The 72,089-nt window shown below is 33.8% G+C and overlaps 1 protein-coding gene across 1 annotated transcript; it reads right to left on the minus strand.

The window, feature by feature from the left end:
• Positions 1-17,255: 17,255 nt before the first annotated feature.
• On the minus strand, positions 17,256-52,197 carry GALR1 (galanin receptor 1). Its single transcript, XM_074273561.1, has 3 exons — positions 50,564-52,197; positions 37,176-37,241; positions 17,256-23,995 (listed from the first exon to the last, which is right to left on the minus strand). Exons 1-3 carry the CDS (start codon positions 51,248-51,250, stop codon positions 23,678-23,680), a joined length of 1,071 nt encoding a protein of 356 aa, XP_074129662.1. The 5' UTR covers positions 51,251-52,197; the 3' UTR covers positions 17,256-23,677.
• Positions 52,198-72,089: the final 19,892 nt, after the last annotated feature.

A 72,089-nucleotide genomic window follows, 5' to 3' on the forward strand; every position in this document is an offset into this window, starting at 1 on the left:
CCATAACTCTGAAGGACTCATGATGAAAAAGTCTATCCATACACACAAAAGGAACTGATTGTCTGAATATAGATTGAAGCATTCTCTTCTCTCTCTCTCTCTCTCTCTCTCTCTCTCTCTCTCTCTCTCTCTCTCTCTCTCTCTCTCTCTCTCCTTTTTTTTCTTATTATGGTGAGTAATTTATGTTTTCTTTCACAATATGAATTTCATGGAAATGTTTTGCATAACTTCACATGTGGGGATAAGAAAGATAATCTGAAATTCAAAAATTTTAAAAAACAATGTTTTAAATATAATTAGGGATACATAAAATAAACAAATATTTTTAAAAGGAAAAGTACTGAGGATCTAACCTTTTATTTCATTATTATTTGAAGATCCCATTGAGGAAAATTCCTCTACTACTGCAGATAGGTTATTTCTCTGAAATTTGTTAGTTTCCCATAGGTGTCCCAAAAAAAGATAAAAATAAAATTGGGAAATATTTAACAAAATGAATTAAAATTCAAGGAAACATAGTTAACATTACATAAACTCTTTCTCCATTCTCAATAGATGCAAAAATGCTTACAAGGTGATATGTGTTTTATAATGTATATTTTTATCTTTTACCCCTAAAATAATTATATACATATATATGCATATATACAGAAGGTGATTAATAAGTAGTTATTGAATGGATTATATTGAATTAATGATTATTTTATAGTATTTTTCTTTTTATTGTTTATATCCCACAACAAATATAAACATTTCAAGATAAGGAAACAGTGAATCTATGAAGTTTTTAACATACACATACACACACACACATTACACACCTTATTAACAAAATAGTAACAAAATTGTTCTATTTGATTGCATACTATTTTGCATCTCTTTTTTTGTTTTCTGTAATGTTCTTTCTAAAATGTAATGAGGTTTTCTTGGAGTTCTCTGGGGGCAGCCTTCCTTTCAGTTCAGAGTAATCACCACAAGTGCAACCAGGGATTAAAGTCCAAATCCTTTATTGTCTCTTTCAAGTCTTGTCTCCTTTCCTGTGGCCTCCTTAGCTTTCTTATATTTCAGATCCTTTATTATCTTTTTTCCTGGAGCTGGGCAGCTTTCTGAAAAGCCTTTTAATCTGGTCTTGGTTCTGAGAGCTTGAGCTCCCACCTGCCTTCTCTGGCTTCTTCCCAATTTCCAAAGGTTTGTGCTTCAGCCTGCAGCCATCGCTTCTCTGTCTTCCCTATTTCTGATTCTGGCTGAGTTTTTCCAAGATTATATGGTTTCTTATCAAACATGTGAATCTTATAGAACTATAGTAAGTAATAAGTACACCTACTGAACTAGAAAACTGTTAAGCACCATGCTAAACAAACATTGTCTCTATCAATTCCACTGACTTAGCACCTTGTTTCAAGTTCTGGCCCATAACAGTTTTCTTCTGTGTATATCACACATATGTGTGTGTAGTATATGTATACATACATATACACATATGTATTGTTTAACTTGATTGTATTTATATGTGTGGATAAATATATACCACTTTTTGTGATTAAGTATAAGTAACCTTGTGTAAATTATGGTGTCCACTAGACTAATGCTCATAAATTATTTTTTAGGAATCACATTTCCACTGGTAGATTTTAATGATTAATAGTCAAAGAACAAGGAATTCTGTTAATAATTTCTAGAACCACCCTCAAGAAACCTTTTTATTATTCATTATTATCATCATCAAATCTATATTAGACTTGTTTTGTATGTACAATATTCTCCCGAAAGGAAGTTTGACTCAGAATTACCTTTGCCCTTTACTCCTCCAGCCTTTCATTTACTGCCAGAAACTTAAACAAATATGTTTCTTCTCTACCAGATAATATTTGATATGAGCATATTTTAATGCCGCCAATAAACCATAGAAAGAACAGGAAATGGATATTAGAGGTGTGCTGAGGTGATTGAAAATGCATAATAGGAATGAGTTACATAAGCTTACTAACTGACTTTTCAGAAACAGGTAAAATTAACTTGTGATGTGATGTTTAAGATTTTTTTTAATCTGGTTATCCCTCTATTTTTTTTATTATGGGAAAATTAGTTCAGAAATGTTGAAAATCTTTTACAAATGGAAAGATACTATCAAAAAAAATGGTGGGGTGTACATCAGGGACATGTTAGAATGGAAAGCATGCTGTATAAATTGATCTGAGGACAAAAGTCAAATCTTTGATGCACTCTGCTTTGGAAATGTTTGTTCACTTTAAAACAGAGGCAAAGGTAAGTTACCAGACATCTGACACCTATCAGGGGTTTAATCATTTTCACTTCTTTACATAGAATTTGGATGTCTTTTATGAACATGTCTCCAAGGCTAAAATGAAGTGGAAAAGGATAATGAGTTTATTTTTATGGAATTTTCCTTCTAATAACCCTAGCATGAACCAATAGAAGAGATAATGTGGTTTACTGGAAAGAATGCTCATTCTGAAGGACAGAATCCAGCTTTTTTTTTTTTTAGATTGTGATTTTGAGCATCATTTACTCTCAAATCTGTTTTCTAATCTACATGAAGAAGTAATAATTACTTGCATTGCCTGACTCACAAGATTATTCTGAGAAGGGCTTTGTAAACTTTCAGTGCTATATCACTGAACTTTTTTTATTCCCCATATGATACAAATGACAAAGAGATTACATGACTTGCTCAAAACTATACAGCTAACAAGAGGGATAAATGCAAATGGCACCAAGGGCCTTACTCTAGGACTAAAAGTCCTTTCTGCCATAAAAAGTTCTTTTTTGTGGCAGATTCATAGACAATTTGGTCACTTGTCTGAAAAAATGAAGGCAGGATAAGCCATCAGTAGAATATCTCAAGTTAAAACCCTGACACTTTCCTAAACTACCATTCCTTTTAATGCCACTTTATGCTTTTCAACATGCTTTCAGAACCATTAAAGTGCTTTTGAAGTATCTTGACAATTCAGGACTTTATTACCTCTGTCTAGAATATTGTGAGAGCCTCTAAATGGGTGTCCAGATTTCAATCTTTCCCAACTTTTCATCCAACCCACACATTGCCACCAAAAACCAGCTTACCCTTCTTAACGTGTGATATTTTTTTCAGTCATTCCTTTGAAAAGAAAAAAAAGTCTACTAATATCTTGGAATTAATCATTAAACAACTATACAGTATATGTCTACTAAGTGCTAAGACACTACATTAGGTATAATTGAAAGTAAAAAGATATATACCATATCCCATTTCTCCCTTTAAAGAAAGATTAGAAAATTGCAAATCTAGACCTGGGAGGTGTCTGAGAGATGAATTAGTCCCATCTTCCCTCGTTTTACAGAAGAAATTGCGTCTAAAGGAATATAAATAATTTGCCTAAGATTACATAGCTATCATTAGATGAAGAATTTGAAACCAAGTTTGTGGTGCCAGAGCAAATAATTTTTCCACTATATCATGATAGATTCTAAGGTTATTCTTTTTGAGATGACACGAATGAAAAGTTGAATACATACAATTTTCAATAAAGAATATTAACAATATTTATATAATGCCTTAGTTTTGCAGCACACTTTCATTATACATTAACTCACTTGATCTCCCAATAACCATATGATTTCCATACCACTGGCATTTCATTCCCCTTTCACAGATAAGGAAATTGAGGTTAAGATGTTAAATGACTTGCCTGTGATTACCCAGCTATTAAGTGTGATTGAATTGAAAACTAATCTTTTTTAAATTCAGATCCCAGCATCCATTATGCCATGCTGCCTATAATAATACATGGTCATGTACCTAGTGAATAGTATGATCAATAAATGATATAGAGATTGAGGGAAAAGAGACCACTAGAGATAGGAGGAAGATGTAAAGGTTTTTATGAAGAAGGGAGGGGAAAGGAGGGGAAAAGAAAGGATTTCATTTGGGTCTTGAGAATTTCTATAAAGTTTGAATAAGTTTGGGGGTCAAGTATTGTCCTGCAATAAAATTACAGGAGAAGATGCACAGAAACTGGAATATATCAAGCATGCTAAAGAGACATACTGGGATCACTTTGATCATTTTGACAATGCTTTATGCAGAAGAGTCATGATAGAAATATAAATTTAGATATAGATAAATAAAATGTGTATGTCTAAATATTTAGATATAGCCTATGATTGATATAGAAAGAAATTATCTGAAGCTAACCTGGTCTAACCCATATCAAAGAGAACTGCTTCTCCTCCTTTGTGAGGTGGCCATTTAAGTAACCTCAGCTATATAGCTAGGAGAGGGGCAGGCAAAGTCAAGAGCTATCAGAGGTTTGACTATGCTTCATATCTCCAAAAAGGCATGAGGCCAGAATTATATCTAGTATCCTTCAAATCCTCTATGTTGAGAAAGAAAACCACATTTCTTTTTGCTCTCCAGAGGAGGGTAGCCTTAGCTTTTATTTTCCAGCTTTGCCTCATCCAACAACACATAAAAATATCACCATAAATAATGAACATCATTCAACCTATCCATCCAAGAAAAAGTGAACAGAAATAAGAGTTCTACAAATTAGAATATACAAAATGATGCACAGTAATAAAAGTTTGGAGGCAAATAAGTTTTAAGCTTAAACAAGAGAGAGGGAATGAATTTCTAGAGGTGAAATCCCTCTCTAAGCAGTCTCTACTAATGAAATCCCTGGAAATTAAGGAATACAAGGGTCTAGCTCTAACAAAGGGCTTCATTTGAACGTTCACCATTCAAAAGCCTATCTCTTTTGACTGCCAGCATAGACATCTTTTTTATCTCCTGTGTAGTGTTTCATGCAGTTATTCAGTATCAGACTCAGTAGTCATGTCTCACTGATGATGCAGCACAAGACTGTTCCTTTGTAAAATTTCCCCAGAAGCTGGTGGAAATGGGGTTATATAAACTTGGAGATGACCAGTTTGTGAAAACCTTAGTTATACCATGTAATGACCATGTTAGTACTTGGATATCTTAGAATCAGCCACAGTCAGGATAAGCAAAAGTCTTTATTCTTGGTCTTTTGGGGTCACCCTCAGGGGATTAGATCTAGCAATTTCCACACCTCCTTTCTCTCTCTCCACCACCAAAGAATGATCCTGCTTGTCTTACTCCACTCTTCAATGATGACTCCTTTCATTCACTGTATACATCCACAGATGGAGCCAGCACAGGATGGTGGGTGGGTCATTCTCCAACCATATGCTAATAGAGTATTGTCCAATTGGTAATTAGCTTCAAGTGCTTGAACTCAGTGCAACTCAGATTTTCAGCCCTTAACATCTCCAGCTTTCTTTTTTTTTTTTAGAATACAGGTGGTCACACCCTCCCTGACTTCTCAGGAAAGGAGATGAAAACACCAAAGAGGAGGTGACCATGCCCCCTCCAATTCTCAGGAAGGGAGGTTAAAGCACTAAAAAGGAGATAATCACACCCAGCCTTACATCTCAGGAAGGGAGATGAAAAGCACCAAAGGGAAGTGGGGATTGTTAGCGGGTTTCTGGGCTTAAGGATCTTATTAGAAACAGGTATGCACAAACCCATCAGTATGGGAGGACATACAAAAGGACATAGCAATAATGCACAGGATATTAGTGATGACTCTCCCCACAGCCAGTGCAGGTTCAATGTGGTGTAGCAAACATGAATTGTACATGCAAGTAGTGATATAACAAACAATATAAATCAACATGGTCTTGTAAAAGATTTCCAGAAGTCCTAGAAGAAGGGTATGTAAACAACAGTCACACATACACCTTCTTCAGCAGCCAAGAAATAGTCCAAAACCAATCTATTGTCCATTGCTTCACATGTCAGGGTATCCAATGATCCCTATAAGTTTTTGAAGTCTTGCAACAGTCTTATTATTTCTCAGAAAATCCAATAATTCCTGAGGGTTTTCAAGTCCTATAACAGTCTGATGATGTCTCAAAGAATCCAATAATTCCTGAGGGTTTTCAAGTCCTATAACAGTCTGATGATGTCTCAAAAAATCCAATAATTCCTGAGGGTTTTCAAGTCCTATAACAGTCTGATGATGTCTCAAAGAATCCAATAATTCCTGAGAGTTTTCAAATCCTATAACAGTCTGATGATGTCTCAAAGAATCCAATAATTCCTGAGGGTTTTCAAGTCCTATAACAGTCTGATGATGTCTCAAAGAATCCAATGATTCCTGAGGGTTTTGAAGTCCAACATTTTTTGATGTCCATGAGTCAAAAGCCATAACTGCCAGGCTCTTTCAGTGGTGGGCACAATCAGTGAAGGAACACCCAGTGTTTCTTGGGTCTTCTCCTTTGTTTCAAGGGTCTACTCTGTCTGTCTCCAACGGACAAGGCATTGGCATCCATATGATTCCTTCTCCATCTGTAGAGATGTAAGCAAACCCTCTCCCCCAAGCAGTTAACCTATCTGCTCCCTTCCATTCACCACTTTCTGGGTCTCTCCACATCACCTGATGATTATCTAAAGATAGTGGAGCTGTTCGCACTGGACACTGACCTTCCAATGGGTTATAAAACCTGTCTGCCAGAGCCAGTGCATCTTTGTCAAAAATCAAGAAGTTAATAGTATAAAGGGGGCTCGATTTAGAAGTTCTCCAGGGTTACCTGTGGCTCTCCCTTTCTTTTGTTTTTGGAGGAGAGTCTTAATGTCTCTGTCTCTACTGCTGCCTGTCCTTAAGGATTAAAAGGTATGCCAGTGGTGTGTAAAATCTTATAATGCAAAATGTTTAGAAGTATATGCAGGTCCATTGTCTGTTTTTATTGCTTGTGGAACATCCATGATTGCAAATGCTTGTATAAGGAATTATTTGATCACTTGGGCTGTCTCTTTTGCTGCTGGTATTGCAAAAGGGAAAAGGTGTCTACCACAAAATGGACAAAAGACAAATGACCAAATGATTTATAATGGGTCACATCCATTTGCCAAATTTTATTAGGTCTCAAACCACGAGGGTTCTTCCCTGGAGGGAGTGTAGGAGCGTGGAAATGAAGGCAAGCTGTATGGGCTTTAACTATGCTCTTAGCTTCCTCTCTTGTTATTCCAAACTGTAAACATAAAGCTCAAGCAGCCTGATGATATTTAAAATGAGATTCTTAGGCTTCTTGAAATAAAGGAGTATTGGCCAACATAGTTGGAAGACTATCTGCCTTTGAATTACCATCAAAAATAGGACCTGGAAGTCCACTATGAGGGTGGACATGCAAAATATAAATCTTACCTGGATGCTCTTACTTGCTCTTGAAGTTCCTTAAAGAGCTGATATATATTGGAGGCTACAAATTTTATTTGGGATGTAGCAATTCTTCGTACCACACCTACTGAATAGACCAAATCAGATATTGTATTTATATCTCCTGGATAATAAGTAAGAGCTAGAAAATCCACTCTGCTGAGTGAACTAAAAAGAAGTTCTGACTACTCTCTTTATTGTTAAGTCACAAGAGTATACAGCACAAATATTATGTTTGGATGCATCTGTAAAGACAGTTGGTCCTTTAAGAAGAATTTTAGAAACCTTTTCTTTAAGAATTAATTGCCAATTATGTAATAGTCTGGTTATTTTTAATGGAGACCCATGTGTAAAATTTGGAGCCATGGCTAATAAAATTTGCCACTCTGGGATGGTTTCACAGCACACATTAACTTGTGCATTAGTATAAAAAGTGTATATCTTGTCGGGTCTTCTCCCAGATAATTGTACTGCTTGCTGAATGACCTTTAATAAAATTCTGGCCACAAGCACTGGGTAAGGAGTAAGGCTTTGTTCTGGTTGTTCTGAGAGGTTCACCTACTCTATCACACTGTCTCCTTGATGAAGGACTGCTGTGGGTGCCTCTTATGAGGCAAAAACTGATATTTTCAAAGGTTTTTGAGTGATTCTTTCAATCACATTGGATAAAGCCAATTCAACTTGTCTCAAAGCTCTTGAGCTTCTTTTGTAAGTTGGCATGGTGAGTTTTAAGCACTGTCTCCCCTTAAAATGTCATATAATGGTTGCAATTGATAGGTAGTCAAGCCTAGCATGGACGCATCCATTGGATATCTCCTATCAATTTCTGAAAGTCATTTAAGGTGTTTAGCTTCTCTGTTCTTAAGAAAAGTTTTTGTACTGTAAGAACCTTAGGATATACTTCATATCCTAAATATTGAAAAGGAGCATGTCTTTGAATTTTTTTTCTGGAGCTATGTGCAATTTGTAGTTCCTTAATGTTTCCATGGTCTTTTGTAGACATGCTTCTAAAATTTGTTCCTCAGGTGCACATCCCAATATATCATCCATGTAATGTAATAACATTACTTTTGCAAATGCTTTTCTTACTGGAGTAAGAGCAGCAGCAACATACATTTGGCACATAGTAGGGCTGTTTTTCATTCCCTGTAGCAAAACTGTCCATTCATATCTTTTATAAGGCTCAGCTAAGTGAACGCTGGGCATTGAAAAGGCAAATCTTTTCATATCCTCCTTATCTAGAGGGATAGAATAGAAACAGTCCTTAATGTCTATAACCCACAGAGGCCATTCTCTAGGCAACTGAGTAGGAGAGGGAAGTCCAAGTTGAAGAGTTCCCATGGTTTCCATCTGTTCATTTACCTTTCTTAAATTGGTCAACATCCTCCATTTTCCAGATTTCTTTTTTACAACAAATACGGGGGAATTCCAAGGACTTAAAGAAAGTTGTAAGTGTCCTTGGTCAAGTTGCTCCTGTACTATATCTAATAAGGCTTGAATTTTATCGCTACCTAAGGGCCACTGTTCTATCCACACTGGTGTATCAGTTTTCCATTGTATAGGAACAGGTGAAAGTGTTGGCAGGCCTTCAACAGCAGCCCTGCCTAAAAAAACAAAGTACTCATTTTTAACCTTAATTGTTGTAAAATGTCTCTTCCCCATAGATTGATGGGGATTTTTTCAACTATAAAAGGAGGAAAAACTCCTGTTTCACCTTCAAATATCCATCTCAAAGGGGTAGCACTAACTTCAGCTGCCATTGATCCTCCTCCCTCAGACATGTAGGTGTCTGCCTTAGTCTTTGGTCAGTGACTGGGCCAGTTGGCACCTCTAATGACTGTGCGATCTGCACCTGTGTCTACCAGTCCTTCTAATGGTATGCAATTTATATAGATGGTGAGCATAGGTCGATCAGCTGTCACAGCTGCTGTCCAGTATATTCCTGGGTTTTGATGCTTGGAGTCAGAATGTAAGTGACTATCACGAGGTTGCTTATTAGGAGTCTGTATCAATAAACACAATGCTACTACTTCCCCTGGTTAATAAGTCACACATTGTCTACCTGTTTTAGTGACTGGAATATTATCTATACATTCCCCAGTTTCCCACATCAGTGTATGGATGAACATTGTTTTGTAAGTACTCTCAGTAGGTGAAATGGTCAAGCCTACTGTGCCTGGAGGCAAGGGGAGGAACAGATTTCACCTCTTCAGGGGGTATCTCAGTTGTCCCAGTTGCATACAACTCTATTCTCCCCAATTGTAATCCCTTTCTCCCATCAGATGGCTTCCTGGCTATTTGTTCATGTCTGGGTACTGAACTTCTAGGCACTCTCTGGGTGTAACATCAGTTGGCATCATGCCCGAAGTGTTTTTTGCCTGGGGCCCTGGGGCTGGGCCCCTCATCCCATTTCCCTTAATCAGTCTACATTCTGATGCCCAATGGGAACTCTGTTGCATTTTGGACATGGGGTATTGGGTCTTGTTCTCCCACCCTGTTTTCTCACTCTATCTCTATGCCAACACTGAGCTTTCAGATGCCCTACTTTACCACATTGAAAGCATTGACGAGTCTCTCTGGAAGTCCCTTGCCAAAAGGGACCTTGTCTTCCCATGTTGGGATCTTGGGAAGTCTGCATCATAGCCTGGCTATAAAAGGCATTTGTGCCCACTGTGGCACAGCATCTTATGAGCTCCTGTGAAGGAGCATCCTAGCAATCTGTTCCCAAGTTATAATTAAGCCAAATGTAGCGAGCTGTTGTCTCCAGAAGCTGCTGGATCGCTCTCTGGGAAGAGATCTGCTGTGTCTTCTACTCAAATCTCTCAGACAGATTCTTCTTCCTGTAACGAACCTTTGTCTCCACGCAGTTGCTGTTAACTCTTGTCCTTAGAAGTGACTTCCCTTCCTGCAGAGAGCCCCGTCACGCCTGATGCAATGCAGAGTCTTCTTCTTGAATCCTGGCTCTGAATCTCCTCCAGCTCTTATCCTTCTCCAGGCCGATCTGCTCTCTGGGCCCAGTGCTATCTCTTTTATCCTCCCAGAGAATGGGCGTGGGATAATGCAAGGGCTTCTGGGAAGAACCACCCCAGCCAATGAGCTTGCCCCCTCTATCAAGTCAACCTGAGTTCTCACCTTGTAATTGTCCAGAAAACCTGAATTCTCACCTTGTCACTGTCCAGACAACCTGAGTTCTCACTTAGTAATCCTAACATGTCCCTCAATCAACTTAAGCATGCTTTCTATAGAGCCCCTTTGGGGCGGGTGTGAGCATGGGGTTAGGGTTGAGGGAGAAACTTTTTCCTAATATCTGTCCCATTTTATCTATAAAGGGTTACTAGTTTAGCCCTTAACAAAGTAAGTTCTCTGTTTGTCTATTAAAATACTCACCTAATTTCCTGGTCACCAGGAGACCTACTTTCTTCAGTGAAAGTACGGTGCTTGGCCACACATTGAGCCAAATGAAATGACCACGTTAATACCCTGGATATCTTAGAATCAGCCACAGTCAGGATAGGCAAAAGTCTTTATTCTTGGTCTTTTGGGGTTGCCTTCAGGGAATAGATATAGGAATCTCCACACCTCCTTTCTCTCTCTACTGCCAAAGAATGATCCCTCTTATCTTACTCCATCCTCAGATGACTTTCATTCACTGTATACATCCACATTAAGCAATTTTGTTATTCAATATCTTTCATATTCTCGGAAAAGTACACATAGTTTAGTGAAACAAAGTTCCACTTTATCCAGCTGTACTTGATATCATGAAACCTGAGTTTGAATCCTGGCTCAAAACTATCCATATGATCATGGACAAATCATATGGACTATTTGTGTCCAATCTATGACAGAGGATTCTGTGTTCATATTGGTTAGGACACTCTGTAACTGGACTCTAACATGGTGATGTCATTTTTAGTCCTCTTTGAGAACAAAGAACAACAACCAACCAACTTGGCAGGAAAAGAGCTTTAGTGTCCCAAGCTAAAAAATGAAAAGATTGGAATGAATGACCTGCAAGTCCCCTTTGGATTCTAGTTGGAGTCTAGTTGGAACTCTAGTTCCATTATTCTAAGAGCTCCTCTTTTTCTAGTGCCATCTAAGAATTATACTGTTCAAAGTTATAACACACAATTGTGATGGAATACTATTGTAGTTTAAGAAATAATGAGAGAAGTGGTTTCAGAAAAACATAGCAAGATTCCTATGAACTGATGCAAAGTGAGATAAGAACCAGGGGAACATTGTGCACAAGAAAAGTAATGTAATGATGATCAGCTATGGAAAATATGCCAACTGATCCACACAATGATCCAAGATAATTTCAAAGGACTTATAATGAAAACATGCTATACACCTCAGGAGAGAAAACTGATAAACTATGGATGTCAAAATATAATGTATAGTATATATGTTTTTATTTTATTTGCCTTACTTTTTAAAAATATGGCTATGGCAATGTTTTGTATAATTTCACATGTATAATTGATATATTGCCTTCTCATTGGGTAGGTGAAAGGATGAAAGGATTGGATTCAAAATTTGTTATTTATTTTTAGCATCCTTTTTAAAAAATGTTAAAAATCAATAACATGTTGAATTGCTTTAAAAAAAGTATGCCATTCAAACTGTAAATTGTTCTTCCTATTAGAAAAAAATGAAAGCACTTGTGTAAAGCACTTAATAACTCTTTAGATTATCAGGGTGAATGGGATTGTTTTGGAGAAAACAGAAGGAAGAAAAGCACTGAAGGAAAAATAACAAGGAAAAAGGAGATGAAGAGGTAGAATGAATTACCTAAGTCAATCTTGTAAGCAGATTTTAAGAAAAGCTTCGGTTCTGAATCTTAGCATACTGAAATGGCCAAACAATTATATTTTGGATAAATTCCATCCCTAGAGAGACTCAGAGCTGTGAAATTGGTCCCTGGTGCTCACCAAAAGTATCTAATAACTCCATTCCAATTTTCCCACCCACTGAATGTAATTTATCTCAGCTGGTACATGCATAGAATACTTATTTCAAAAGGACTCATTCAAATTATGGAACTAAATTCCTCTTCTGCTTAAGTGATTCACAGAAAGCTTTCTAACCCTGACCAACTATGCTCATCTCAGAGTTCTTGCCCTATTTATTTAAATGTCCCTCTGAGGAAAAACTGGAAAAATAAACAGGACAATGGCGACAACATGTAAGAAAAATGTTTTTGATTTGTGTTTTGGACACCTTTCACTTCGTAAATTAAAGTGAAAGACAGAGAATAGTGAGGTGACTATACATTGTGTCTTGTTACAACATTTTCTTTCTCAAAAAGTATTGTAGGTTTATATGCTTGTAGAGGGCATAAGGAGAGGGAAAGAAACAGAGACAGAAAAAGAGAGACAAAGAGACATAGACAAAGAAAAGAGAGAGACAGAAAGAGAGAAGAAATATAATTTGTGGAGTCATTTTCCATCCCTCTGCTTTTGAATTGTCATTAAATAAAATATTTGGAATCCGAACATTTTGAGGAAAAAATTGATAAAACAATGTGAAAGCCTAAATAGATTTTTTTTTTATCTTTAAAGAATTTCAAAAGTAAAAACTGTTAAGACAAAAGAGATAGAAAAGAGGCCCACTAAAGCTTTGGGGCTATATAAGGGATATGCAGCTCTTGCCATAGTGGATAAAGAAGGATAAGCTATGAAAGAAACAACTGTCTTGTTCCAGGAAAATATTTTAAGGACCCCAGATGTTACATTGGTCAGAAGAAGAAATAAACTATTGTCTGGCAAATTTCTGATGAGAGATATTAAAGTAGCCATGTGCCAAATAGGTAAGAATAATTGAGGAGGCATTATTACTTTATATTTTTAATGTCGGGCAGAATTTCCCAATATTTGTCAACCATTAGGATCACCCCTTATTTATGATGATTTACATGAGGCTCCTGCCAGAAAGAATCTAAAAATAATTTCAAAGGATTATTAATTCCTGGCAAATGGAGCACAAGTGGTATTCTCTACATTGCTGTTATTTAAAGGTAGGTACTTCACATCTATTAAAACTGTTTTTTCCTGCTAAAAGAAGATTTACTAACAAATTCCTATCTTTATTCATAATTTCATTCTTCAAAATGTAAAGACAGTGAGCAGGGGAATCACTAGTCTGGAACACATTCTAATCAGTAAAGAGGATCATAAACTTAGCAATGGAAAGTATTTTAGAGAACATCAAGTCAGATTCATTTTGCAGTTGGAGAAACAAAAAGGAAGAGGTTTAGTCATTGGGTTACACAGCTAGTAAGTACATAAAGTGAAATTTGAACCAAGGTCTTCTTATCTGTATAAGCAACAGTTATTTCTTAATCCACACTGCCACTGACGTAGGTGCTAAAGTAGAACTAGCATGAGCCTTGGCAAAGAGTGACTGCATTATCCTAAAATTAGTAAAACAGACACAGAGACAAAAGGAGACAGAGAAACGGAGCAGCTAAATGATGCAGTAGATAGAGCACTGGGCCTTGAATTATGAAGGTTCATCTATTTGAGTTCAAACCTGTTCTCAGACTCTTATTAGCTATGTGACTGTAGAAAAGTCATTTAACCTTTTTTGCCTCAGTTTCCTCGCTTGAAAAATGAGCTGGAAAAGGAAATGGCAAACTACAGCAGTATATTTGTCAAGAAAACCCAAAAGTGGTCATGAAAAGTCAGACACACCTGAAAATAATTAAGTAGCAACTGGAAAGATAAATAGATAGATAGATAGATAGATAGATAGATAGATAGATAGATAGATAGATAGATAGATAGAAAGAAAAGTAGGTAGGTAGGTAGTCAGACAGACAGATACACAGAGAGCACAACTGTGGTCTGATATTCTTCCTAGATTTTGGTAAAATAGAATTCAAAGAAATAAGAAAAAGAGTAAATAAGACTCTATGAAACAAAATAATATTTTAATGGAAAAAGAAAACTGTCTATTGCAGGGGTGCTGCTTCTGGGACTCACAGGGGCAAGATCCTTGCTCTGCCCTTTTCATCAGCCATCCAATCCAGGTTCAGTATTATTAAGCCATGCCAGCAGACTCTTTAGAACAGGGATGGGGAACCTTTTTCCCTCCATTTGAATATTTATAATATCTTTCATGGGCCATACAAAATTGTCAGTTTAAAAACTCAAACAATGGGAAGTTGTACCTAGCCATCATCTGCAGTTGTCTTGGCGAGTCAGACTAAATGATCCACTGGCCCTATACAGCATATGGGCAAACAGTCCCCTTCCCTGCTTTAGAGAAACAGTATGATTCCAAGGAAAGAACATTAGATTTGGTATAAAAAAATTAATCAGTACTGGGCAGGCTTCTTTGTTTCCAGTGTGAAAATTCTGTCAATTGTGTATAAAGATTAGTAAGAAAGAAGAAAAAACAGTGGCCCAGGAATTTGTGATAAAAATGACTTTCCTGTTAGACACTTAGCAAATAACAAGTTTGATCTTTGGCTTCAAAATTATTTCCAAACAAAAGATAGATGAAGTATAGGCATTGTAATTTTAAGGAGGAGCATGCTCAAACTCCATGCCACCCATTCCACTTGGAATTCTTTTTCTTTTCATTTCTGTTGAATTCCCACCATTTTAGTCACTAATGAGTTTGACTACAAAAAAGAGACTATTATTTCCAGGGGAGACTGTTAAAATATAGCTTGGTTTTTTGTTTTTTTGTTTTTGTTTTTGTTTTTTCTGAGCACATCACAATAAATTGTTTCCTGTAAAGTTTCTGAAGCCTTAAGCAGAATGACAGGACATGAAAATGCTGTTTTTTGTTTTTTTCCTCCACCTAACCCCATAACTAGAAGCGAGAGTTTGGGAATTGGAAAAAAAATGAATGATAGCAAGAAATCTTAAATGGCCAGGGGAAACATGGGACACTGCCAGAGAGGGCAGATCTAATTAGGTCATCCATTAAGGATGTCCTAGAAAAGCCAACAAAGTGAATCAAGACTGGTAGTGTTTATTTTGTTTCCAGTGTGAAAATCTTGTCAATGCTGTATATAGTTAAGAAAGAAGAAAAAAGCAGTGGCCCATGAATTTATAATGAAATTACTTTCCTGTTAGATGCTTAGCAAATAACAAGTTTGATTTTGGGCTTCAAAATTGTTTCCAACTTATACACAGTATAAGTCATTAGTATCAGTTCCAAAATAAATCACTGATTTACTGTGAATTACTTTGTAGGTTATTAAGGTCAATCCATGTCAACTTTGGAGTTCTATTTATATAAGATAAAAAGAAATTAATGAAAAATGAGGAAGAGGGGAAATCAGTTTGCCAAAGACAGTTTTCTGTATGTTAACACACACTGTTTTGAATGGTTTCACTGAGTTACTTTGAGAATGAGCTGATTATATATTGGCGCTAGATAAAGATTGTCTTTTTCTGAAATATAAACATTTCAGACAATTTCTTTGGACACCTTATTTTCAATACACCAAACTACCAAAATGACACTTTTAATTTGTATATTTTGAGAACTTCTTGACACAATTTTTAGTGGAAGAGAGCAAAATTTGTGGGCATGGTATACCTAGCTTACAACTTACAGGTTATCAACTAATAAAGTTAATAATAGGACACAATGCAATTCATCAAGTAAAAACTGAGCATCTACTTTATGCCAACCCAATATCTTATTCTTGCTGATTTGAGGGAGAGGGGGAATTGGTATATTAGGACACATAAAGAAACAATATTTTTTTTTATTTTTCAGTGCATTACAATTATGTGCATCATCACATGATAAAAACCCACTGGGAATCATGCAAAGCATAGTAGTACAATAATATAAAATGATTGAATGCTCTTTGAGGTTCACCAAATATAAGTTAATAATTTTAGTTTCTTTCCAGAAATTTGTGTGCATGCTACAGTCATATCCATACAGAAAAGTTCCATTACTGGATCTTTAGATAATGAATGTAAATGTTATCATATATAAATATAACCATGCTCAGCAGTCATACACAGAGTATACACTAAACAAATTTGCAGTTTAAAAAACACAATAGTATAGATGTTTTCATAATTCACAAAACTTATGTCTACAGGAAATATTTCTTTCTTGTACAACATTTAGGACAATGCAAATAGTACTTATCTCTCAGAGATAATAAAGTTGTTTCACTTTAAAACTGAAATGTACAAAACAAAAAAAGTTTCAAACATCACAAAAGACATGCACACATTCAAATTAAACAATATTTAAAATTAGATGTAACAGATTTAAAATACCTTTTCTTTAATACTCCTTTTTAAAATAGAAACAAATGTGTCTACATAGATAAGCTTTCTTTTTTTCAATCTACATCTTAAATTTTGTTATAGATGTACCTATTTTTGAGGTAATGACCATGACTGTGCTGGCTACAGTGGCCCAAGCTAAAATCAAGTATTACCATGAAAGCTGGTCCCAACCAGGATGACAATTTCAATGGCATCCACTGGGTAGAGATCAAACCTCTGTTTCTTGATGGCATGAATATATACAATTAGTAGTCATTCAAAGTTTCCACTTATCAAGAGGTAAAGTTTAGGAAGAGAAATGGAATGAGATAATCAATCACAAAATAAAGTCACTTTTTACTTTACAAACTTAACTTGTATTACTTCCATAATTCATAGGCCCAGAACACCAAAAGATTTTGCTTACTAATATAAGGATTAAATGTTTCTCTGATGATGATCAAAGTCCCCCTTTCATCTTTAGTAAGAAACTTTTTTTTTCAGATATATATTTCTTATTCTTCCTCTGAAGCAATCATTTCAAAAGCTGTTGTCAGGGAAATCATTTTGCAAAAAGGTCTATCTAAACTCTCAGGAATTTCATTTGTTCAGAACACCAAAGTAAATTTATTATAAAGGACTTGCCACTGTGTCCAAGCTTGCTCCTACTATCATCATTATCTTCTTGGTTAAGTCTCTTTCTTCAGATCTTCCTAGAATCATCAAGAAAAATCATAAAAAACTAAAAGGGTAGGTGAAATGGGAAAATAATTTTATTTCCTGCTTCCTTAAAGAAACTCATAAAAATTGATGATCTAAAAAGAGACAAAATAATCAGTTCTTTAAAATAGACAAATGAAATTTAATTCTAAAAGAAAAACTACCACCAATTGGCCCAAACTATATAACATAGTACATAAACAAATATCTAACAAATGTATTCTGATAATAATGATCATAAGGTTGACATGTAGTTAGCTTCAGGACCAATATTTAATTGCCAAGCAGCATCCTTGGAAAACTGGGATCAAAAGTTGGCACCATTAGGAAGTGGCCTACTTATAAAGTAGACATGACTGGATAAGTGCAAAGTCCTTTGAATTCTCCCCTAATATTTCTTCTAATTTCAGAAAATCTAGAAAAGGACATTATGATCATTTTAAGTCTAAAATTTTAAGCATAATAAATCAGAAAACAATTAGTATTGTGAACTAAACCTGTGAACCTATCATAATAGACCTAAATAAATACAATGGTTCAGAAGTCAACAGGATGAAATAGAAGACAAACAATGGAAAGAGAGGAGGAGAGTTAGTAGAAGAAAATAATCTGAAATTAACTGTTTTCCTTCCATTTCTCTTCTTCCCACTTTTGCAAGTTTTGATTATATTTTACCTTGACAAATGGCCTACTATAGGCTTTCCTGTAATAGTATAGCAAAGATGTAAACTAATAAAGAAATCAATAATCTTGTCCACTAAATGGATTCTTCTGTTTCATACCTTTGTGGTACAATTGATACAAAATGCAGTGAAAGTAGATGTGATCTTCTTAGGACTAGAATTGGGAAATGTTCCTGATAATTTGAGGAAATGCCCATAATCATCATCCATTACTTCCCTATTATTTATAATCTACTTGTCTACTCCATGGAGAAGAAAAATCTCATGATCCAAAATGTTCCTCTTTCCTTTTCATCTTTAACCATCTTCCATCAGCTTCATCTCCTTATTATTATAGCCTTTCTTCTTTTCTCCTTCCTCACCCATTGATTATAAATGCTATATGTAGAGATTAATCTGTTCACTAAAATTATATATGCAAGATGTTACAATTAAATGAAAAATACAAATATGTTAAGTAGAAAATAACCTTATATTATCATTTATAAGTATTTCAAGTAGGAATTGATTCTTTCTTGTTTTTGTTTTTGTTTTTTTATTTTATTTTATAATTATAACTTTTTTTGACAGTACATATGCATGGGTAATTTTTTACAACATTATCCCTTGCACTTACTTCTGTTCAGATTTTTTTCCCTTCCTCCCCCAACCCCCTCTCCCAGATGGCAGGCAGTCTTATACATGTTAAATATATTATAATATGATTCTTTCTTTATAATTATATGGCCAGTCTATTTTAGTACATGGCACAAGTAAGTGATTAATAAATACTTTTTGGTTGATTGATAGGCCCAGGAACAAATGAGATTTTATAACAGTTTCAAATTTATAATGATTTTTCCTTAGAACAACCCTTTGAGGTAAGGAGCTTATATATTTTTGTTTCCATCAATTTTATAAATGAAGAATTTGAGACTCCGAGAAGAGATATGATGGTCCCTAACTAGTAATTTTCCAAGTCATAATTTGAATATAGATCTTCTGACTCTACTGGATGTAATAGTCTTTCTGCTATGACATACTGCCTCTAATGTAGATATTCTTAATCTGGAATCTAATGATCTCCTTTTAATTTCAAGAGGTTTGGAACCTTGGATAGGAAAAAAGTTATATGTTTACTTTTACTAGCCTCTAACCTATTTTTTTTCTTTTTCTGAGGCTGGGGTTAAGTGACTTGCCCAGGATCACACAGCTAGGAAGTGTTAAGTGTCTGAGATCAAATTTGAACTCAGGTCCTCCTGAATTCAAGGCTGGTGCTCTATCCACTGCACCACCTAGCTGCCCCGATCTTAGTTTTAACATTTCCTTCAATTATCTAAAAAACTTTATTATGAGAAGGATATAAGTTTTACCAGATGCCAAGGGGTCTACAACCCTAGTCTAAAATGCAGTATTTTTTTTATTTTACTATGTTATATGTATATTACATATATGTTCATACACACTTGCTTTTATTTTGTTTTGTTTATTTTTATACTGGAATGAAAGAAGAGCTAGAAGATTCAGCCAATTGGAATGTATAAGAAAGAATCAGTTTTTAGGCATCTGAAAACCCCTTCAAAAATGGTAATATTGCCCATTATGAGTGTGATTAATTTTTACAAAAGATAGCCAAGAAGGTGGAATATATGTTCATATGTGTGTTTGTGCATTTATATGTATGTATGTATATATACACACATATATATTTAATGTTATAGATTTTATATTACAAATTTTTAAGATGGAAGAAATCAACTCATTTTATCTAATTCTTTCAGTGTCAAATAAAATAAAATTCTCTTTTGCACTAATAAATATTTCCTGCGATAGATAATATTGATGAAGAAGTAGAGTGTCACTTTCTAAGATATCCCTAAAATTTATGTTTAAAAAATTTATGAATAAAACATGTGCTCCATGTTTTTCTAAGATGTTATGGGCCAGAACTCTGACTTTGAAGCAAGGATTCTTCCAAGGTGCTAATTTAGTGGAATTGATGAAGACAATGGTTGTTTAGCAGGATGCTTAATAGTTCTCTAGTTCAGTACATGTACTTAGTACTTAATATAGTTCCACAAGATTCACACCTATCATAAGAGAGCATATAAATTCAGACAAACTCAGCCAGATTTACAGAGCCAAAGAAGACAAGCAGGCAAAAGTTTGGAGGCTGGAGCACAAGCCCTTGGACTTAGATTCATTCACTTCATCTCGCACTGCTTTGGTGGCAGGCTCTCCTCCTTCGCTTCTCCACTAAAACCAAAACTCCGAAAGGCCTCCAGAAAACTAGCCAAGCCCCAAGTGAAGAAGATAGAATTTTGAAGGAGACAATAAAGGATTTGGACTTTAAACCCTGGCTACTCTCGTGATAATTATTGAACTGAAAAGAAGGCTGCCCCAGGAACCTCCAGGAAATCAAAACAGAGAACATTACACTAAGGGGGTTAAAAATTACACAACCTCACCATCTTTTACACAAAAAATAACCCAACCCAAAAAGGAGATGAACTTGATATAATTAACACTGCTCCCTTCTTGTTTGTTACTTTTGAAGGAATTCCACAAATATGATTTTCTACAATATTATAGTATAAAGCTGCCAAGTTTTTTTTTTCAATTGACTGTTCCATGACCCCTGACTCATGTAATTTGAAAATGCATTTTCCTCTTTCATATAATATAAACAGGTACATGTGAGAGAGCAAGACTTGCCTCTGGCTAAAAGATGAAAAATTAATGTTAGTGTATATTTGTAATGAAAAACAATTAGTGCAAAAAGAGATAAATTTGAACACTAAAACAAAATAGAAAATAAATGTAAGCAAGCTACAACACAACTTGCAATGTGTAGAATGCAGCTAATCCAAGAAAACAGTAGATATATTAAGTAAATTATCTGAAAAAAAAACCTCAAGCTCTTCACTCTGCTTTGGTTCTAGAAGCTAGTCAGAAGGAGAAAAAAATGACAATTCTATGATATCTCTTGCATATCTGATTATGGGGAAGTCCTTCCTATTAGACCATTATATTCCTTAGTGGACAGCTGTAAAAGTTTGTTTTCATACATGAAATTGCATCTTGGGGTTATTTTAAATGCTTCAGATTCTATATTCCTCAATGAAAGTAAAAACAAACACTGAAGAGCAGCTGCCTTGGAACACAGAGGAGACCCACTTGAAGAGGAAAGCATCCATCCTCTTTGAAGTAAGATTGTAAACATACTTCTCAGGCAACCAGACATTAAAGGCAAATATTATATTTCTTCTTCAGATCTGCTGAAAGATAAAGAATGTATTTGGGACTTGGGGTTGATTTAATGCCTGAAGAACAAGAGCCTCAACATTTATCAGACTAATTCTAGTTTGGAAATTAATCAGAAAATGTTAGGGAAAGATTAAGGAAACATTCCTAGAAGAAAGAAAAGGATGTTCCTTTAATCTACAAGCCTCCTCTTTCTCTCTATTAATCATTAATATCTATATCTAAAAGAACAAATTACAATTATCTCTAAAGAGGAATAATTCTGTTATATACATGAGATACAATAAAATATTCACAAGAGAAACTATCACAACATAGTAGATATGTGAATATTTTCTTTATAACATGAGATTAATTGAATTTGAGTTTAACTATAAAGCAGATAATCAAGGGCTCAGAGTTTTATAATTGTCATTTGTGACTTTTTGTATTAAAATATTACATTTACACTATAGTTCTTCCCACAGCAAAAGTAGCTAGGCAGAATTACGAAAGTAGAAAGGGAAGAGAGAAATAAAACTAATAATCAGTATATTCTTGGTGATCAGCATCTCCAAGATTAACAATCATATGTTCTCTCTCTCTCTCTCTCTCTCTCTCTCTCTCTCTCTCTCTCTCTCTCTCTCTCTCTCTCTCTCTCTCTCTCTCTCTCTCTCTCTCTCTCTCTCTCTCCATTTGGCAGTAAGGTAAGAATGCTCTATTGCAGCTTGACAAAAGAAGAGAATGGTTAAGGGTCCCACATGACTAGCAAAGTCTGGATATCTACCCAGAAGCCACTCTATATAGCTCACAAATAAATGCATAAGATAAAACTGCTTTGACATTTTGAAAGGAGATTTTTAAGCCCTGGAAAGTATTTTCAAGTATTACTTTCAGAATAACAATTTTTGTTGGGGTTTTTTATGGCATGCCTAATAAAATACACAAAATTATTGTGCAAAAGACTCATCATGGATTCTCACAGTCTGGGAATAATTTTAGATCTTTTCACACTATTTTTCTATTGTAAATATTAAAATTTAAATTGCCATGGAAATTATATTCCAAACACTAATATCTATGCTTTTATACCAGCTGAAACTTATTAAAAAAGAGAACATTTGGAGGAATGATCATGATGAAATGCTAATACATTTCTGTTTGGATTTGAACGGACAGGACAAAGATTCATTCACTCCAAAGACTAATACTTCTCCTAACTAATACAACCTGAGCCAGATTTTTAGTGAGCCTTAAAAGGCAGTTAACTCCTCTAAAAACAAACATTATTACACAGGACTATACTTCACCTTGTTGTTGGTAACATAGATATATCTTCACACAAATCTTGTCAGACATAAGAGGGGTCACAGAACTGTAAAAAATTTACAGACATAAGCAAAATACCCTTACCAACCTATGAATTTCCAATTTAGCAGTCCAGATTCACATATACTTTATTTCTATTAACAACAGAGAAAACATGATTTGTGATCTTACATTGAGTTTTTGTCTATTCTGCTTCACTGTTTTTCTTGATCAAAATCACAAAATATGAAGCACTGATTAATTTAAAGTGCCTACTGCTGCCATATCCTTTAAATATTCAAAAGCTAAAACTTAACATTTTACTTGACTTGTTGAAATCATATTAATTTTTTGCATCACCACAGAATAAGGGGAAGAAGTCTTAGTGAATAGTGCAGATGCTTCTGCACTCATGTAAACTGTATACTGTATAAATCTGACCACTGGAGATTAAGTTAAAACTTCTTAGTCTCACTTGTGAAAGTGTTGTTTGCTTTTAAAAGTCATGACAATCATCAATTCAAATCAAAGTTTGATCGCATATCTGAGATCAAAAATGTTCATAGAATGTAGGGTTTAAACATTCTCTTGTCTACCACCACCTCCATTTTATATTTGAAGAGACTTGAGGCCATTAGAGATGAAATGGCTTGTGCCCATCATAAAGCTAGTAAATCGCTGTAATATGATCTTAGATCCTCTTTCTCCAAATCCTGTGTGCTTTTCACCTCTATGAAATGTCTTGATTGCATACTCTCTAAATGGTAAGTACTTCTCTTGATGTCAAAAAATGTGCACATTTATTTCTGAGACATAGTTTTTTTCTCAAATCACATCACAAACAACTCTTGTTATGACAGTGGACTGTTGAATTGGTTGACAAAAAATTGAAACAATCCATGGGAGTGTTATTTAATTGGGTTATATAGAACTACAGAAAAAAAAAATAGATAGATAGATAGATAGATAGATAGATAGATAGATAGATTTCTTTTCTCATTTCCATGGGATGTCTTCTTAGAAGAGAAAGTTGTTTGCCTTAACTTGAATCTTCCAAAAACTTTCCTAAATGGACTAAGAAACTTTATGAATGCAAATTATTAGACAAAGAATTTCAGTAACGAAGCCAATTTTTACATGAAAATTCAGTTGCAGACTTCTCTGGAAGATGATTGTGCTTTGTTTTCTGTAATTCTGGTCCATTTGCATGAAGCTCAACACTACCTCAATATATCATTTATCTGACTCACACATGGGTACAGTTGGTTGATGGTGGGGTGTCTATCCGACTTTTGTTTTCTTTAGCATCTTTCTGAGGTGATTCACTGCCAATCCGACACTTAAAAACTTGCTTGTAAGCCTTCCTGAAATTTTCAGAGAGAAATGCATATATTATAGGATTAACAGAAGAATTGCTGTAAGCCAGACAGTGTGCTGTTATTCTGAATAAGAAGGAGGCTGTAGTCAATGGAAAAACTCCGAACTCAACCCAGAGGTGAATCACATGATGTGGCAACCAGGATATGCCAAATACGACTACTACCACGAGGACTGTCTGTGCTGTCTAGGACAAGAAAGGAAAAAATATGTCAATGGCATCAATGAGAAAATACTCATTTAAACTATTAACTTTTAGGTTTTTGAGATACCAATAAAATAGAGAAGACATGAAATACTGTGTTGGCTCAATTGTCATCTTTCCTATTGTCTTTATTCGCTGTTTTCTTGAGATTTACTATGCTTTCCAAATAGTATGTATTTACTATGCTTCCCAATAATCATGTATATGGGATTTTAACAAATAGCATATCTAGATTGTAACAACTCAGAATTGTAAGAATGTCAGAATTGAGTGAAATCTCAGAAAGCTTCTAGTCCAACCTATACGAAAACCAGAACTCCCACCTCAATATTCCTGACAAGTGGTCATCTAGACTTTGTTTGAAGACCTTCAGTAATGAAGAGTCCAGTGTCTCCAAAGATAGAGCATTGCACTTTGGGATGACTTTAAATGTCAAATTTTCTTTTTTTTTACCTTGGTTGCATTATTTGCTTCTGTATCCCCAGCATATAGTATCATACCTGAGATACAGTGGATACTTAATAAATGTTTGTTGATTAACAAGCTTAACTTTCTTTCCATATAATTTCTATCTATTGCTTCAAGTTTCCCCCCCTCAGACCAATGTGAGAATAAAATACATAATCCTTCTTATAGCTTTCCCTATATCTAAAGACAGATATTATGTCTCTACTAAATACTCCTTTCTGCAGGCCAATTATTCATATGTACTTCAATCAATTCTCATATGATCTGATCTCAGGATCCTTCAGTCATAGTTGCTCTCCTCTAGATGAGCAAAGCTCAAACAAAACATGAGATATACAAATGTGGACTTTTCCACTCCAAATGTTCATATGGACTTTTGTGCCTGATCTGTGCTAAAGCTTTCTGAGTTCATATTGTTCTGATCATCCACGATCAGACACACTATACTTTGACAATTTATACGGTGATATATAATGATGTTGTTTTGATGAAGGACAACAACCAACAATCAACTTTATCAATGCCCTTCATAAAATGTGTCATTAAGGACTGAACACAATTCTTCAGATGTGGTCTGACTGAGCCATTAATACCATGAAACTATCACCTCCATGATTTAGAATACTGTGCCTCAAAACAGTCTAAGACAACATGGCCTTTTATTTTCTAGATAAACTACTTTCTAACCATGCATCCATACTGCATTCGCAAAATCTATTTTATTTATTTTTTCAACTAAAGTATCTTTGCAAGCATGGTAAAGATTTGATGTTAAATTTTGCCTACCTGAATAAGGAACTGAATTTATCTTGTCTGTTCCTCATACTTTGTTGATTTTAATTTAGATATCTGATGACATGGATCCTATTGCTCATCTTTTTCTTGGATTTTATCTCTATGAATTTTGGATGTCTCTGTTGCCAATCTTCTTACACTATGACTTTGAATATTTGACATTTTCCAAACATATACTGCAAATTTTCACCTCATCTAATAAATATATACTAAGCACGTAGAACTTGAAAGATAGTGACGGTGCAAGGATTTAAAACATAATCCAGTTTTTGTCCTCCAAATCCTTACATTTTCATAGGACTAAACAGATCCCAAAAACCAGGAGATCTTTGCCCCTTTATTTCCTTTAGCACAGCTGGCTCAAAACCTATGGAAACTACTTTTCTGCTTACATATTTTGGATTAAATGGGAATCACCAATAATGTTCCTTTTTATAACACAAAGTACAACTAGATCTCACCCAATGATGATAATGATAATGATGATGATGATGATGATGATGACAACTAGTATTTTATATGTTGCTTTAAGGTTTGAAATGAATCATAAATATTATATAATTTTGTCATTACTATTATTCCCATTTGACAATCAAAGAAACTGAAGCAAAAGTTAATGACCAGCTCAGGACCATATGTATAAATATCTGAGTCAGAATTTGAACTCAAATCTTTTAACCCCAGGTCCAGTTGCTTTCTCCATTGTAACACGTAGCTTCTCACAATGTCACTTATTTCTAATGTCCTCCAGTCTTACCACCTGCTCTGCTTCTGGGCCGATAGATCCTCTGATATTATCTTATGACCTACTGGTATAACCTAAGAACTTGGTAGTCCTTACCATCAGTCCCTGCTACTTTACCTTTAGTATTTTTAGATCTTTCTATCTTTCCTGCAGCCAAATATTACTCTATTTGTTGTCTCCCTCAATTAAGATATGAGTTCTTTGAGTGCAGGGACTATCTCACTTTTTCTACTTGCATACCCAGTGATTATTATATTAATTGGCAAATAGCAAGCACTTATTATTGGTAGCTACTGGCATAGTAAAACACTGGATTTAAGAGTCAGGAAGACCTGAGTTCAAAACCTGACTCAGATTCTTATTAGTTGTGTGATTCTGGGCAAATGTGTTTCCTAATGTATAAAATGAGTATAATAAGAGCAAAGAGTTGTTGTGAGGATCAGTTGAAATAATATAGATTAATATTCTTTGCAAACTTTAAAGCACTCTAAAAAGCTATTTTTAAAAAAAATTATTGATAAATGTTTTTATTTATTCATCTATAATATGGTAAGTGAAGTGGTAGTGGGAAAAAAGCATGGATCCAGGGGAAAATGCTTTTTTCCCCCTTTCTTCCCTTGATTCTGTTGGAAATTTTAATTTTGCCTATCTTTGGGCACGTATCTCTTTCAAAATTTCTAACTGAATTTATTTTATCTCAGTTACTGAATGATAAGGTTTTTTTGTAAGCATAATATCTTATTTTTTGCATTCTCAATAGCATTACAGTACCTTGCAGAGAGTATTCAATAACTCTTTGTCTAATTAAACCAAGCAAAAATAAAATAATCTAAATTTCAAAGTCATTGATACAGGTTTTCCTGTCTTTGCCATTATTATCAGAGTAACTATTGCAAGTAAATTTCTATACAGTGTTTAAGGAAGTAGAATTGGAATCCAGAATTAGGAGACTTAGGACTGGGATAAGAATGAAGTATAGATTAATATTTGGAATCAAGGATTTTGTTTTGCCAAATTTACAGAATGAAGACTAGAGACATATACAGTGAAAAAAAAACAAACAAATGTGACTCATTAAAGACAAAAAGACCTTAAATTAATAGCAAGCTTACTCTCTTATAGTCTTCCAATTATGAAAGGAGCCAATGATTTCTGTCACTTTGCTCATATCATTATTATGTATAATACAAAGATCTACACCAAATGCAGCTTCTAACTGTTACTTCAAATCCTATTTGGTGAGTAAAATTGTAAGACATTTAAACTTGATGATTTATAAATACTCAATACTTCAATGCACAATTACTGCATTGCATTCTATCTTCCATATGGATAATAGTTGGGGAACTAGCAGGGAACTAGTAGGTTGAAATAAGGTTCAGCAGAAAGTGGACACAAGGCACTATAGAACATATTTAATATGTCCTACATAATAGCTAATATTTATATTGTACTTATCATGTGCCAGGCACTGTGCTCAGTAGTTAACAAATATTATTTCATTTGATCCTCACAACAACCCTGCCCAGAGTCACAGAACTAGTAAGTATCTAAGGCTTGATTTTAACTTAGATCTTCTGATTTCAGAAAATCAGAACTCTATTCTCTGTACCACTAGATGCTATGGCAGGTGATTGTTCACTTTCCTATCTTTCAGTTTATTTATAATGGGATAGAAAAAAATTAGAAGCCTAAAGGTCCAAAAGTTGTTGACATAACAGATTATTACAACTAGTACATTCTGACCCACTGGCATCTAAGACATAGTCAACCAACCCAGAGATTGAATTCTATGAAATTTCTGCAATATGGCTACCCCACAATAGCTAGCAAATGTAGTCATTAGTTTCATAAGAACAGAGAATTAAAGTTTATAGAAAAGAGAACCCTGATCATTTAGTGAAGGAAACCAAGGCCCAAAGTGGTAAAGTAATTTCATCAAAATCAGACAGGTAATAAGTAGCAGAATTACTATGTAAATTCAGGTTCTCAAATTAAGAAATTTTTACACTTTGCCACTGTGATAGTTGAAAAATTGGCTCTTTTAATTACATATATAGAAAATAGATCATTATTCAGATAGACATAGAGATGTAAAATATACATGTAAAATAATTGCATTGATAAAAGATTTCTTTCTACATATATAGAAAGAATTATTTTACATGCTTACAATGGATTTAGCCAAATTAATAGATATAGATGTATACACATGCATCTACATATCAGATGTGTATTTGATACATATCTATAGACATATATCAAATCTTTCCAAATCAATAAGGAATTATATCTTTCCAATATGTCAATGAACATCTCTTTACAAAAATAAAAGTTTCCCTCTACATATTCAATCCTGTTTTAAGGGATCTTTTAAATTTTATTTCTATATAGATCTTTCAAAGAATTAAACTCATCCGTTTACTGGCAATTAGACAATCAGCAAGATCCAATTATAGCCACAAATATTTCCAAAGAGAAAAGAACATAGTCTTAGAGAGAACAGAGGTTTCTGGGTTGGTTTGACAGTGGCAAGACCCATTAACAGGTAGACCCTCTCCATTTACCATCCCTTTACCCCTCCCTCTTTGCCTAGGCTGCCAGATCCAATCATTGTTGCCAGTTAGGAAGAATTAAATACCTGCTCATCCTACTTGGATGAAATGACAGTAAACACTCTAATCCTTCTAGTAAAATGGAGGACCACCATGCCCTATCAATTGCCTCAGCAAAAATAAATAAATAAGATTATTTAAAAAAAAAAAAAAAAAGAACTCCTGAGACCTTGCATCTGGATATTGCACCATTATGATTTCTTGTCCTTTCTGCCCTTCTTGTGTTTGATTTTTTTATATATTGTCTCCCACAACTATTGCTCTCCTTGAGAGCAGGGACTATCTTTTTCTATTTATATCCTCAGTGATTACTAAATAGTAAGTACTTAATAAACATTTTTCATTCATTCACTTATTCAATAAAAATAATCTTTTAACTTTTAATCTTTATTAATTTTACATTTTTTAAAATTCCACCTGAGACTTCAGAACCATGGACCTATGCCTGTCAGTTACTGTCACTCTGGAGTATGACTAGTCTCTGATTTATTACTAATGATTTATCTTATCCAAAAAAAAAACCTTGCCCCCAAGAGCCCTTTTTGAGATCACCATCATTTTATCTGTGACACCTTACCAAAGTCATATAAAACCTGAATATTCTGTTAAATACTAATAGCTAGAGATACCTAGAGGTTGAAAAATGACTCATTTGTTTATTGCCTGTTCTGCTCCTCTGAAGCTTCCAGACACGACATTTTTCTGACTGGATTATGAGTCAGATTCATCTATCCAGCTCCTTTGTCTTCTCAGTAGTTTTTTTCCTACAGACTATGTGAAATTGCCCTGGGATAAACTTGAGCTGTATCAAATTCAACTTTAACAAAATTAATATATGTTAACATACTGATATAGATTCTTGGAAAACACTAAGTACTAAAATCTTCTGTTATTATCTGCCAAACTTTGCTTCCAGGGATCAAGAATCTGATGATGCAAAGGAAGAATGTAGGAAATTTGGCAAATATGGGAAAGCTAACAGTCAAAGGTATTTTTATGGTTTCTGACTCAGTTGACTGTCAGAAAAAAAAATCAGTAGCAAGGTCACCTCATACCACTGAATGATTGTCACTGACAAATAGATACATCTTGCTTCCAAAGATATATTATAAAAAAGTAAAAAATTTCTAATAGATAAAAATGCAATAATAGAAATGATTATTTTCTTCCAAGGTCCATGGAATAGATAACTTAAATACATATTTCTTTTAGTTTTTCAATGTTTCTTGGCTGTCAGAATCAGGAAGGGAAAAAAAGGCATTTACAATCCCACAAAGGTTCAAGAGACTTCTTCAAACACTGAATTGATAACCTAGTCACTGTAATGTGGTTTTTTTTTCAATTCATAAGCAAGTGCACGCTTGGTACAATATTTATTCAGCATCTACTACAATTTTCTCCTAGAAAATATTAATTATTATTACAAATCTAAGAAATAAGTTGAGGTTTACACAAACACCACAACACATAAACTATTCAAAAGATACTTCATTTAATCTTAATGATACCCTCTAATTCTGAACTGTTTCCCAAAGAAATTGATGGGAAATTTTACTTACTATCTTCCTATGATTTTTTCTCCTTTGACATATCAGCTCACCTCTGCTAGAAAAGGAGTTTGTTTTCTTTGATGCTTTTTTCTTACAGATTTTTCCTAATATCAGAGCCATAGCTATACCTGTTATGTTTGCTCCTCACTTACACTATTTTTTTCCATAAAGGGTATTAGAGAAAATCATTTGATGGAGGAAAATATTGATATGGGAACTGCATTAAATCTCTACATGGATTCTTATTAAACTTGGTACTGAATTCTTCCTAACCTTGTCTCTTTCCTCCCTTTCATTTTTCTACCAGAAATGTCTGGTACATTAAATTCTATTACTTTTCTTCTTTGGAGATGAACTTTATTCAAGTTATCTGAAAAATATAATTCTTCAAAGAATGTTGCCAGCAAAATATCTGCCTCAAAAGATAAAAAGATCTTTAAATATTTTTCTTATGGATGGAAATGATGAATAGGGTTTTTTTTTTGTTTTGGAATTTTGTAACTAAACCACATGATTTATCAAATACTTTAGACCCAAAGAATCAATGATTGTGTTAGTATCCAAAACTTGGAAGGACCTTAAGAAGTCATCTTGTCTATCTATAGTTCAACTTTCTTGCTTCAACAGAAACTTATTCCTAACCTTTTTTCATTGTAATAACTTGAAATTGGCATATAGCCTTTGCACAAACATAACATGCTTGCTCTTTCTTCTGTTCCCACCTCATTATGTATATATCTATGAAAAAGTTTTTATTTTTCTTTATATATCCTACTATGTTCCCCAGAAGATGGAAAATTGGGCTTATTCTGAGAAACAGGATAATTGACATTTTGATAACCTCTTGCATAGTCAAATAAAAGGAAATAAGTTCATTCATTATTCAGTCTGTTTAAACTATGCTCTTTCAAGGCAGATGGGAGAGAAAGAAGAGGAAGGAAAGATTAAGTTAAAAATAGCTAGGACTTACATACCTGAAGTTCCTGAATCCAAAGGTAAAGATCATAAGCTTACTTCATAATCATGAATTTACAAAAGTCTTGAGCTCCTTTTTCAGAATAAAAACCACACAGATTCCACAGATATTTTACCTATCCAAGTACAATTCAAGATCACAATATCAAAGAATCAGAGCTACAAAGGAACTCCAAGCCACCTACTCCAAAAGCATTATTTTAATGTGAAAAAAACTTAGTACTACAGAGACTAAGTGATTTGTTCAAAGTTACACAGATAATAATTATCAGAGGCAGCATTTGAATTCATATTTTTTGACTGCAGCCTAAATTGGGACAGTTTCTTTCTCTAGGGCAAGCCCTAATGGTGGTGAAGTGGAAGTATATGTTTTCTGACATGATTTTTGCATGATTGAGTATGTTTCAATAATATTTTCTATATTGATAATAAATCCTGCCCTTTTATGATACATGTGACTGTGTTTTTTTCTTTAAATATTGGACCTGACTGTTAGGATAGTTAAATATAAGTACAGGCAGCAGCCAATAAGCACTTATTAAGTGCCTAATATGATCAGCTATAAGTATATTTTCAAGCATACTGCAACATCATGTATCTTACATATTACACTTGAAAGCTTCTTCATTTGAAGTCAATAGAAGTATAAATATGATATTAGCTGAAAAAATTCAAAGAAAGTTAGGCATAGCAACTTAATTTTTTTTAATTATTGGTGAGCTTAAAAGAATGTTGTCAATGGAATTACAGGAAAGGAAATGTGATTGCAATAGATTGAAGAATGAAAAGCTGGTGAGAGAGGAGACAAAAAGAATAGACTCCTCTTTCTGGAAACAACAATAAACAGCTAGTTTTTTATATAACAACTGAACAACATTTGTAGAACATCTTAAGTTTTGCAAAGAGTTTTACAAATATTGTTTCATTTGATCCTCATCACAATACTGGAAGATAGGTATTATTATAATCCCCATTTGACAAAAAGTGGCAAACAGAGATTAAGTGACTTGCCTGCAGTCTTACAGCTAGTTAAGTGTATAGGTCTGGATTTGAATTTAAATTTTCTTGACTCCAAGTGCAGTACTCTCTTCACTGTACTACCTAGCTGACATTATGAAATGCAAGATAATAATAAGGGGATGTCAAGGCCAAGGGGAAGGCCATTTCTTGATTCTGTGCTGATAGGTGCCTCCCATTTCTCTTCATTTCCACTTTACAAAACATCTAGATTCTTTCAAATCAAAGCTTGGTTATTACCTTCTATTTAAGACCTCACAATCCTTTCAGTTTTTGGAATTGTCTCTTTTGAAATAAGTTTGTATATGCTTTACATTTACTTATTTTACCCATGCATATATTGCATGCCACAGAAAGAATACAAATTCTTCAAAAGCAGTACAAGGTTTTTTTTGTTTTGTTTTGTTTTTCTTTTCATTCCTGGTACCTACTACAGTTTCTTACAGATAGTAAATGTTCAATCAGGTCTCTTTAACTTAATTTGAAATGTGTCAAATAAGAAGATGTGAAATTCCACCTCTGTCTGGTAGCTACTAGAATTCTTCTTACATTCCTTCGCTCTACTCCTTCACTCATTGTATCTATAGATCTTGCTACTGCCAAGGGCTGTCCACCTCCTTAATTCTATCTCTATTTTCTATGTCATACAAATGCTAGGCTAGGGACTAGTTGTAGATAAAAGGGGAAGTCAAAAGAATAAACATTTATGTAGCACCCACTACATACCAAGCACGGAACTAATTGCTTTACACGTATCATCTCATTTAATCATCACAACACACCCCCAATCCAATTTCTTAAACTGAATAGCCAGAACACTCACTGACATTAGTACTTCCTTTAAAATATAAACTGGACTTGTGTAACCAAAGCCTCTGATTTATATGCTAATTGGGTCACATATAAATTATATTGTCTAAGTGCTGTCTAGCCTTGCCATTGAAAAACAATTCAATTATTTAAACAAGTATTTTCAAAATCTCTCAACTCTTCATGTTTTTCAGTTCTTATGATACAATAACAATCCATTTCATATACTACATTTTGGCCAGGCCTTCCCCATTAAATGGACATCTATATTTTTTCCGGTTCTTTGCTAACACAAAATATTTGACTACAAATATGCGTGTGCATGATGCCTTTTCCTAGATTTTTATTCTCTTAGAAATATATATATATATAAAGTATTGCTGAATTAAATACAATACTATTCAGTGGCATTTAGGTTACAATTCCAAATTGTTTTCCACATTAGTTGGACTAATAATTTCTCTTTCTTTTTAAAAATTGCATTGATGTGTTTTATTTTCATATTCAATTTTTTATTGATTTTTTTCATATTTATTTTTACATTTAGATTATAGATCATGTCTGCCTCAACTCTATATGGAGATCTTTTGGAACAAAATAAAACTATTAAGTATAAACATATAGTGACTCCATTTGGAAGAACACACAACATCTCACATCTATAATACCCTTAATCTCCCTTCTTTAGTTGTTGTTTTTTTTTAATAAAAGAAATCCTATCTCTCACCCCACTGACAAAGGAGAAAATATTTTTTTGCAAGACAACTGAGATAAGTGACTTACACAGAGTCATACATCTAGTAAGTGCTAAGTATCTGAAGCTATATTTGAACTCAGGTCCTTCTGACTCCAGATCTGGTGTCCCATCCATTACTGCAACTAGTTGTCCCAAAACAAATCTTTTGCAACATATATAGTCAAGCAAATCTCTCACATCTCTGTCAGGAAGTGGATTGTATGTGCTATCATCAGTCTTTTGGAATCATAAATAGTCATTGTATTGATCACAGTTCTTACAACTGTCACAGCTGTTTTACTTTACAGTGGTATTGTCCTCTCCATTTCATTCTATTATCCACTCAGCTGTCAAAAAGTACAAGCTTGACAATACTATGCCTTTAATAAATTCCAATGGCTCCCTCTCATTTCCAGCATGAAACATAAAATTCTCTGCTGTTCAAAGTCCTTATTAACAGGACTTCCTTCTATATTTCCAGAATTCTTATAATTCCTTTATTCCCTGTACTCTATGATCCAGAACACTAACCTCCTTGTTGATCCTTAAACAAGACATTAGTTCTCAGTTCCAAGTATTTCCATAGACTGTTCTCTATATTTGGAAATCTGTCGTTCCTCACTTCTTCCTCTCATTCCATCAGATACCAGCTAAAATCTTACCTCATACAAGAAATCTTTTCAGATTCCTCTTAATATTTTTCCTTCCTTGTGTTATTTCCTTTGTTTTATATTTGGTTCATTTGTAAATAATTTTGAATGCTTTCTAACCCATTAAACTATGAGTTGTCTTTCTTGTATCTCCATCATAATGTCTGGTAAATAGGAGACAATGAATGCTTGTTGATTGGCCTACTGAATGTTGTAAGTTGTTGCTCTAAATGCAATTTCTGACAAACCATTTTTTTAGCTCTCTCAGATTTTACCAAACATATATGCCTTGCTATACAAGTTGGTTTATTTAGGTTTATCAACAACTACAATATCATATTTGATTCTCTTTCATTGAGAAAGAGGGCTCATTGAGAGCTCTGGATGTTATTATATTATTTACTGCCCACTATTTTAATCTATATTTTCCAGTTCAAAGATCCTTTTTGACAGAGGAAACAGAAATAAAATTAGAGGTAAATAGTTCTCTTTTCTCTTAAGTGAGAATTATTAAGTAACATCTTCTTTATCTTCCCAAAACTAAAAAGGGATGAAAGGCAATGACCTTTATTTTTTCAAAGTGATTTTATAATAGTTTATGTTTTTTTAAAAAATGATTATGTATTATTGCTCATTATGAGTCATCATAGGAGGGGGGTGATCAAAAAAAATGTTAGGCTGCATTAACAGAAAATACAAAGTTCCAAATAAAAGATTTAATAGGCCCACTACATTGTGAACTAACCAAACTATGCATGGACTATTACATTCAATGCTATTAACTACATTTTAAGAGGCATGTCCTCTCTCACACATAAAAAATGACAAATCCAGGTCTGCATTATGTCTCAGAAAGAATCCTTGTAAAGCCAAAGAATATTTAAATTATCTACCCATCTGGAAGCAAATTTCTACTTAATTTTAAGGAAGAAATTTCTAAAGATTAAAGTTGTTTAAAAATATAATGTGATGATAAAAATGCAAAAGATAGAAATAATCAATACTGAAGGGACAATAGAGAGGCAAAAATATTAAGAACTTGTTGTTTGACTTATGAATTCATCCAACCATTTTGGAAAATCATTAAGCATTATCCTAAGTGAGTAAAACCCAGAATCTCCAGTATTGAACATATACTCCTAGAAGGGCAAAGATACAAAAGAGGAAAAAAAGATCCATTATGCACCCAAAAAATTGTAACTTTTCTTCATAGTTAAAAATGTAAACAAAATATGTGATTGTGTATTTGTGGAATAGCTAAACAAGATATAGTACTTGTGTACTATTGATGTGTCATAGAAAATGTTAAATGTAAAGGAAAAAAGGAAGGAATATGAAGATGTGCACTGATACAAAATGGAATAAGAATAATAAGGAAAATGACACTGAATAGACTAAAATGAATAGAAAGAAAAACAGAAACTGAAACATATATATGTAGCTATGACTAATCTTGATCTTGAAGAAGAAATACTAAAATGTACTTTCCTCTCATTTGTAAAGAGATGGGAATTATTAATGAGGAATAGTAGATATAGATAGATATATATATGTATATATTATCTACCCTGATTATTTTGTTAATTTTGCTGGGATGCATTTTTTTAATTCTTTGTTATAAAAGGCAGTCTTCAAGATGGAAGAAGGGTCAGTTACATATTGAGAACTAACTAGAAGGAAAATACAAAATATATAAACATTATTTTAATAGAATGGGACATAATTGATGTAATGAGTTCATCATCATTTATCATATTGAAGCAGAGGTTTAATCCATTTGAAATACTGTGTGATATCAAGACTTTCTACATTAATTGTAAAGCTGAAATATTTATAATTTCTAGGAATTCTGACAACCCTGAGATGCTCTGATTTTATGAATTGTTCTTTCAAGTAAGTAGTTTGTTTGGAAATATAATTTTGTGTAGCATAATTCTTTCCCTTCAAATAATGAAATATTTTATGTAAAATATTCAGTTTGAAAAAATAGAATGGAAAAAATTTAAGAAAGTATAACTACTCTTAACAGATAGAATAATTAGGCATATCTCTCCATCACCATGGTTATACTGCCTGAAATCTTGATAATTCTGTGCCAAACAGAAATCAGATAAATACTCTCAAAGCAAGAGTCAAGATGATTTAGTTTCAGAGAATTCAGTGTTTCTTGAAAATATAAAAACTTGCAAAATAAATAGAAACTGGACAGCTGTATATTATGTCATTAATCAAAGGAGACTTGTTTAGACTAGAATTCATTTCATAGAAAACACAATAGCAAAGAGATAATTTCCCTTGGAACTTTTTGTAATCCCTTCCATATTCTCATTTCTGACCATGCACAAACATGAGATGACAAAGATAAAGGAATAGCCTGAAATGTTTTTTTCCAGAAGGGTAAGGGCATCACAGTTCTGACATCCAAAGGAAGAAAGCAATGGTTTTCTGGAACAGTTTGGAAAAGTACCATGGGGATAGTGTAGAAGGTAAGGAATTTTTCAAGTTTGTTTTTCTAATATTCTGTCTCTAATCATCCTCCCCACTTCTCCTTTTAAAGATGAATATCCCTTAAAAATACATTTATGTTCCCCAGAATTAATTCTATGATATATACATTTATTTACATTTGTCTTCCCTTTTTATTAACTCACCGCCCCAATAATTAATGGAAATTTTCGAAAGTTTATGTTAGAATGCCAAATGCTTGGAATTCTAACAAAGAATAATTGTATCCTAAAAGTTGAGATCAAAATAAAAAAGGATGCTTAGGGATAAAACCTTGTAAATATGTGAAACTTCACCTTTTTCTTTGATGCTTCTGACTTCTTTGACATATTTTTCAGCTTTTTATGTAAATGGTTAAGCACCTGAAAAGAAAGCATAAAATAATTGTTATTGCTTCAGTGAAGCTTTTAACATCTTATTGTTTATAATTCAAAGATAATCACTAAAACTTTGAAGCTAAAATATTAAGAATATCAAAGTAATCAATGAAAATAAAATATGAATTAAGGTGACCTAGTAATACCAGATCTCAAACTGCATTACAACTTAGTAATCATAAAAACAACCTGTTTTTGGCTAAGAAATAAGAGTAGTGGATCAGTGGAATAGATTAGGTACAATAAGTTATATAGCAAATGACCACAGTAATTTAGGTTTAATAAAACCCAAACCTTAGGAACAAGAACTCACTATCTGACCAAAAAACTCCTGGGAAAACTGGAAAACCCAATGGCAGAAACTAGATGTAGCCCAACATCTCACTCCACATACCATATACATACAGAGTGATACCAGGAGCAAATTAAGGAAGCACAGAATAATTTACCTGTTAGATCTATGGATAAGGGCAGAATTTCATTCAAAGAAGAGATAAAACATTGCATATAGAAAATGGAATATACATATATATATACATATATATATATATTTTTAAAAGTTTTGCATATACAAAATCAACACAAGATTAGAAGAAAAGCAGAAAACTGGAAGAAAAAAATCATAGCAAGTATCTCTGATAAAGGTCTCATTTCTCAAGTAGATAAAAAACTAAGTCAGATTTATAAGGATATAAATCATTCCCCAAATGACAAATAGTTAAAGGATGTGAATAGGCAGTTTTAAGATGAAAAAATCAAAGCTATAGTCACATGAAAAAAATGTTATAATTACAAATTATTAGAGAAATGCAAATTAAAACAACTCAGTTTCCACCTCACATCTATCAAGTAAGATAAGACAGAAAAATAAAATGATATATGCTGCTAAGAATGTCAGATAATTGAGACATCAATCCACTGTTGGTAGAGTTGTAGATTTATCCAGATATGTTCTGGAGAACAATTTGGAACTATGTCCAAAGAGCTGTAAAACTGTGAATACCCTTTGAGCCAGTAATACCACTACTAGATCTGTATTCCAAAGATTTTTTAAGAGAAAATAAAACTATCTGTATAAAAATATTTATGATGGAGTGGTTTGGGGTTTTTTTTGTTTGTTTGTGGTGGCAAAGAATTGGAAATTGAGGAGACATGCATCAATGACAAAATGGCTGAACAAGTTTGATGTATGATTTTAAAAGAATAATACTATAAGAAATGATGCTATCCATCTACATAGAACAAATTGATGGTGTCTGAATGCAAACTAAAGCATACTCTTTTCTTTCCTTCCTTCCTTCTTTCCTTTTTTCCTGCTTTCTTTTCTTTTTTTCCTTTTTTCTCCCTTCCTTTCTTTCTTCTTTCCTTCCTTCCTTTCTTTTTTTGGCTCTATTTTTTTCCACAAAATGACTAATGTAAAAATATGTTTTATATGACTACATATATATAATCTATATCAGATTGTTTACCATATCAAGGAGTAAGGAAGGTAGGGAGAGAATTCAGAACTCATTTTTAAAAAAATGTTAAAAATTGCTTTACATGTAATTAAGTAGGAAAATAAAATATTATTTACAAAAATTTGAAGTGACAGTGTTAGTTTTGAATTCATATTAATTTTAAATGCTTATTTTTACAAGAAAAACATTTGGGGTTGAAATTTTAGACACTGAAATAATTCATATATATACTATTATTTTTCAAAAATTAAAGATTATATTATTCGGTACCAATACACCTTTAAAAAATCAATATCCACACATAATCCCTGACATCTATTTAACAATATATAAAATGTTTCATACATACTATGTCACTGGATTCTTATACCCTCCCATAAGTAGACCCTGTTCTCTTTTACATTTTACAAAAAAATGAAATTAAAATGAAACAGATTAAGTGATTTGCCCAGGATCACACAGCTAATTAGTATTATAACTGCCTTGTTGTTATCTAGTTGTGTCTGACTTTTTGTGAATCCATTAGGGGTTTTCTTTGCAAAGATACTAGAGTGGTTTGTCATATCCTACTGCATCTTATTCGACATCCTCACAACTGATCATTTGTGTTTAAATACCTCAAGTAGAAGTGAGCTCTCTTACAAGTTAGCTTATTCCATTTTAGGACAGCTTGAATGGTTAAAATGTTATTCCTTCTTGTAAGCTAAAATTTGCCTCAGTATAACCTCCTTTCTAATATAACAAATTTCATTGCCACTTCTTGGCTCATGAATAAAATTTGTTCTGGGAAGTGTCATTGTTAATTGATGATTTGTTCATACCAATCTCAGTTAATTCCTAGATTCTTAGAGTCAGAAAGATACATCATCCCATCTCACACCAGGTAATCATTTCTACAACACAACCAATGAGGCCTCATCTCTTATCTTCAACTCCAGTGAAGTATAGTATATATAGTATATATTAGAATAATTTGGAGTTTTGAAAGGTTTTTTATGCTAAGCACAAATTTACTTCTCTGTAACTCTTACCCAGAAGTTCTAGTTATATTCTTTGGATTCAAACTGGACAAGCTTAATTAATCCTCTATGTGATGACTTCCCAAATATTTAAGAACCATTATAACATCATCTCTGACTTATCTTATTCATGTTGTGTCCCTAGTTGCTTCATACAATCCTCATAAAGAATGATTTTAAGTCTTTTCTTGATTCTGATCATCCCACTCTGGATATGTTCCATTCCAAAGTGCATACATCTTTGCCTATAAAACTTCCAAAATTTGGCACCTAGAATTAGATGTAATATACCAGAAGTTGTTTGATCATAGCAAAGAAGAGTGGGACCATCCCTGTCTTTTCTTTGGATACTGTGTTCTTTTAATGAAGGCTACTAACAGATTAATACTTTTGGCTACCACACTGCTGACTCATATTGAGTTTGTCATTCCTAAGAATCACTAGGTATTTTTCACATGAAGTTCTTGGTCAATTTGTAACTTTGTTAACCAAATAATATAGTTTGTATTTTTAATCAACACTTCCTTGATGCTCAGGAGTGTAATTCAGTTCTCTATTGCATATGAAAGTGTTTATAATAATCTCCCTATAAAAATCTCTTGTTTTATAATAACATTGATCCTAAAAAAACAAAACAAAACAAAACAAAAAAAAAAAAAAAACAATGAAATGAACCAAATCATTTCCAATAGAGCAGTAATGAACTGAACCAGCTACACCCAGCAAAAGAACTCTGGGAGATGACTATGAACCACTACATGGAATTCCCAATCCCTCTAATTTTGTCCACCTGCATTTGGATTTCCTTCATAGGCTAATTGTACATTATTTCAAAGTCCGATTCTTTTTGGACAGCAAAACAACTGTTTGGTCGTGTATACATATATTGTATTCAATTTGTACTTTAACATGTTGAACATGTATTGGTCAACCTGCCATCTGGGGAGGGGGGGAAAGAGAGAAAAAACTAGAACAAAAGGTTTGGCAGTTGTCAGTGTTGTAAAATTAGCCATGCATATATCTGGTAAATAAAACTATTAAATAAAAAATAAATAAAATAAAATAATGGCCTAAGAAGATAGTAATATCAACATTCAACTTCTGTGATACAGATAGATAGATCCTTAAACACTACAAGAGGAAATCAAATCCAGACTGAAGTGACTACATTCCTTCTGTCAAAAGGAACAGATTAGAAAAATACATTGGCTTTGAGATAAATTATTCACTGATACAAAAACTACAAAACATTTTAAGTTTTGGGGGACACAACTTCATTGAAGGACCTATTCTATAAGTACAGTCATCTTATTTGTAATAGCAATGAAATTCAGATTTGCCTACCTAACCAAAAAATGGCTCCCCCATAGACCAGTCCCTGATTTATTTGGGCTATCATTATCTATAATACCATTATTCAAGCCCAACCTGTATAGTGAATGCATTAGCAGTTATTAACTTGAAATTATCATATTAATTACCTAGGGGAAAAACTATCCAAGCTCATACCAATGTTGCCACAGCTGAATAGGGAAAGAATACAATGATCCTGTCAGTGACCACAGCAATAGCTCAGAACAAAGTAGAGGCATGGAATTCAAAGATACCATAAAGGACCAAAATTTTACAGAAATATGTTAAGGCTTTAATTTTTTTTTATTTTCTTAATTTGCTAAATAATGGGATAATGGGAGGAACAAAATGACTAATTAAGTGTGTTCATTAAAATGATAATAAACTACTTTAAAAAGAAATAATTTTATTTTTATTTTTATTAATAGCTTACCAACCCATCCCCTAGCAAGCCTATACTAAACCTACCTCTTTCCATGGGAAAAGATGGGAGTAAGTAAGTGAAAGAATAAGTATTCATTAAGTGCCTACTATGCCCCAGACATTGTACTAATCACTTTGCAAATGCTATTTAATTTGGAGTTTCACCCCACCACCTCAAGTTCTAGTGACTCTAATAATGAGTAGCACAAGCCTGACCCTTATAGGATTTATAACAAGATAAAAGTCCCAAGGGAAAAAATAAATATAAAAATCAATGAAATAACAGGGACAAAAGAGAGAAATCCAAAATATTGAAATTACCAATTCCTGGAACAGAATGTTACAGGAAAAATTAGTTCCATAGAGAATATGTTTTAAGTGGGCAAGTGGCTCATAATATAAGTCTAAAAAGGTTTCACAACTTTATTATGGGGTTTTTTTATAATATATCAGCAAAGAGATCCCATCTATTTGTAGACATGTGATCCTATGAGATAATTCTGAAATAGTAATTCAGGATGGGGACATGTGCCCCACTAGCAGGTTGAAGGTGAAACCTGCAGACCTCTTTTCAAAATAATCTTTTTAAATAATTGAAGAAAATACTAGACATCAGAGATAAATAAGAATAAATCCATGCAAGTTTAGGGATCACCTGAAATCTATTCATAGAATCCTTGGGTTAAATACCCCTAATCTAGAACAACATATATCTGTAGTTTTGATGGAATGGAAATGTTCCAAGAATGAGAACATTCTGGAGAGTACAAATATGTATAGGGAACCAGAGTAGGATATTTTGAATAGCAACCAAGGAGGGCCACATGAGTAAAACGAGCATTGTCTAGGACTGAAGTAATGCTAAGAAAAGTTTGAGAAAAGTTTCTGTGGTTGCTGTTTAATCACGTTCAACTCTTCATGACCCCCATGGACCACAGCATAGCAGACACTTCTATCCTCTAATTCTAATCGAAGTCTGTCCAAATTCATGTTCACTGTGTCTATGACACTATATATCCATTTCATCTTCCACTGTCCCATTTTCCTTTTACCTTCAACTTTTCCCAACTCCCAATGAGTCTTATCTTCTCACTATGTGATCCAAGTATTTGAGCTTCAGCTTCAGTACTTGACCTTCCAATGAATAATTTGAATTCCTTTCTTTAAGTATTGATCACTTTGATCTTCTTGCTGTCCAAGAGATTCACAAAAATCTTGTTTGGCACAATTGGAAAGGGATGATTCTGCAGCACCCAATTATTGCCTAATGATTAACTCTCACACGCATACATTGCTACTGAAGAAAAAAATCATAGCTTTGACTGTACAGACTAGAAAATGGAAGACAACAAAGAAAATAGCATCTGAAGAATGAGACCATTATCTAGAAATCAGCAACAAGATGAAACAACATATCTCATTAGATAATTAGATGTTGGACCCACATTTAACACCACATACTAAGATAAGATCAAAATGGGTCCAAGATTTAGGCATAAAGAACAAAATCATAAATAAATTAGAGGAACATAGGATAGTTTACTTCTCAGACTTGTGGAGGAGGAAGGAATTTGTGTCCAAAGGAGAACTAGAGACCATTATTGATCACAAAATAGAAAATTTTGATTACACCAAATTAAAAAGTTTCTGAACAAACAAAACTAATGCAAACAAGATTAGAAGGGAAGTAACAAATTGGGAAAACATTTTTACAGTTAAAGGTTCTGATAAAGGCCTCATCTCCAAAATACACAGAGAATTGACTTTAATTTATAAGAAATCAAGCCATTCTCCAATTGATAAATGGTCAAAGGATATGAACAGACAATTTTCAGATGATGAAATTAAAACTTTTTCCACTCATATGAAAGAGTGTTCCAAATCACTATTGATCAGAAAAATGCAAATTAAGACAACTCTGAGGTACCACTACACACCTGTCAGATTGGCTAAGATGACAGGAACAAATAACGATGAATGTTGGAGGGGCTGTGGGAAAACTGGGACACTGATGCATTGTTGGTGGAGTTGTGAAAGAATCCAACCATTCTGGAGAGCAATCTGGAATTATGCCCCAAAAGTTATCAAAATGTGCATACCCTTTGACCCAGCCATACTACTGGGCTTATATCCCAAGGAAATACTAAAGAAGGGAAAGAGACCTGTATGTGCCAAAATGTTTGTGGCAGCCCTTTTCATAGTGGCTAGAAGCTGGAAGATGAATGGATGTCCATCAATTGGAGAATGGTTGGATAAATTATGGTATATGAATGTTATGGAATATTATTGTTCTGTAAGAAATGACCAACAGGAGGAATACAGAGAGGCTTGGAGAGACTTACATCAACTGATGCTGAGTGAAATGAGCAGAACTAGGAGATCATTATACACTTCAACAATGATACTGTATGAGGATGTATTCTGATGGAAGTGGATATCTTCAACATAGAGAAGAGCTATTCCAATTGATCAATGATGGACAGAATCAGCTACATCCAGGAAAGGAACACCGGGAAATGAGTGTAATCTGTGAACTTTTTTTGTTTTGTTTTTCTTCCCAGATTATTTTTACCTTCCGAATACAATTCTTCCTTTGCAACAATAACAACAACAAAATTCAGTTCTGCACATATATATTGTACCTAGGATATACTATAAGTTATTTAATATGTATGGGAATGCCTGCCATCTAGGGGAGAGGGTGGAGGGAAGGAGGGGAAAAATTCGGAACAGAAGGAAGTACAAGAGATAATGTTGTAAAAAAAAATTACCTATACATATGTACTGTCAAAAAATGTTATAATTATAAAATTAATAATAATTTTTTTTAAAATCAACAACAAAAAAAAGATAATCAGATGCTGTGTTGTGTCTGAGTCTTTTGTGCTTACATTTCATTTGCTTCTATTTGATGGATAAATTATCTCTGCCCCCCTATTCCCACGCCTGAGTCTAATGTCCAAGGTAGATTGAGTATCTTCAGATTAGTTGCACAGTAAAAGTAACCATATTTGTTTAGATAACTGGATTCCTGTTTCCAACCCCGTTCCTCCAGTTGCTATTATAACTCTCTACAATGTTACCTCCCATATACTCTGTACTTATTATATATGTCCCAATCTATGTCCTGATTTACAATTACAAGATCCTTGAAAGCAGAGGTTTTTGGATTTTTTTTGTTTTGTTTGTTTGTTTGTTTGTTTGTTTGCTTTTTCTTGGTATCCCAGACATTAGTACAATGCCTGGCACAGAATTACTGCTTGATAAATGTTTGTTCATTGATGGATTGATTGATTGATTAATGAGCTTGTATCTTACTTCTATGCTCAAATCTTGTCAGTTTAGTCTATCCAACTGTTTCAGCTTCCAATTACCAGTACAGCACAGAGAGGATACATGTACATGAAAATAACTCGAGGTAGCCAGAGATGAGATTTAAAATAAAATAAGTTGGGTGCAATATACTGACTAGGAAGACATAATGAAAAATAGCAATAATTGCAACTGGAATATTTGAGTTTTAAATCTATCATGGCAAAATAATTTTCCAAAGGAAAATTAACAAAAGGGGGTGGAAAGGTAACAAGATTTTTCTGAAGTTCCTCTTCCTTTTTATTCCCTGAAAGGAATAGCCTTTACCACATTAACATGAGGTCATATTATACTAATTGACAAGAAAGAGACAGACAGACTGATTTGACAGAAAGAGAGAGAGAGATGAGAAAGAGATAAGCAAATGTTCCTCAAGATTAAAATGCTACTACTATTAGAACTAAGCCCATAAAAGCTATCAAACATCAATTTGCAATTTCCAGGCTAAAATATAATCTATAATAATCTCCTCACAAGTGTGTCTTTTTCCCACACTATTTTCACAGTAAATTAGGTTAGTCCTTGAAGAATATACCCAAGTACTATATAATTATATTTTTATAAGCTTCTCACATATCTATGCAGAGAATAAATGTGTTTTCAAGGGCCAAAATATTAAAATAGAAATAAGTATTTCAAACAAAGAGCATTTCTAAGTCATTCTTATAATAGAAAACAATAAAAAGTATTGGGACTCACTTAGATGTGGATGGTGAAGGAGAGTAAATAGATCATAGAATTATGAAATTTAAGGGCTAGAAGTGACCTTAAAGGTGCCACCTAATTCAAACCATCAACTAAAGGAATCCCCATCATAACATATCCAACAAGTGATCATGGATATTTTTGCTTGAATACTTCCAAAGTAGGAGAACCCCCTTAGGCAGCCTTTTTCCATTTTTGAAAAGCTAAGAAATCTAAATTTGCCTTTTTAAAAATTCAACTCATTAAATAATGAAATTGAAACTATTTCTACTCCTATGAAAGTGTGTTCCAAATCACTATTGATCAGAGAAATGCAAATTAAGACAACTCAGAGATACCACTGCACACCTGTCAGATTGGCTAAGATGACAGGAAAAGATAATGACAAATGTTAGAGGGGATGCACAGAAACTGGTGCACTGATGCATTGCTGATGAAGTTGTGAATGGATCCAACCATTTTGGAGAGCAATTTGGAACTATGCTCAAAAAGTTATCAAACTGTGCATACCCTTTGATACAGCAGTGTTACTACTGGGCTTATATCCCAAACAGATATTAAAGAAGGGAAAGGGACCTGTATGTGCAAAAATGTTTGTGGCAGCCTTTTTCATACTGGCTAGAAACTGGAAATTGAATGGCTGCTCATCAATTAGAGAATGGCTAGTATTGTGGTATATGAATGTTATGGAATATTATTGTTCTGTAAGAAATAACCAGCAGGATGAATATAGAGAGACTTGGAGAGACTTACATGAACGGATTCTAAGTGAAATTAGCAAAACCAGAAGATCATTATACACTTCAACAACAATACTATGTGAGAATCCATTCTGATGGAAGTGGATATCTTCGGCAATGAGAAGATCCAATTCAGTTCCAATTGATCAGTGATGAAGAGAACCAGCTACAGCCAGAGAAAGAACACTGGAAAATGAATGTGGACTGCTTGAATTTTTGTTTTTCTTCCCAGGTTATTTTTACCTTTCTAAATCCAATTTTTCTTGTGCAGCAAGAGAACTGTGTAAATATGTATATGTGTATATTTTATATTTAAGATATACTTTAACATGTTTAACATGTATGAGACTGTCTGCCATCTGAGGTGGGGTGTGAAGGGAAGGAAGGGAAAAGTTGGAACAGAAGTGATTGCAAGGGACAATGTTGAAAAATTACCCATGCATATGTTCTATCAATAAAAAAAAAGAAAAAGAAAAAGGAAGAAAAAAATCAACTCATTTCTTATTATTCTATGTGTACCAAATAGACTCTAGGTATAATTTATAGCTAGTGGATACCATGAGGACAAACTAAGTCCAAAGCTTCTTGTATATGAAAACTATCCAAATAACTGAAGGTATCTACCATATTATCCTATCCCAAGTCATCTCTTATCCAAGCTAAACATCCCCAATCCTTCAACTACTCTTTTTATTATTTAGACTCAGTATTCTTCCCTGTCCTCTTTTGTACACTTTTCACATAATCAGTTTCATTAAGAAGAATGTAGTCAGACCTGTGCTTTAGGAAAATCATTTTGGTATTGTCATAGGGGAAAAATTGGATTCTGAAAAGACTAGAGGCAGGAAGTCTAATAAAGAGGCATCACAATAATTCAGAATAGAGGTGATAAGGCTAGACTTTTGATGAAATTTTTTTTTGTCTTTACTCATAATTAAGTCATAAACATGACATGTAGAAAAAGAAATCAAGGTTTAACAACTGATTGGATATGTAGTATGAGACTGAGAGGCTGAATATGACAATAGGGTTGCAATGTGCTTTGTTTTAAATATGGTGAGTCTAAAATACCTACCCAAAACTCAAAAAATTTTAGATTGTGATTATCAGCCATTATGTTAACTCTAATTCCCTGTTTTGTTCCATCCAAAACTTCTATGCACAAAAATGTTAAACAGTACAGGACAAAGCAAAGACTTTAAGGGCACAGCACTGGAAACCTATTTATTATATTGCCAATGATTCATCAAAGCAGGGTGCAAGTAGGTAGCACAAAGGATATATAGATTACTATAATTAGGAAGATCCAAGTTCAAATCCAGTCTTAGACACTTATTAGATGAGTGACCCTGAGTAAGTTACTTAATTATATTTGCCTCAGTTTTCTCAGCTGTAAAATAGCACCAATTCATAGCATTGTTGTGAGGATCAAATGAAATAATATTTGTATAGTGTTTAGTATAGTATCTGGAACATAGTAGATACCATATGAGTGCTTATTCTATTTTCTTCCCCTTCCCTTATCCACACATAATTTTTCAGTCAGTGAGTCAATCAGTTCAAAATCTATCTAATTATATTATCCTCTAATCCATATTCCTTCATCTTCTCCAGAGGAATAATATGGGACACTTCATTAAAAAACTTTGTTAAAATCTAGACAAACCATATCTACATCATTTTCCTTATCTATTATTTTATAGCAACTCCATCAAAAAAGAAGAAAGAAAATAAGATTAATCTACTATGACCTGTTCTTGATGAAATTATGATTTTTTGTAATCACTGATACCCTTTTTAGATTTTGTCAATTATGCCTTTAATGATCCTGTCTAGAATTTTCCAGAAAATCAAAACCAACCTCCCAGTTCTATAGTTCACAGATTATTTTTTCTTTCCCTTTTTAAAAACTCATATGAATAAGATATAGAGCATAATTCCCCTTGTTGTTTCCTCCACCTTTGATATTAGTGTTAAAGCAAGTCAAATCTGCCTTGTAGTCTTATACTATAATTATAATACTGCCAGCTCATGAAGGCTAGATTTTCATTGGTACAATTATAACAGTAACTTAAGGTTCCTGTTTTTTATGCAGCTCCTTTTATCCAAACAAGTAAGTGAAAAGAAACCTTAAGGATCAGAATTAATCAGATAAATTGTTTAAACTATATTAAAGAACCACATATTTCCTAATTCTTCTCTTTTCTTTGAGCCTTTTAGGTTTGACTTTCTCTCCATTATAACACTTTTTCACACCTCTGGATTGTGATTTAAAATTCAGTCTTTAACAATTTAGCACTAAAAAACCACCAATTATATGGAATTAATAATTTGGAAAGTGTATGCCATTATGACAAAGTGCCCTTTTGTTCAAAACATCCTTCCAGATAATATCAAAATATAAGCCCATAGAAATTGCACACACACACACACACACACACACACACACACACACACACACACACACACACACACAAACTTCCACAGGAATATTAGGAAGAAAACCAAGATGTCCTCCCTTAGACACACTGACAGGCTTTTTTCCCCCCTAGAATAGTAAGTGTAGCAATAAATAATCAACTCTATTATTATCAAGTAATTTTCTGCTTGCCCACACTAGTAGCTGTGACTTACACAAATTCAAAATAATATCATAGAAATAATAGAAACTGGTGGCAAGCTATTTTTGTAATGAATTAATGATATTCTGATTTGAAAATGATAAGCATTTTACAATAGTAATAATTAAACTGTGAACTTTATTTGAAGTATAACCTTATTTACTCAAATACAAAAAGTTGCATTAAAAGATTAAAAATGGTTAACAAGGATTAGTTAAGGCAGTTACAGTGAGTAGGTGTACTACTTCCTCTACAATGTAGAAGTGTACTAAACTAACTGCTAAACACTGAAGATTTGGTAAAGAGTTGTAGGGCTTTGTAATCTAGAGATCTAAAAGAAATCTCAAATCTGTGCTCTTTTCCTAGCCAGACCTCTTAAAGTGATACTAAAATTATGAATTACTAGGGGACAAGGGAGAATTACATAAGGGTTCACTAATCGGATCACAGAATGATGGATTGAGAGCTGGAATCACCTTTAAGAGGGCAGTAGTTCTTTGGAATCTCTGACTCCCTTTAAGTTTCTGAAAAGAAAAAACATTATTTCTCGATTTTTATTCTCAACATATAACTAAAATGAAGCCCATAAACTCTCCTCGTTTCTTTGGTTTCTTTCATTCTAGTAGCTCAAAGAAATCAGGATGCTGTACCCGCAAGGGAGAACTGAAGACTTAATGACTAACACAATTCATGCACCATTTCTACACACCTACTGCCCCCCCACGGATCAAATTCTTTTGTCTATGAATCTTCCCACAAGCAGGCTGGAGGTGAGCAAGGATGTGGGACAGGTCAGGATTTTCTTTTGGCTCTAGAGACGTTCTTATGGTTTTCATTCTGTTAACAGCTAGAGAATATCTTTGATATTCAGTTGTCTGCTTTGCTATTGTTGTGGTGGTGGTTTATCAGTAGCAAAAAAGGGCAGGTTTCATGTCTGGGAGAGCAAGCACTCTGAGACTGAAAGAAAAAAAAAAACAACGAAGGAAAACAATAGATTCGGACACTGCCTTCAAAGATCTCTGAAACTGGTACCTTTAAAGTTTCGGATACTCTGAGTTTGCATCTGGTGGAAAATAGTTTTCAACCCTCCAACTTGTTTGATATCTCACACCATACACGTTCCCTTAACGTGAAAAGCAAGTGATAATCATACATTAGGGGAAAACTAAGGGAAAGAGCATTTAAACATTGTAAAAGGAAAACAACTTTAGGGAAATGTGAGTATACGGGAGGAAGGAGATCTGCATATTGAATACATTTGGGGCTCCTTTGCATCTCTCACTTTTCAAAACAAAGATATTATCGAATAGAAATCTTCGCAGTAGCAAAAAGCAAACTTTTGTAGGAGGTCTTTGGTGTAGTTTACCCAGTCTAAAAGGAGACCAAGTGTTAAAATATTCACCAAAGCTACTACAAAGGCGGTACCTCTAGCGAATCCTTGGGCAAGCAAAAGAACTTTCGAGTGGGATAGAGAGAGGAGAATCTGGCAAGATTTGTGGATAAAGGGATAATGAAAGCCACCCTGTAGGCGCCAAACTTCCTAGCCCTCTCATCTCCTCCCGTACCTCCCTTCATCCCACTCCAGTCCTCACCCCACCACACTCCACCTCCCACCTTAGCATAGCAGAAGGAGATCAGCAGCAAGGGGAGCAGGTACCCGAAGACAAAGGTGCAGACCACGTAGATCTTTTTGTGCTGCTGGTTGGGCCACTGGCCCCAACAGTAGGTGTCGTTGTTGATTTTATCGTGGAAAAGGCGTTGGTGGTAAGCCACCGGAGAGGCCATGGCGAAAGAGAGCGCCCAGATGACCCCCACGCCCACCAAAGCATTTCGAGAGACCCGTAGGGAGGAAGAGCGCCTCGAGTGGACAATAGCAACGTAACGGTCCACGGACATGGCAGAGAGGGTGAAGATGCTGACCAGCATGGACACGGTGAAGAAGTAGTGCGTGAACTTGCAAATGAAGGCTCCCAGCACCCAAGTGGGCAACGCGTACACTGTGGCCTGGAAAGGGATGCAGAAAAGCAGATACGCTAGGTCAGCGATGCTCAGGTTGAGGATGAATAGGTTTGTGGTGCTGCGAGGTTTTCCTGGCTTACTACGCGCCAAAACTGTGATCACCAGAGTGTTGCCCAACACACCCATGGCAAAGATCATCCCGAATATCACCAGTGTAATGAAATTCTCGATGGCGAGACCGAAGAGGGGTTTGAGATCCCGATCCGTCAGCTCCGGCTGAGAACCATTCCAGCCCTCCTCAACTCCTTCACTCTGATTTTCCATTGTGAGGTCAAGCTCCATGGTCTAAGTTTAAGGCCGGAGAGCAGAAGAGGGTACCACGGCTAAAATCGGGGTGAAATGATGCAAGATGAAGGAGAGGGTGAAGAGTGTGGAGGATCTTAAGCAAGCCTCAGTTCTTTCTGGGAAGATTGAGTTCCTCCAATATGGAAAGAACAGAGAGCAGCGCCTCAGCTGTATTTGTTTTTCTTTGTATAACCTTAGAGTTCAGTCCAGTGCCAACTACATAAATGTAGGGCTTAATTATTGTTTGTTGACTGACTAAATGACTCGGCAGTGGCACAAAAATTTACCTACTGATCAACTCTTGAACAACAGCGACAATCTCTATACTTCTTAAAATACGAACTTTGTCCCTACTAGAGTTGAATCAGCCTAAAAGCTAGAAATGGACTAGAGTGAAAAGAGCCGGCAAAAAAGGAAAGATTCTGGGGGTTGAGGTGTCTGATGCTCGGGAAGCTACTTAGTCCGAAGTTGTAGGGATCTGACTGCAAGAAAGCCCCCAGGAGACTCCGTGCGGGGATACCGAGTCTTGCGGCTGAGCGTCCGGTCCCTTCTCTTCTTTTCCAAGATCCTGCAAAGCCTTGTCTTTTTCTTCTCCCTGAGTTGCGTGAGGTTGAACCTGTTGCTTCAGATCTGCTCTCGCTTTGCCCTCTGGAGCCGTAGCAGCCTTAGACCGAGGACGGACAGAGAGATGGCGCTGCTGGAGCAGCAGCTGCAGACCCACTCTGATAGAAGCCCAGCCGCAGCCCCCGGATCTCGAGCGCTCTCTGAAATTACAGTTTGCTGCTCCCTCAAAGTGGGCTCTTCTCCTCTTTTTCCTCCTCCTACTTTAAAAGAGACTAAAAGAGAATGAATTGAGTCAGCTGAGAATACACTCTCTCCACTCCCCTTTCTCCTCTGCAAGTGAGTTGGGGGACATGGACGTTTCTCTGTTCCAGTCAGCGGAGGCAGGGAACGAGCCCACTCCGTCCCTCCCTCCCTTCCGCCCTCTCTCCCTCCCTTTCTCTCTTTACATCTCCCCACACCCAAGGAAAGGCAAATAGTACCAGCAGAGTCCAGGGCTCCCTCAATCCTTTCTGACGGATGTCCTTTCTCCCTTAGAATTCTCAGCTTAAATTTCCACATCTGTAAATAGAGGATGATACCTAAGGCATTTACTTCTCTTAGCTTCTGTGAGGCTCAAATGAAGTGATGTACTTAAAAGAGTTAATTTGCAATCCTTATGGTACTATACAAATACAGATTATTATTATTATTATTATTATTATTATTATCAATTCTGAGACTAGAAGTTGGATCTACTGATTTATAGAGCCTATATTTTTCTCCTTTACATCACAGTCTTTTCAGAGTTTAAATATTTAAAAAAAACCACCTTAGCCCATGAAAATTTTTCCATTGCCACAAAATTTGAATTGATTCCTCTCTCCTTCTCCCTCCCCACCCTGCCAGTATTCATGCCTTACCATCTCACAGATGTTAAGGAAACATTTTTACAAATATTTTTCAATTTTGAAAAAATAGCATGGAAGGAAGAAGCAAAATACTGAATTACTATCAGGACTCTTTTCTGGTTTTCTTTAGCACATATTGCTTTCTACTAAAACTCAGCACATTGATATGAATGAATTTGCATAACCATGGTCATTGTTTCATTTCATAATATTATACTATATTTTATTTTATTATTATACTATGTTTTTAAAATAAAGGCTTTAATATTTTTCACAAATGAAATTTTTACTAAAATATAATTTGAATGAAAAGGAATGTTGAACTTTTGAATCATATTAGACATAAGAGTTCATAGATTAGTTACAACCTATATTAGAAGTACAAATGCCAGCTATGACAAACCTAACAAGAGGTTCAGTGACAAAGAATTCAGGAACTTCAAAAGTATACATTTCATTTTGGACAACCCTAATTATAGGATGATCCTCCATATGAAAATCAAAATCTGCTTCCTTGAAGCTTCTATCCATTGGTCAAGTCAAGTTAACAAGAATTTATTAAGTACCCACTATGTGCCAGGCATTGAGTACTAAAGATTCAAAGACCAAAAAATAGTTACTGCTCTCAAGGAATTGCCTAATAGATGAAACAATACACAAACTATGAACAAACAAGCTACATGTTGGATAGATTTGAAAAAGTATTTCCAGGGATGATATAGGCAGTCTTGTCCCTTTTCCTATTGAAAACCATTCAAATATTTAACGATTGCTATCATATTCCACCTAAATCCTCTTTTTCAAATTAAATATCCCTAGTTCTTTCCAATAATCCTCCAATAATACATTTTATAATTGCGTTAGTCTTCTTCCTTTCCAACATTTTTAAAATTAATGGATAATAAAACATGAAAACTGATAATTATTTTCTATACATCTACTATTTGGGAGCAATATTTTTTAAAGTGGACTCATATACTTTCTTTCAAAGTTAATACACAAAGAAACTTTTTTAGTGTCTTAAAATATATGCATTAAGTAATGGCATGAATTCATATTACAAACTTCCCCCCCTTCTATGCCTAAAAAGAAAGTCTTCTAAATTCTTCTAGAGCTGTTATGACCAAAAAATATTTCACTTGGTGGCTGGCCTTCTACTGATAAGATTCCCAGCTCCATTGCACCTGTATATATTTTTACAACTTATAGGGACTTGCTTTGGTAGCTAGATAGTGCAGTGGATGAGCAATCAGTTTAGAACCAGGAAGATTCATCTTTGTAGGTTCAAATGTGGCCTCAGACACTTATTAAGTATCTAACTCAGTTTACATGAACCAGAAAAGACCAAGTAACAAAGGATTTGCTACAGCTTGACTTTCACTGGCTCTATACCAAGGGCTTCCTAAATTCTTTCCACATGTGACCCTTTTTGCCTGAGAAATTTTTACATGTCACTGTTTAGAATCTGAGCTTAGATATTTCTGGAAGTGTCTGTGCATGCTCAGCACAAAGTGAGAATGTTATGTGTTCAGAACCAAATCTTCATTAAAGTCCCCAGAAGCAATATGGGCAAGCACTGTCAGAAAAACCTTGGATTCATTATGGCAATTGATTATGAATTATTTTTTGGTGATGGCATTCAGAAACCTTTTGCTGTTGCCAAATTTTTTACGATCCCATATTCAGTTATATGACTCCATGTGAAGTTATGAGCCACAGTTTTAGAAGCTTTGTTCTATATAATAATGGGGCTTTGATAAAATACTTCATATGGGGTCATATCTATGAACTTCTATTAATGATGTCTTTCAAAACAGCTAACTTTTATGTAGAGCTTACTATGTGCCAGGCATTGTGTGAAGTACATTGTAACAATCCTGTAAGGAAGGTTCTATTATTATCCCCATTTTACTGATGAGGAAACTGGAGCAAACAGTTTTCCCTGGATCACATGGCTTATAAGTGTCAAAGGACTATTATGAACTCAGGTCTTCCTGACTCTAAGCCAGGCACTCTTACCTGCTTTGCCATTTTACAGATAAGGAAACTGAGTTCAAAAGATGTTAAGTAACTTGAATGCAGTTTCAAAGGTAGTAAGTGGAAGAACTGAAATATAAATTGAGTTTTTCTAGCTCCAAATATCCAGTACCTACCATTATACTACAAGTTATATTTAACAGATCTTTACCAACATTTTTCTCTTTTTTGCTCCATTAAATACCAAACTGTTAGATATTTAGAAATAACTAGAGAACTGATTATATCTTGATATTTGATATCATATGGACAATCTCTCTGTCCTTCTAAAATGTTTAACTAGCCCAAAGGTTCCATTAATTCAGTTTTTGTGCTGTTACAGGTTTATTCTTATTTTCTATCCCAAATAGTCATTTTAAAAATTTTTAATTATTAGTTATTAAATGATTCCTGCATTACAGTAGGACAGAAGTTATTGTACTAAAAAAAATTAATTGCTACAGAATATGGCCATGTGAGCTTATTCTGTAGTAGAGTTATTAAAATTATGTAGATCTTTCTGTATCCTATCTCAACAAAGCTTTGGAGAAGATATTTAGAGAGATACATGATTTTGATCTATGGATATCTGAAATGAGTAAGGCTTATTCTTACTTGTATTCATTTCCTGTCCTGTTCAAATAAGGAGTAAACAAACAATTCACTCTGCATTAATATCTATTGAATAGCCTGTTCAGTTCATCAGTATTCCTAAAGCATTATTAAGGACCAGCAAACTCATACCTGATCTTCTGATAAATGACTTCTTTAAAAAAAAAAATTGACACCTGTACAAATCTTTTATGAAAGTGGTCAATTCAGTTAAATGATTAAGAAATGTCAAGCTTCGAAAAGAAACAGTGAAAATCTGTAAGAATAGGGTGTAGGAAGAGCCCTACTGAGTAGAAGTAATAATTATCCAGCATTTGGTATTTTGTCTTGCTGTATTACTCTTCTTTGAAAGTGGAGCTTTGATAGGTTTTTTTTTTGTTGTTTTTTTTTTAAGGTAAAAGGAAGGATAAGAGCTAGCCTTTGTACTATCCGGAATACCCTTTAATGCATTCACCTCTATGCTCTTAAGAATGTTGTGAGGTATTTTGAAATCTCTATACCATATTTCCAAGGGGCTTTTTGAGCTGGTCATTCAGAGAGGGGATGTGGGTCATTCAGAGAGGAAGGAAACAAGCATCAATTAAACAGTATTCTGTTTCAAGGACTATGCTAAGTACTTTACAAATATTTTAATATTTGACCATCACAACAATGATATGAGGTTAGTTCTGTTATTATCCCTATTTTGTATTTGAGGAAATTGAGGCAGATAGAATTTAAATGACTTGCCTCTCATGAAGAGAAGTTTAGAGATTTGCCAAAAAGAACATTTTAATTAGTTACAGAACTGGAACCAGAATTTAAGTCTCCCAGTGATATAGTACTCTTTATATTATGTTGCATTAAGATCTATGTATCCAACTGCCTCTCTAGTTGAATTCTGAAATGTTGAAAAGAAACAATATTAGTGCCTATGCTAGTGTCACAAAGATCTTTAATATATATTCAATTCAGTGAATTTTGCTCTGTGCTTCAGCCCTCCAGCCAGAAGGGAGAGGCAACTGAGGATACTACAAAGATATCAAAGCTGAAGTAATGTTCCATGATAATGAAATAGCTAGTGATGAGCTTATCCTAGGAAAGGCATGATGTTTGTCGAGTTGAAATCAAGCATTTCTCTCATGTATTCATTTGCCCCGATTTGTGTGCTCCCCTATGCCCTCTTCCTTTGTACCTCCCACCCCACCACTAAACTCTTCCCTCCTGGAGACTATAAGTAGCTCAGAGACTAGTCATTCAAAGATATTGTGAGACACTATGTTAGATGAGATTTTTTTTATCGCATTCTCCAGTATGGTATGGTATATAGAGAGTTTGATCTAAAGTTAGCAAGGATTAAACTCAAACAATGCTTTAGACATTTGTTCATTATTTCTGGAGCAAGTCTCTAAAACTCTTTTGGCCTCTTGTTTCCCTATTTGTAAAATCAGGAACCTAGAATCAATGACCTTTAATATCTCTTTTAGCTCAAAACCTATGATTCTTAAGTGCCTATTAACTAGGAAATGACTAAACACACTGTGAGACATGAACATAATGCAATATGATTGTGCTCAAGGAACCAAAAAGTAAAATAGAAAGATGAATAGAAAGGTTTGTTTTAACTAATGCAAAGTGAATTAAACAAGAAGTGGGAAAACAATATATACAATGATTACAACAATCTAAATGGAAACAGCAATTACAAAACCATCAAACTATATTGAAAAATTACAATAACCAATGACAAAAAAAATTACATTAAAAAATGCTTTCCACCAATTTTCTTTGTGTGACAATGGGTGTGAATCAGTACATATGCTAGAAACTTTTAAAATATGTTCATTAATTTAGCAAAACTTTTTTTCTTTCTTCCTCTTATTTTCATCTTTATTATAAGAAATACCTTTTTGAAAAAATTAGTAGATAGATACAGTGGGAAATGAAGATGATATAAAAACAAAAGATCTCAATGAAATGTATTTTTTATTTATTTGTTTGTTTGTTTGTTTATTGCTGAGGTAATTGGGGTTAAGTGACTTGCCCAGAGACACATTGCTAGAAAGTAATTAAGTGTCCGAGGTCACATTTGAACTCAGGTTCTCCTGACTTCAGGGCTGGTACTCTATCACTATATAACTGCCCCAATAAAATTTCTTTTAAAAAGAAAGTTTTAGACCCAGGTTCTAATTCCATTTCTGGCAAAAATTAACTTCTCTAAGCTTCTGGGTTTGTTTTGTTTTGTTTTGTTTTGTTTTGTTTTTTGGTTGTTTTTTTTTTTTTTTACCTGTGAAAAATAAGGGTGAACTTGGTGATCTCTAAGCAGAAAAGTCTTTCAGATAAAAGAGGCTATAATAGTTGACATGACTATACACAATTGCTTCGTTTCCAAGCTAAACAATCTAAAATATTTTAATCTTCCTGCCTATAGATAATTTTAGTCCTATTTTGAGTGAATTTCCCTAACTTTATCTTTATGTATCAGAATATTCTAGTGAAAATTTATCTATTTATTAAAATATTTAAAATATTGCTTACAGATTCTTGAAATATAACATCTCACATTACTCTAACCTTTATAAAAATAGCAATACATTGGGGCAGCTGGATGGTGCAGGGGATAGGCATGGTCCCTGAAATCAGGAGTACTTGTGTTCAAATACAGCCTCAAACACTTAACATTTACTTCCTAAGACTAAACTTAATCAAGTTGCTGATGCTGTTTAGTCTTTTTTTTTCCTGTTTTACTTACATCTAGAAAATTATTGTCTATCTTTAATTTGAAATGTCAATTTTAAAAAAGCAAGGTTTTATTAGACTATATTTACAAAGATGTAGTGTCCAAGATTAGAGATCTGCTCTTATCTGAACACATTAGTTCAGTTTGCATCATCAAAACTATTTGATTTAGAGGCACATACTACATTTTAAGAAAGACATTGATAAACATTGTGTCAAAAAGAAGGCAACTGGGAAAATGAAGGATATTGAGATAAATGCAATATAAGGATCAACTGAAATCTCTGGAGTTATGTAGGATGGTAAGAAAAGATTTAGGTGGGGTATGATTTTGTATGTTTGAAGTGGCAGTCATGTGAAGAGGGATTAAACTTGTTCTGATTGGTTCTATAAAACAGCATCAAAACAAAACATGGAACTTGAAAAAAGGTAGATTTAGATTTGCTCTAAGGAAATTTGTTCTGAACATTAGAACTAGCCTAATGTGTAGCCTGGAGAAGAGTATAAATTCCTTTTGACTTTTGGCAGATTTTCAAGTAAAATTTAAATAGCCATATGTTTCAGACATAGCAGAGGACATAGTAGACATAATTTTACCTTTGATATTCTCTTATACTGTTTAGTTTTAAGTACCTTTATATTCTCCCAACCATTAACCGTATTCTGGTCTTTATTATCTCTCATTTAGACCATAATAATGATCTCCTATCTCATCTCTCCACCTCTATTTTGTATCCTTTCCCCCCAAACCACAATATACATGACTATAAAATTTTCGTGGTTCAAAGGGTAAACGCAGTCTTTTTTTTTTTTTTTTTTTTTTTTTTGGAAAAAAAACTTCAGGGCTTCCCTACTACCTGTATGCAATTCTTTAGTTTGGTATTCAAGACTCTCTATGATTTAATTTTGACATGTTTTTCCAACTATATTTTATAGCATTTCCCTTTACCTTTCCTATTTTTCAATTTAAGTATACTATTTGCCATTCCCTAAAAATTCTTCATGCCTTCTCAGCTTGGTAAATTTGCTCATGCTCTTCTTTCTTGAAATACTCTTCCTCTACAATGCTACTAAATGAAATTCTATCTTTTCTTCAAGAGTCATATCAGATGCTGAGTGAAATGAGCAGGACCAGGAGATAATTATATACTTCAACAACAATACTATATGATGATCAATACTGATGGACATGGCCCTCTTCAACAATGAGATGAACCAAATCAGTTCCAATAGAGCAGTAATGAATTGAACCAGCTACACCCAGCGAAAGAACTCTGGGAGATGACTATGAACCACTACATAGAATTCCCAATCCCTCTAATTTTGTCCACCTGCATTTTTGATTTCCTTCATAGGCTAATTGTACACTATTTCAAAGTCCGATTCTTTTTGTACAGCAAAATAACTGTATGGACATGTACATATATATATATGCATGTATAATAACTTATACTTTAACATATTTAATATGTATTGGTCAACCTGCCATCTGGGGGAGGGGGTGGGGGGAAGGAGGGGAAAAGTTGGAACAAAAGGTTTTGCAATTGTCAATGCTAAAAAATTATCCATGCATATATCTTATAAATAAAAAGCTATAATAAAAAAAGAGTTATATCAGATGCCATGTCCTTCATGAACAAATTCATTATATAATTCTACGAATAAAAAGAGAGCATTCCTCCACTCCACAATTCAGTTTAAATATATTAGTTACCTACTATGTCTTGAGTTTATAATTTATAGGCCAGTGAAACAGTTCTTTTATACCATTCTCATAAACATTCTCATATTATATTTGTATTAAATCAAATTTTATTTATTTATTTTTCCATATTTTTTTCTCTAATAGATTTTAAATTCCTTGAGGACAGAACCCAATAAACTTACTTTGTAGTATCATCAATGTCAATAATATAGTCTTTTACATAGTACATACTTAAAATATGTTTGATTTATCATTGATATTGCTTCTTTTTAAAATAGTATTTTCCTTGCTTTTGGGAATTTTTCCAATGTATCATAATTACTTAATGAATTCTTATTTTTTAAGATGTCAGCAATTCCACCTACTATAAGAGATCTAAATCTGGGGTCATGGTCCATGAACTTGTTTTTAAAATATTTTTATGGCTATATTCCATGATTGGTTTCCTTGTATATTTAAAAACATTATTCTAAGGAGGGTCTGTAGGCTTTACCCAACTAACAAAGTGTTCCATGCCACACATACAAAAAGATGATAATATGATCTAATGTTTAATATTCTGAAATTTGACCAAGACATTCAGTGCTTCATCCCTAAGTCAATGATCAAATACTGACTTGATAGTTTTTTAAGGGAGGCTATAAGGAAGACACTAAGAAGGGAACTTAGAAGATCAGACTCATCCAAGGTCAAACAGCTGGTAAGATAGCTCTTTTTTAAAGTGACTATGAATGTCATTGAGGGGCTTTCTATTGTTTTATATCTTGAAAATATAAGCCACTTCATACCAAAATAAGGTTGAAATGGGTACATCGTTTGGGCATAAAGGGTGATACTACAAGCAAATTAGGAGAGCAAGGGATAGTTTACCTTACCTATCAAATCTTTGGAGAAGAGAGAAATTTATGGCCAAAAAAGAACTGGAGAACATTATATGTAAAATGGATAGTTTTGATTACATTACATTAAAACATTTTTTCACAGAAAAAAAACTATGCAGCCAAATATTAGATGGGATGGGATGGGGAGATTTATAGCTATTATTTCTGATAAAATCCTCATTTCTAAAATATATAAAGAAATATATCGTTTATAAGAATACAAGTCATCCAATTAATAAATGGTCAAAGGACTTGTACAGACAATTTTCAGATGAAGAAATTAAAGCCATCTATTGTCATATAAAAAAAAAGGCTCTAAATCACTATAAATTAAAGAAATGCAAACTAAAACAATTCTGAGGTACTACTTCACACCTCTAAGACTGATTAAGAATTCAGGAAAAGATCACAATAAATGTTGGAAGGGATGTGGGGAAACTGAAACACTAATGCTTTGTTGGTTGAGTTGTGAAATTACCTAACCATTCTGGAGAGCAAATTGGAACTACACTGAAACAGCTATAAAATTGTTCATACTCTTTGATCTAGCAGTGCCATTATTGGGTCTCTATCTCAAAGAAACCACATAAAAGGGGAAGGAATCCACATATGCAAAAATGTTTGTAGCAGTTCTTTTGTCCTGGCAAAGAACTGGAAAATAAGTAGATCCCCATCAATTGGGAAATGGCTGAATGAATTATGATATGTGAAAGTAATTGTTTTGTAAAAATGATGAATAAGCTGACTATAAAAAGGCCTGGAAAGATTGACATGAGCTGATGCTGAGCAAAACAAACAGAACCAGGAATACTTTGTACATGGTAACAGCAAGACTGTGCAATGATCAACAATGAAAGACTTGGTTCTTCTCAAGGGTTCAGTGATCCAAGACAATCCAAATGAACTTTGGATGGAAAATGTCATCCAAAGAGAAAACTATGAAAACTAAATGTAAATAAATACATGTTATGTTTATTTTTTTCTGTTGTTTTTTTTCTTTTGTGGTTTTCTCTTTTGTTCTGATTTTTCTCTTCATGATTCATAAGAAAATGAATCATTTTAATGAATGTGTAATAAAAAATATTTTACATATAACTGGGAATTTTTTTTAATTTGAATTTGAAATTTTGAAATTTTAATGAAGAAATCCTAAAAAAAAAATAAAAATAAAAATGCAATAAGAAAAAAATAAAGCTAGCTCTTCATTCTCAAAAAGAAAAAAAAAAGCCTAAAATCATCTATTAACGCATGCATTTAGAGAGAAATCTCTCTTCTATTCAGATAAGATGTTAAACATCTTCTGTGGTTAAGGTTAAGCAAACCCTTTGGCAAGATCTGTTTTATGTTTCAATTATTAACAATCAAAATTTTGTTTTGGGGGGGAAAGTCCAACACATTCAAAATGGCAGTAGAATTTAAAACAAAGCACTTAAGTAAAAATCCTATTTACGGTACAGTGCAAAGAGTACTAAATCTGAAGTCACATAATCAAGGATTCAATCCTGAACTTCCTACTTATTATATTTGTGAGCTTGAGTGAATCATTTCACTTATTTAGACCTCAATCTCTTCATTTCTAAAGTGAGAGTTTTGAACTCTTATTTTTAAATTCATTTCTAAACTAAGTCTCCATTCCTATGACTTCTTGGATATCCGAACTAGTGATATCAATGATCAGCTATTTTTTTTCTTTGCAAGTATAATATAGTAGCTAGGAGATACAATGGATACAGTGCCAGGCTTTAGCACCAGGAAGTCTACACTCAAATTTGGTCCTCAGACACAACTGGATAACTCACTTAAATCTGTTTACCTCAGTTTCCTCATCTATAAATGAGCTGGAAAACTATATAGCAAACCTCTCCAGCATCTTCCCCCCCAAAAAAATCCAAATGGGTTCATGAAAAATCAGAGACAACTGAAATGACAGATCAACAACATGAAAGAATAATAAAAGAAGGGAATGATTAACATGAATGAGCATGCATTCTACAGCCTCCTTATGCCCTTCTACCCCTTCACTCACCCGAATTAAGGGATTAAATCATTTGGGCAGATTATTGTCTATTGGATTTGGACTGTGGATCAAAATAAAACACAGTCCTTTGCACCAGTATGAAAGCTTGAAAGATCTTTGATACATTTTTTCCAAGTTTCATTTCCTATTCTAGTTTGAATATTGAAATAGAAATCACTGTCATGTTCATCAAAGTTGCTTCTAAAGGACTTCAGGGAGCTTTTGCAATTTCTTCTTTAGTGGCTGAGAATGATATTTCCTGGAGGCAAAGGGAGGGGAGACAATCTCAAAAATCCTTTTAGGGAAGATTAAGAATAAAGTAAATTTGCACATATGTTAAAAGATCATTGAAAAAGGATCTAAATAATAAGAAGACTTCAATCTTGACTATAAAGTCACAAATATTTTTTTTTCTATTTGATGAAGTAGGAATAGACCTAATAGTCAAATTTTAAATCATCTTCATAACCATCATCCCACCATCATCATCACTACCAACACCAACATCACCATAATTGTCATAGTCATCATATCTAGCATTTATGTACTATGCTGAAGTTTGCAAAGCACTTTACAAATATCTCATTTTCTTTACACTCTTTGGACGTAGGTACTATTATTATGACCATTTTACAGATTAGGAAACTGACATAAATAGATGTTATTTGACTTTTTCAGGGTTAAACAGTGTCTGAGGCAAAACTGGAATCTTCCTGACTCTAAATCCAATCTATCCATTGTGCCATCTAGTTATCATTATGGATTATGATATGTATGGTTTGTATTCATTGAGTATCTGGATCCTTTCTAAAGTAGCTTTAAATTGGAATATAATAGGGATAGATGAAAGGCTAATTAAATTATGAGAACAAGCTTTTACTGTATTATATGTATAATTCATTAGAGTAATGACTTTTCATTGTTGTTTTCTGTGTTGTGTAAAATTCAGCTGTTATTAATAGAAACTACCAAAAAATTATCTTTTTAGTCCCAAATGATAAAAAGTCAAACTTGACATTTTGAGCCATCATGAAATTAAATGATCTAACATGTAAGCTAGTGGGTCTATTTCACTTGTGCTATTAAAGAAGTAACTAGATAATCAACTCTCAGATATGTTGCAAAGATGAGTCTTGTTCAGATATGGGAATCAGAACCTCTTTAACCTTGGGGATTCTGTGATGCTTTGAAAATGAATAGGAATAAAAGGAAAAAATAAATTTCCTTTTGCTTTTTACTTAGCCTAACTAATTTAGAGTAACTATAATGATCATATTATAAGTGAAAACCAAAGCCACCACATAGCACTTGAACTTATTAGTGAAAGGGCAGAGCATCAGTCTTTATTATCTTAATTCCAGAGACAGGAACCATGTTTTTAAATGTATTCAACTTCCAGTCTCCTATAGAAGAGAATACTCCAATAAAAGTTAAAGGAAGATTACTAGGACATTGCCTCAAATATCATGGCAGAACCTGGAATGGTACCAATTAAAAGATTAACATATTTTTTAATGGAACTGAAGGCATTAAATACAACGTAAAAGTGAATATTAAACTAATAACACACAACAATGTTAGAAGTTTAAAGTTCTGAACATTCAGGAAAAATGTGGCATGTTTAAAACAAAATCTAGAGATAGCATGCCAAAATAACCTATTTGTTCATGAAATTTCATAGCTGAAACTACTTCTTGAGATCATGTAACTTTTTAAAATCTTGGATCTAATTAATTCTTTTTTAGTAACAATAAGAACAGTTCCATAAACATTATAGCTGAGCAAAAAAAAGAAAATATAAAAACAAAAGACAGATACAAGTACGGCATTGCAACATTATTCTCTGAGGTAGAAAGATTTCTTAGCCCAATTCTCAGAGTCAATCATATAGATTTCAGATTAAGTGTAGAAAAAGGTGAAACCCTATATTGACTAAACAAAAAAAAAAAAAATTAAGGAAACAATGATAGTGAGACAGATGCAGTTGGTCAAATTTTTTTTCAAGTTTTTATATTCCTTGATCTGAACCAATTCAACCTAAATTCAATTTAACTTTTTTTTTTTCATGTGTGACAGATGAAGAGAAGAAAAAGAAGTGCAAGGAAATTGTTGTTTTTTCCAGTGGCGCCAAAAATCGGGACAATCAACCTACCAAGAAGCTCCGAAAAAGATCAGATTTGACTTTGAAGTGGAAGTTTGAATCATTATTTATTGAGTCTTGAATTGAGGAACCATTCACTGAAACTACTCTCCAAAGTGTTGATACATAGTACCTAAATCTAGATATGACATGAAAAATAATTAAGAAATCTCCATTAGAGACTTGAACTTGGCCAGAAATAGACTCATCTTAGAAATGTAGAAAATTCCTCAGGATATAGATAAGATATATATTAAGTACTAATACTAGCTTTTACTGGTTTGAAAAAGGCATTAAAAAGTTTGAGGATCTTGTATTCTCTTTTATATCATTTGGTTTGGTTTTTTTGGTTTGTTTGTTTTTTTATTCAGTCATTATGTTATTGATCAGTTTGAAACTAATGGGTCTCCACACATGTAAATTTAGGAACAAGACACAGAAATGTTTCTTCCAAAATTTAACAGTGACCATGAGTTCATAAAGGTTAGGAAAACATAATAAAGCATCTGGTATTATTTTGTTAGGCTGTAAACACTCCAAAGACCACCTCAGTGCTAGGCTGAATATACTATCCAAGGATGAATGTACATAAATACCGAGAAGCTCATCACTAGTAGGTTGGACAATAGAAGAACAACATTTCAGCCATGGCAACCAATAAAACAAAACAAAATCCTAAACTGGCCCTTAGTCTTATACAGGTTCCTTCTGCTTCTACATTGATGCTAACAGAATGATGAAATAAAAGAAAACACTATTAAGAATTATAAAGTTCTTAAGATATTCTTAACTTCAGTTCATCAATTGATCTACTAATCTTGTGTATGTGTATTTTGTTTGTTTGTTTTTGCTGAGGCAATTGGGGTTAAGTGACTTGCCCAGGGTCACACAGCTAGGAAGTGTTAAGTGGTTAAGTGTCTGGGGCCAGATTTGAAGTAAGATCCTCCTGACTTCAGGGTTGGTGCTCTGGTCGACTAATTGTGAAATAAATATTCACTTAACAAGTAACTATAATCCTAGAAGAATTTGGGTCATATTCATATTGATGTTCTTATTATCAGCAAAACTTAAAAACAAAGAATTCTATTGTAATTCACTCGGAACAAATGTTAATGATAAAAGATTTCACTGCAATTAATTGGAAATAAAACCTTCAGAGGAAAAGTTCCATTACAGCTAATTGAGAATATAACCTAATGACAAAGGATTCCATTGCAACTAATTGGAGGAATGGATCATAAGAGTTGCCAAAGATAGTTTTATCATGCACAAAAAAAAAAAAAGAAAAAAAATTGTACTTATTATAAGCATAAATTAAAGTACCATCATGAAAACAATTGCAGAACACTTGGCATATATCCCAAAAGGGTCAAAGTTATACACACCCACATATACACATACACATACATATGTATGTTCACATGCACAAACACATACAAATGTATCATTTGATCAATCAATAAACATTGCGTCCACTATGTGCCAGTCATTGTGCTAGCAACACTTTTTTGTTATAGCTAAAAAATACAAAAATTCAGTTCATTTTTTGATGAATGACTGAATAATTTATGATATGTTAATATAATGCAATATATCCTAAGCAATAAGGAAAGGGGTGGAATTAGAAACATATATGTCTGAACAGATGCATCAGGAAGTGAACAAAACCAAGCGGAGAACAATTTATACAGTAACAATGTTATGAAGTAAAACTACATAAAGACTTAAGAACTTTGATTAAAGCAAAAAAAAAAACAAAAACAGATTGCTTCTTCTGGGCAGAAAGATAATGGACTATATAGAATGATTCATATTTTCAAACATGGAAATTTGCGGATTTTTTTTTCCTTAACTATACTTGGATTTATGTTGGCAAAGAAAACTTAGAAGCAGTTAAGAAGTTACTGATTATGCTAAAGGAAAAAAGAGCAAGAGAGAAACAAAGAAAAGAAAAAAAGGAAAATGAAGGACAAAATTTTTTAAATTTTAAATATACCAAACATCAGGGAGAAAATCCATCAGAAATGGATATAGAAAACAGACTGCACTGGTACCATTTTTACATACAAGCCTCATTTTCTTTATATATAAAAATGATTAAGTTGATGTTTAATTCATAATAAAAAATAGAGAAAGAGGAAGATGGCTATATTTTAAGTATTCACACAATGTAGAATAAATTTTATAAATAACTTTATAAAATAATCTAAACCAAGTCAATCTATGTAGTAACACAATGATTTCAATACAAAAATGGGCACAGAGAGTTTTAGTGATTTTAGAAAATATGGTATAAGGTTAAAGAACAAAAGAGGCAAAAAGCTTGCAAACTACTCACAATTTACATATACCATAAATGCCTTCTTCAATAAGAGAGTTAGAATATAACTAACATGGACTGAAAAATACATTCAGCTGAACATCACTTTTAATTTTTTTTTACTTTAATAATAAGGAAATTATCTGTTAACAGTATGAAGATAATTACCAAATTATCTTTGTACAAACAACTGGGTTAGAACAAGTTTAGAAAAAAAGGCAAGCATGGTAAAAGAAAAGATGAAAATGAGTAAACTCCAATCTGCCCTTTTCCAAAAAAATGGTTGAAAGAAAATATGAGAAGTCATTAGAAAAAAATGTGTTGACTCTGATTATAGCAATTTCCCACAAAAGTTAGAACAGTATGAAGTAATTATTATAGCAAAGAAACCAAAAGAGCTCAGAAACTATCTCCATTAGCAAACATTTGATTTCCTCACCAAGTAGAGAGATATGGTAGCCAAAAACAATAAACTAATTTGGAATATAAACTCATTTGTAAAACATTACAGAAGATGATGAAAATTAAAAGCAAATCATTTACCCCCCCCAAAAAAAGTGGGAAATACAGTTACAGTCAGGCTGAAACTCAACTATGTTAGTGAATAGTAACTTCCCTGACTCCTATTGCTTGAAGGCAAGGAATGTTACCTGACTGAATAAATTACATGTGAATTTAATGCCATATGACATAAGAAATGACAAAGAGGTAGATTTTGAGTTATGTAAGAATATTCTATTGAACTAATGGAGCATAAAGTGAGAAGACCAGATAGAACACATTAAACAATAACAAAAATTTGAAGAAAAAGCACTTTCAATAAACTAATAGGATGGATAGACAGATGATAGATAGATTGATAGGTTTATTGATTGATTACAGCCTACTATGTGCCAGGCACTGTGTTATGTTCTGGGGATACAATATTAAAAGGAAAAAAAAAAAAAAACACTTGCCCACAAAGAAAACACCATACAAAAAAGAAACCTGAAAAGCAGGAGGAAGAAGAGAAGAATTGATGTAGGGGCAAAGTGAAGAAGACAAAGACATTCAAAATGAGTCTTGTCAGGTGAGAAATGAGAAGTCTGAAAGATTTGAAGAACTCTTTGAAAGACTTAAGAATCTGATCAAAGCAAAGTATCAAGTATGCTTTCAAAAACTGGTGATGAATTCTGTCACCCACTTCTTGATAGAAAAGTGAGAGACCAGAAGAACAAAGTCCTACATATATTTTCACCCCTATTCCAGTTTCTCTTGTGTTTCTAGGAGAAATTCGTGGGAATTTAGTGAATCACACCTGCTTCCATTTGTGCCTCAATTCTGGAACTAATTCAGTTTTCTTTCTGTTCAATTATGGGTCTGTCTTATGTAAAAACTTTATTCAATTATGTAAAGTTTGACAAAACTTTATTTCAGTGCTTGAACTCACCCTATGTGTCAAGGAAACTGGGCCACCTTTACCTGCTATTTAGAGACCCTTAATTAAAGACCTAGTTTATGCTGACGAATTATATGTTAAGCATGCTATGCATCTTATCTGAAAACTGACCCCATACAGGTCAATCAATTACTGTTAGCATTTCCCTTTGATTGAATACAGGCATTTGGGGAAAGGGGGAAGCTTCTAGTTATTATTTCAGGGAACTACACCTGTTCAATACATATACAATGTGTATTGAATTGTTGTATTGTATTCAATATACAACTCAGAAAACCCATAATCTTTCCTCTAATTATAAATCAGATTAACTAATTTTGCACCTTGTTAATTATTTGCTTTTAATGTATAAGAATCTGTCTCTCCCTGTATTTGGGGTCCAATGTCAAGCTGAGAAAGTCTAGTAACAATGTTATACAATTGGCTTATATCACTTAACAAATTGATAGATTTGGAATCTTGAACATTTCTTTCCTCAGTTATTTCAGATTTCACCAGCCATAGCTAAAAAGGCCTGGCATCTAGATTCTGCCATTGGCTCAAATTCCCATTATGATGTTTCCCCAAATTTTAGGAAGTTCCTATATTTAACACAGTAAAATAAGAAAAGATGATTGCATATGAAACTAAATCTACTATGTACAATATTTTTTCAAATATACAACAAAAATATTTTATTGTACTATGTACAATATTTTTTTCAAATATACAACAAAATATTACACAAACTTCTTTCTCTCCTTTTTTTTCCTACCCAGGGCTGACTGCCATTAGAAAGAGGATTCCATAGTACATGTCACTGCCAGCCTAGCTAGAAAGTCCTGGATGCCCCGGACTTGAGCCCAATGGGCACTCTGAACTCCAAATTTGGTGAGACTAGTTATATAGTCCTTACCTGAGTTAAACTGTGTTTTTTAATTCCTCTCTTAACCAGAAATCAAGGTAGAGTAAGGATGATTATGACCCTAGGGTATTGGGGGAAAGAGGGAGTGGGATGTTTGAATGATTTTGCTTGTATATGTTTGCAAAAACTAATCTGATTGTTAAATTGTTAAATATAAATCAGCTTTAAAAATTTTCCTAAATATGTTTAACCTATATTAAGATGGGGGGGAGGGAAAGAGGGGGGAAAAATTAGAATGCAAAATCTTACAGAAATGAATGTTGAAAACTGTCTTTACATATATTTGGAAAATGAAATATTATTGAAAAAGAAAAAATAATTTGGCTTATTATATTCACAGAAACATGAGTAATTTAATCAATATTTCAATAGTATTTATTAAGCATCCACTAATGTGTAAGGCACCATATCACATACTAGAGTTACAAAGATAAAGTGAAAAATAGGCACTGTCCTCAAGAAGCTTACATTCTAATAAGAATGTGAAATTGATAAACCTTTCAAATAATTATTAAGACTTCTTGTTAAAACTATTATTTGACTTTCAAAAGGAAGGCTATATTCAATTCAAGATGGACGATAGTATCTGGGTCAAGTAAAGGAACTCATGGCATAATCCTCAATTCAATTCTGCTCAATCCAACAATCATTTATTAAGTGTTTAATATATGTTAAATGCTGTAGTAGGTGCTAGGGATACTGAGATGACAGGCCTTAACCTCTGGAAGCTTACATTTTACTGAGAGGTGTGATAAGACCATTATTTATCAGGGTTCCTCCCCTTCTCCAACTGCATGGGTTAGGCTGAAGGTTGGAAGAAGTCTAAACAAGGTCTAAATTGGATCATAGCTTCTGGCTATGTTGATATTGATATTTAAGTTGGGCCCATCACATTTGATGGATGTCCCAAGATTGTCCAAGTAAGGTCAACCTGCCTTAGTGACTAGATATATTTTCAGATAGACATAAGGGGAACCAAGTCAACCCAAGCTAAATGCTAGAATATCCTTGTTGGAAATCCTTTCTACATCATGAAACCTCCTTATCAGTAAACTTCATTTTTCTTAATTGTTAGATGACTTATGATTGTCATGTTTCATCCCCACATCAAACCCGAGGTACCAGACCTCCCCTAAAAGGAAGACTCAAAATGTTTAAATAATGTTTAAGTAAAACAACATTAAATAAATGCTAAGTAGTTATATTACAGAACACTAACAAGAATATTTATGTAACTCAAAATTTGATGTATTTTCAAAGACTGCCATTTTTATATCCTTTGCCTTTGACAAGATCTTCTTTCTATGGGGGCCACAGGGCATAGGATGTGTTCCAAGAAAATTAATGCCTCTAATGTGAGGAGGGCTGCCAAGACCTTTACACCTTTGTTATATATCTGATTTACCTACCTCTCACCTGTGGCTCCATGAAACTGTAGCATTTGAAGCAGCCATATCCCAGTAAACCATCTCAGTAGACAGATTAAACCAGATTGAAGGTAACTGAGAGGTTTTAAACCTTGTAGTGAGTTAGGGAGTATCTACTCCACGCATCTGAAGACACAATCATACATCAATGAGTTGAACAAAATGGCTCTGGCAACCTTCAGTTTGGTAGCTAATCTAATACGGCTTCTTTCCCATTCTTTCCTTTGGAGATTCCCAAACACTGAGTTACCTCTGACAGTGTGTGAGTCAGTTTCTATGTGGACTTCCCTGGAAAGTATTCTGCCATGTGAAATTAATTTATCCACAACATTCAATATTTTTTTGATTTGTTGTGACTAAAGATTACACACATGATCCTCGTTGGTAAAACCTGTGTTTTCTTGGTATTAATTGTTAGGCCAAAATTTGTACAGGCAGCAGAGAATCAATCTATATTCTGTTGCATCTTAACCTTAAAGGCTGCACTGAGTCATGTATGAACAAAAAAGTGTGCATCAACTTTCCCTTCACTTTAATGTTGTTTTGTATCTTTTTTTTTTATTTTTTAATGTTATGGATAAGTTCACTTACCTTTTCACTATACTGTCAAATGATGTTCACATTGATAATGAAGTTGACCCACACATTGTCAGATGTCCAGTGAAACTTGGACAATATACCAGTGCCATAGCAGGAAATTAAATTGTTTCCACTTAAATTATTTTAGAAAGATTCTGAAGGTCATCTGACAAAATAAAGTACCAAACACTGAGGTAAGCCAAGCATTCAAACTATACTGAAGAGAGCAAAATTCCAATAGAGTGTCCATGTTGTTCTAATGCCAAAAATATATTTGGTTAAAAGACTATTTTACAGAGAACACACACAAGGCAAACACTCACATGAAGCTCAGAAGTATAGGTCACGTTCTGAGTTTATCTGAACTTTGGAACTGATGCATGACATGAGAGAAACTGGCAAACCCATACTACATTCCACAACCAAAAAAAAAGGGGGGGGGGGTGCTGTGCTCTATGAGCAAGACAAAATTGTACTAGCTCAAAAAAAAATATGAGATGTGCAAATTTAAAGACATCTCCACTCTAAATGTTCATATGGACTATTCATGCCTGCCATATGATAAAGCCTTCTGAGCTCAAATTGGCCTGATCAGTTATAATACTTGACTCCAACATGATGATGTCAT

This window comes from Sminthopsis crassicaudata, chromosome 1 (assembly GCF_048593235.1).
Source record: "Sminthopsis crassicaudata isolate SCR6 chromosome 1, ASM4859323v1, whole genome shotgun sequence".
Taxonomy (NCBI): domain Eukaryota; kingdom Metazoa; phylum Chordata; class Mammalia; order Dasyuromorphia; family Dasyuridae; genus Sminthopsis; species Sminthopsis crassicaudata.

Coding starts and splice junctions, on each gene's coding strand:
- GALR1 (XM_074273561.1), bottom strand. CDS start 51,250: ATGGAGCTTGACCTCACAATGGAAAATCAGAGTGAAGGAGTTGAGGAG. Junction 37,242..50,563: donor TCTCCTTCTGCTATGCTAAG/GTGGGAGGTGGA, acceptor CTTTCTTTTCAG/GTGCTTAACCATTTACATAA. Junction 23,996..37,175: donor CAGAAGCATCAAAGAAAAAG/GTGAAGTTTCAC, acceptor TTCTTGTCCTAG/ACAGCACAGACAGTCCTCGT.